The 72,089-nt window shown below is 35.2% G+C and overlaps 3 protein-coding genes across 4 annotated transcripts; 1 reads left to right on the top strand and 2 right to left on the bottom strand.

Annotated features, from left to right (window-relative positions):
• Positions 1 to 300: 300 nt before the first annotated feature.
• LOC137400689 (tigger transposable element-derived protein 1-like) lies at positions 301 to 678 on the bottom strand. Its single transcript, XM_068087020.1, has one exon. It carries the CDS (start codon positions 676 to 678, stop codon positions 301 to 303), a length of 378 nt encoding a protein of 125 aa, XP_067943121.1.
• A 16,190-nt stretch (positions 679 to 16,868) lies between these two features.
• Positions 16,869 to 19,367, bottom strand: LOC137399875 (tigger transposable element-derived protein 6-like). 2 transcript variants are annotated; one of them, XM_068086126.1, is made up of 2 exons: positions 17,947 to 19,367; positions 16,869 to 17,807 (listed from the first exon to the last, which is right to left on the bottom strand). In XM_068086126.1, the coding sequence occupies exons 1-2, from the start codon at positions 19,173 to 19,175 to the stop codon at positions 17,804 to 17,806; spliced, it is 1,233 nt and encodes a 410-aa protein (XP_067942227.1). In that variant the 5' UTR covers positions 19,176 to 19,367; the 3' UTR covers positions 16,869 to 17,803. The 2 variants fall into 2 exon arrangements, with proteins under 2 accessions (XP_067942227.1, XP_067942226.1); XM_068086125.1 differs by having other exon boundaries at positions 17,951 to 19,367.
• A 17,315-nt stretch (positions 19,368 to 36,682) lies between these two features.
• LOC137399249 (chitin synthase chs-2-like) lies at positions 36,683 to 70,560 on the top strand. Its single transcript, XM_068085274.1, has 19 exons — positions 36,683 to 36,957; positions 38,126 to 38,229; positions 39,124 to 39,362; positions 41,384 to 41,605; positions 41,959 to 42,156; positions 42,598 to 42,751; positions 43,373 to 43,510; positions 44,903 to 45,038; positions 45,848 to 46,048; positions 46,749 to 46,849; positions 46,966 to 47,163; positions 48,624 to 48,840; positions 49,809 to 50,080; positions 51,060 to 51,214; positions 53,484 to 53,651; positions 57,151 to 57,286; positions 60,800 to 60,908; positions 68,022 to 68,226; positions 69,709 to 70,560. The coding sequence occupies exons 1-19, from the start codon at positions 36,822 to 36,824 to the stop codon at positions 69,917 to 69,919; spliced, it is 3,300 nt and encodes a 1,099-aa protein (XP_067941375.1). The 5' UTR covers positions 36,683 to 36,821; the 3' UTR covers positions 69,920 to 70,560.
• The last annotated feature ends 1,529 nt before the right edge of the window (positions 70,561 to 72,089 follow it).

Raw genomic sequence — 72,089 nt, 5'->3', positions numbered from 1 at the left:
GCCCAACATGTACCATATATGTCACATACATATATGACATATGACATAATTATGACATACAGACGGTTCCCAACCTACGAACGAGTTACGTTCCGAGCGATTGTTCGTAAGGTGAATTTGTTCGTAAGTTGCTTCAGTGCTATATTTTGATTTATATTTTATGTTTAAGGCCTATATAAATATATCGAAGGTTTATATAAGTATGTTTAAGGCTTGTATAACATTTATTTCTTTGTATATAACATTTAATAAAATGGAGAGAATACGTACGTACAGTATGTACGTATTTTTATATAACATTTAATAAAATGGAGAGAATACGTTCAGTATGTATTTTATATGTACAAAAAAGACCGTTTTGTCGACATTGAAGATCTGCTTCGCCGAATAGCCACCCTCCTCAATGATCTCCTTCAACACTTGGGGGAATCGCTCGGCAGCCTCTGTGTCCGCAGATGCTGCCTCTCCGGACACAGACACATTGTGGAGATTCGCCCTCTTCTTGAAACGGGAAAACCATCCGCAGCTGGCAGAAAACGTTTCTTCGGCAGCGCTTTCCCCAGCCTTAGCCTTGACATCCTCAAAAATAGATTTGGCCTTCTCCTGAATGAGCAGAAGGCTCAGAGGAAAACGCCGCCATTGCTGATCATCGAGCCAAATGGTGAGAAGTTTCTCCATCTCTTCTATGATTTTCCCTCTTTTTTGCTAATGATCGTCGATTGCATAGGCACTGCACCTTTCACGTGTTCCATTATACGATCTTTCTGTTTATAAATGGTACCGACTGTCGAACGATTCAAGTTGTATGCCCGTGCAACGCTCACCATTTTCTCACCCGCATCAAGCTGCTTTATTATTGACACTTTCCTTTCAAATGGGATGGCTTGCCTCTTCTTTGCACTATCACTCTCACTAGAAGCCTTTCGCTTTTCACCAACCATATTGAATAATGGATGACCGAGATATTTACTGTACGTAATGATAAAAATATATAAGGCAGGGGAAGGTTGATGCTGGGTGGTGCTTCTGAGTAGTGCCTCTTTCTGTCTTTCTGCCGCTAATACGTCGGCAATACCGACGGTAATTCATACGGACTTACGAACGCGCAGACCCTGTTCGTATGTACCGTTGTTCGTAACTCGAATGTTCGTAAGTAGGGAACCGTCTGTATATACTATATGTCATATACGGTATCACAACAAAATTAGAGCAGCCATAACCAAAAACCAAGTGAAAGTGATAAGAGAGAAAAGTTGTCACTACAAACCAATAATACTATAGTTACTGTACAGTCATTAAATGAAAAGTTGGGTTTAGTTTTTCCTATTTCAAGGGCCAAAAAGGTGAGTTTGGGAAGATCTTGGAACTGATTACCGGTAGGCAATTTGCTGGATATGTATTTTACTGTTCAAATAACGGAAAATCTTATCATGTAAATATTCTCGTAATGGATTGTTTACATTGTAGGAGTGTCTACTGTATGACAAAAGACCAAAATTTTTAGCCGGTAACTAGCAATTAATATATTTACTATTCAATTAGAAAGATTCTAGGCCTACAGAAATGTAACATGATATCCCGAAGAAACACTTGAACAGTTTTATTCTTCTGAAAAGTTACAGTATGTATATGCATGTACATAATGCCTTTATCACATGACCTGCTGGAGGTGAGCCAGCTTGGCCCAACACACTGAATCTGCTGAGCGAGAAAGGTTTTTCTGGAATGTTCCTAAAGTGTCCCAGTTTTATGGCTGGTGCGAAAAAGTTGAACCAGAATCTGGCACTATATGTAATAAAAGACAACTGCTGTGAACCAATGCTCTTTAGCATTTTAAGATAGCTTTTGCAACAATTGCATGATAATTTCTGGCGATCAAAAGAAATAGTATTTACTATAATACTATAGCCGTGTCCATCCTCGGGACACCGTCCCCCCCCCCATCCTCCACCCATGCCTGAAGCCATGGCTAAAGGTTGAAAAAGGATTGCACCATATAATACTCATACCTGCAACATCCAGCTTTGCCACCCATTGCTACCTTCCTGCACCACTCGACCACCTAACTGAAGTACGGAATAATTGTACACAGAATTATTACACCTGATGATCTCTCACAGCGCAACAGACTGTCAGGGTACTAATAAAAATTATTCTGCGTTATTGTGATAAGACTAAGAGATAATGCAGAAAACCCGCAATGTTTATATCAAAAATGCAAACATAGCACAGCATAAACATAGCAAACACTGCTCTACGCCGTTCACATAGCTTGCTTAAACTTTAGAAGTAGACAGTATCAGAAAGGATTTTTCGAATTATTGGCAATGACAGAGATCTGACAGTTGAAGAAAATCCCTCGTAAAAAACAGTTATTAATGGTTGTAAAAGAGCTGAAGCGTGAACTAGACTGTCAGGTTGCTGGAAATTCAGTTAACGCTCGCCTGTTGAAAAAATGCTGATGATATCATGGAGAGCTCCGTACCGATGAAAAGTAAAAAGATTTTTGGGATGAGGAAGTAGGTTTTCCCATGAATGTTTTGACAGAACTTGTTGACAAGGAGGTCGCCTGTAGTTTAGTTGGTGAGATAAGCAAATCAAGCTACATAATCGTTAACTTTCGGATAATTTTCAAAGCAGCCATTGCCAACAGTAATACAGCTTCGCAGCATATAATCTGGGCTAATCTATGCAACAATGCCATTTACTATCTCTGAATGTTTAATATGCAATGAATTGTCACGCAAAAGCGTTGACACCGAGACAGTTTTACCGTCGCAGTTATATTATAGAGCTTGGTCTATTTTGTTAGAAAGACAAGTGTTAGATCTATAAATCACTTTAATATTCTTTAAAGTGCTATGGCTAAATCTTCTTATAACAATCTTGATTGTTTTAAAAATCTGAGTTTACAAAAACATTTAGATCAACTTGATCCCGTTTCCAAAGTGAAGCATAACTAATAGTTCACAAATAACCAAAAACCAAACACGAGAATAGAAAAAGGAAAAACTCATTAGAGTGGTATAACACCTAATAAAAGTGCTGCTAAATGTCCAAATGCTCAAGTAAAAATAATGTGACAGTATTGGTCAGTTTCTGTGACCCAAATATGGTTTTGATTTTCTAACAGAATGGTTATCGTAAAAAAGCAAAGTTGCGATATTTATCAGTTGTTCATTGAACTTTACAAGATCGATCTTTTTTTATTCAACTCAAGATGTCTCATTGGTTGCACAAAGACAATCACTCAAGTGATAACTATAGCGCGTGTCAAGATCAGTAGCAACAAGATATGACTCAGTCTCATGCGTCTACAAATTGTGCACCATATTTATAACATTGTGATGCGATGGCTAGTTTTGTCATTATCAGGTTAACATTTTCATGCTGCCTTTCTTGAATGAGCAATATTATTATTATTACTGTTATAAAAGTTTTTCTTCACAGTCGTATGGTGGTAGATGACTGGTTTCAGTCCGTGTTGAGTCCGGGTCTTAACAAAAGGCCAAAGGATCCAACATCTTCCTCAATTCCACTAAGAGAGGACCTTCCTCAAAATGTGAGCTGTTCCTAATTATTACTATTATCATTAATATTATTGTTATTATTACTATTATTATTTCAACAGAATCAATCTCTCAAACTGTATAGATCCGGTTTCTAATTTTAGTTTATACTTTTTTATTTTCTAATGAATTAATTTTTGTCAACCAAATTCATGTCACTGACATTGGCTTACCCATAAACCTATAAATGAATATGTTCATGAATGCAAAGAATAAGACATTATTGAATTGTTGAAAGACATAGATAAGCGATTAAGACAAGTTACTCACGGAAATGAGCAACAGCGAATAAACAAAAATCTGTTAATGTGAACGGAAAGGAAAGAGGAAATCAGGAAAAAAATGAGGGAATTTTATTGAAAAGGTCAAAACCTGTAAACACAAAAATAATAAATCTGTTATAGCGAAACAAAACTGTTAGGGTCTTACAGCAAAATATTCACTAATATCAGAACTAGACAAAGACAAGTTTAGATAAATAGTGATAAACATCATTATATTGCGCAAATACTCAGTACACTCGAAAGTTCCTGATCTGCTAACATCTTGCTGGAAACATCCAATGAAAGCTAACATCTTGCTGGAAACATCCAATGAGAGCTAACATCTTGCTGGAAACATCCAATGAGAGCAAAACTGCAAAATTCCTAAAAGTTTCACTGTCTGTCAAATCCTTATTTGTTTTTCGTTTTCTGTCTGAAGGCTAGATCTGCTGATAGAGAATAATTTATTATTTATAATAAGAATTTATTATTATACTGCTACATGCTTCTAGCCTTCAGACTATGTTAGTGATGTGTGACAATTATGGCTGGCTGAAAATAATAGTGTAAAGTTTCATTCGTAGGATTTTTACTCTCGCTGATCTTGTTCTTTCAATCTGTGCTTCTTTTGATAAGTTAGGTGCACACCACATTTACCATTCTACATTGTTACCTTATCCTAAAATAGCTGAAACACAAATATACTATGATAAATAGATTGACTAGCCCTAGTTCAGTGTTTATTGTGTCTACTACCGTATTTATATACTACATAGGCTAAGAAGCTATGACACATATCAATGGTGTTGTGGTTAGTTCTCCTGTAACAGAGAACTATGCAAGGTCAGATTACCACGCTATGAAAGCTATACATTGACAGACAACTTGACTTTAACAGATAGTAATGCCATGACAGATTGCTCAGTTCTAGCATAAAGCTATGCCAAGATATATATCACTGTCGCTGTAGATTGCTTTGCTATGACAAATAGTTATGTTGGAGGAGATATCGCTATTGCAACAAAGAATTTAGATTTAGCGCAAAACAAAGCTATGCCAAGGCAAATGCCATTCTCCAAAGACACCACATGACTATTGAATTTAGTAAACTTACTTGTGTCTTATAAGGTTGTAATCAAATCCAACAATAAATTTGATAAGTGACAGTATTGAATTACTGGTGAAATTTTTAACACTGAACCTAAGCATTTTTAAGCATTTTCTTTGGCCCTGGAACAGCTGAGGTCATCTATATTAATATATCACTTTATCATTGAGTCTGTCTGTTAGTCTACATAAACTCTATGCTGTTCCACATATTTGGCCAATTTCATCTAAACTTCACACGCAAATGCTCCGCCTCTCATCAGTTCACCAGAACTGGTTTTGGTTTCAAAACCTCATATGGTTCCCCGAGAACCAGCCAGCCTCTCATACATCCCACTGCATGCTATCTTGTTGAAAATGAATAAAATCCCAGGCGTAGCCGGACTCACTGGTAGCCGATAATAAATTATACATGTATCTGTCCCATCCGCAATTACGCCTCAACAAATAGACTCGATTATAGTTCTCTGAACAACTACTTTCATGACCTGCCGACAAAGACAGACTGCATAAACAGCTGTTGAAGCCACCATGAATCACTATAGTCTCTAGTGGCATGTCTAATGAGGCGTCTGTAGATGGATTTATTTTGGCAAACTTCCAACAATATATTTGAGCGAAAGCTATTGCGCAATCGAAATAAGGGGCTCTCTCTGCATATCTTTAATGATGGATGGTTTATGATCAGACAGTTTATAACTTTATATCCACATTTCTTATTGCAAAAGCGTTATTTATTTACACGAGGCAGATGACTCGCTTGTATGAAGAAAGTAGCATCCTAGTTCAAGGCTAATATAACACCCTGCCTCTTCACATCATGTCTAGTTATGCATGAAATACGAGAATCAGACTCTCTCATCAGCCTGTGAGGCAAGCCCTTGCACAACTTGAGTATATTAATCATTGGCAGGTCTCAATAATAGGGTATAAAGTGACAGTCTTGAAGTTCAAATCCTTTGCGCCTACAACAGCAGTGATGTCCTGCAAATGTTACAGCAACTTTGGGAGAAAGGTCTCTCAAGTTCGCAAGTTGCATCATAGTTGACATTTGCTAAAGATTGATTTCTGTTAAAGGCGAACTGATAATTTGCCATGGAAAAATACATCCGTAAAATATACACTTTCTATACATTTAATTCCATAACGTTAAAGGTTGACTTGCAACAAAATTCACATTACAGTTATTTGATATGAAAAGATTCACCATGTCTTACTTTGTTGTGTTGAAGGTGCAAAATATGTGGAAAGGTGATTACAAGCTCTTAAAAGCTCAAAAACGAACAAAAAGTTGCAGCGACACGAGACCGCCACAGTTTGGATTCTCTTTCCAAAATAGCTGAAATGTGATGTAGTTGTCAGAGATGGTTTCTGTTTACACTTTCATACAATCTCATTCGTCGAAATATTTTCACAAATATACTTCACGGCTTCGATAAAACTATGTCTATTGATCTTACGCGTCTATTTTATCGTCATCGTAATGCTGTCACTTTTAGCAGTAATATCTTATAACTTATCGTAAAAATTTGTTTAATTTTTTAGCCTTAACTTGAAGGAGTACATATCATTGCCTGATAATCATGACGAGCCTGTTGGTCACTTGTAATAATCGAAAAGTGCTGCAGAAATTATTTGCGAAGTATTGGGTCACATGATTAGATTACGACTTGCCGATTAGACCAAACCGAAACAAAACTGTAAAGTAGCGAGCATCTATATTTGCTACGGGGTCTTCGGTGAAACCCGAAGTGTTTGTCATAAACTAGTGCTACGGTAAGTTTTATATTGAGCTTTTTATTGGCCTTTCAATTCACGTGAGAACATCACGTGACAAGACAATAACCAAATTTCATGGCTACGTCATCGAAATAAAGAGATTCCAATCTACGGCGGCTTTTCGTTTTTGAGTTTTTAAGAGCTTGTAATCCCATTTCCGCATATTTGGCACCTACAACACAACAGAGTCAGACATGGTGGATCTTTTGATACCAAATAGCTGTAATGTGAATTTTATTGCAAGTCAACCTTTAAGGGATCGAATTGTATGCAACTGATCTGATCTGTTGTGGCGGCAAATAGGGTGTCAAGTATGACCTTACTCTGACCTTGATTTTGTGGGAAAAGTTCTTGTGCTCAAACTATGGATCAACAGAAATAATGAAAACTGATTATAATATTCCGAATGTAAATGAAAAGATAGTTATAAAATGTCTTTAAAAAATCCAAATTGCTAGCAAAGGCAGAATTAAATTAATATGAGATAAATTACACCTTAAACCGATTTCAACCAGCCTCTGATTGTTTGTCAATTGTTGGAATTGAGGAAGTTTATGAACATTGCAGCAAAAGTTTGTATTGCTGCTTTTATTTGAACAAAACTATAAATCCTCGCGTAGCTCAATGGTTTAGCATATCGTCTGGGGAATGAGAAGTTCCAAGATCAAATCCAGCAGGGAGTGGATATTTCTTTCCTAGATTTTAATAGCTATTATAGCTAGACACACCGCATGATGGATTTGGAGATTTATATATATAGAATGTAGGTCACCCATCATTTGTAAGTTAATCCTTTCTGCCCAAGTTGACTTTTTTCAGAATATCCCTGGTAGACAATGGTAAGTCCTCGTGTACGGATGATCTAAAACTTGAGTACTTGCAATGATTTCCTATTTTATACTCGCATATAAATTTTGGACAGTGCTGCACATTCCGATGCCAGTTTGAGTTATCGATACAATAATCAGATTACATACCTTCAGACTAGCGCAAACATGCCTGGGCTTGTTCAACCATATTTGTCAGAGCTCTGGATCAAATCCGATATTGTTTTAAAGGGTTGGTCACATTATCTTCAGTAGATTTTATCAGAAAGTATAGACATTTTTTATCCTTTGATATTCTGTTCGTTGTAGGTCGTCTGACCGCCAGGATGTTATCAGACTAAAATCGATAAAACTTGATCGCAGTAACACGTTCAGAAAAAAATACTAGACTTATCAAAAATGATGTCAATAATTGTGTATGACTATATTTTCACACTTATCAAGAGCTGCGAAATTAAGTTGCAGCGAAATTTTATTCCTTATGCTACTCACGAAACTAAATACTAGTGAAAAATAAGTGTCTTAGGGTAGATTGCATGCTATACCAACTGTAAACAAGAGATACCTTAAGAGCACTAATACAGGCAAGAGACTAATTATGGGTGTAAGATCTATTCAAGGTGTTATTTCCAGCACCCTTGAGACGTATGAACTTTTCCCCTTCTTCACAGATAAGTTGTTATGGTGAGATCATCAACACTCTTCTTAGCTCTTATCTGAACAGTGAAGTTGATGTGCCATGAGTTCACGTCTCAGCCAAGGTGGTGCTAGAAAGGACATCCAGGCACGACCTATAGATAAAGAGAGACATGAATTACACTAACCAGGAACTGACCACTTGTTGTTGATAGTGCATAATTACATGTATGTTGTGGGGTACAAAGATGAACTTGCACTAAACTTTAGTAAATTTTATCCGAAATATTTGGTTTTTCCATAATTTGCAATTTTTTTGATGTTTGGGGTGCTCTGACTGCCAGGATGTTTCAAGATTAAAATCGAGTAAGCTCGATCGCGGTTAAAACGCTCCAATTCAAGTGAGTGCTATTATGACGTCTGTAGCTTCAAAGAAACTGACAGAATAGAGACGATTAACCCCGCAACTTGAAGACAATAGCCGATATCAATAATGAAAGAGTCGGGCAGCCGAGCAGCTGTGATGTCATTTCAGCGCGTATTTTTCTTCTGAGCATTTGAATTGCGATCAAGTTTTATCGATCCTAATCTAGAAACATCCTGGTGCCAGATCACTTCAAACATCAAAAACAATCGTAAATGATAGAAAAAATCAAATCTTTCGGATAAACTTTACTAAAATTTTATGCAAGTTTATCTATAAAGCTAGGAAAATAATGACTATATTGAGAAACAGCAAACCCATAGACTTAATTGTATGTAAATAGTTGACCTCTAAAAGTACATGTATTTGCTGACGGACAGGAAATGTGTATGTTGAGCTTATTTGTTCTTTGAAGACCTAATCATTGCAGCCGGCTCGCTAGTTCAATAAAAGTTGAAAAAAATTTAATCTTGTTATTTTATTTATCAGCCAACTCATAGCTGATTATTCCTACAATTTTTTCCAAATATTTATAATGGCGAAAAGGAATTGGTCTTGTTGACAACATTTAGGGTAAACAATTTTTGTGGGTAGAGAAAATCAAATAGCCTGAACTCATTAGCAAATAGAGCAACGAAAACTGTAAGACTTGTTTCTAGCGAGCTATGGGTATATTGGATATGAGCAAGGCTGTCATCCAATAGAGTACACAAACTGTAATTGTGGTTACAAATCCTAATCAATGACAGAATAGCCAAATGTAGAGAGAATAGAGTTTCTTACAATTGCCTGACTACACTATTAGACCGTATGGTATATGTAAGATGCCTCTGGATTGTTTGCTCAAAAGGGTATGTAGGAAAATTTCAATCACTGATTGAGGGCAAGCAATATGCAACCAGTTAAATCATAGACAATGAAATTATTCTCTATGGTAATTAGACATGGCGATTAGTCGATCGACTGAATGATGGCTCATAGACCAATCCAATAAAACTAACTTGTTCAGCATTTACTAAACACATTTGTTATACAGCAAGCCCTCAATTATCAAAGCCTAAAAACATTATAAAGATTATAACATTATAACAATTATAACATTATAATTATTCTCAGGCTAATTTATCAAGTGATTCATAGACGGGCATGCTTTTATTTTGACAAAGCTTACCTGACTCAGTCCTATGATGCGCCTTTATCTACTCTAAACCTACCATAACTCTTCTACAAAGCAAAGTTGTAGAAGATTCCATGACTAGAGGCCAAACACCATATGTGTGCCACCTACATTTAAGTGTAGGGGACCTGCAAACACCCTTAAAACTGTTGTACACTATGACGCCGCATATTGGGGTTGTCCTTTCGCCGACTATTAGCGCTGTAAACCAATGCCATAGCCAAGGCAAGACAGATATATCGAGCAACATTGCAGCTGTCAAAACTTCTCGCTATATTGCTGAACATCCATGAGCATTGAGCAGCCTGTACTATGCACATCACTTCGGCGGGTTGTAGCGAATTGCTTGATCTATATTTCCCTTCATGATAATTATTACCAGACCAGTTAGTACTTCATCGTCCCTGCGACTGCTCTGTTTAATGAGAATGTTGTGCCTTGGACATCCGCGGTTACATCAGTGGCTATTCACTGATGTAACCGCGGATGTGTTTGTGATAAGGTGAACAATGTTATCATCGGCGATCAGTGCTGTATTGCAGGGATTAACGTTGACATACTGCGATATAGGGGTCTTTAGTGACCTCACAGACTGACCATGCAGGCTGCTATTTTTCTACTATTTTTGTCCACACAGCACTTGATACTATGAATAATACCCTAACATATGCCAATAACAGTTGGTTAAGGTTTGATTGATTGAGAGAAATGACAAGTTTTAAGTTACTTTATGAAACCCAGATAGTGCCTGGGAGACGTAAACAATACAAAAGCAATTTACTGAAACTAGCATCAGTGCCATCAGAAGCACCGACTGAACAGCTACCACATGTCTGTATGGGTAGCCATCTCTTAAGTAGGTACCAATAAATAAAGTAACCGGTAACCTGGCAGCGCTAAGATATGCAAACATGGCTAAGCCTGTTTATGAAGAAAAAGGTTTGGTATGATGTAAGAATTGGGTCAAACTAGTACTAAGTGCACTATAGTCACTCTGTTGGTCTATGTGACATGTTATCAGACTTTTAAGGCTTAGCTAACAAAATAGTTGTTTACTCTATAAGTCAATGATATAAGCAGGTGGCTCATAGAGTTACTCAGTGAATAGTGTTCATCACTGATACAGAGAAAGGCTATAGTTAGGTTAAGAACTTGGCAACAGTAAAAACTCTTCACTCTATATAAATCGCAGTCATAAACTAGTAGATCATATGGTTACCAATGCATAGAAAGACTATAATAGGGTTAAGATCGTGCAAACAGCAAAAAGCATTTATTCTCCAAGGCAATGATACAAGTAGGTAAATCATAGAGTTACTCAATGCATGGGAAGGCCATAGTAAGACTGAGACCTTGCAAATTGTTGTCCTTATTCCTTGTTATTGGCATCCTTGTTTTTGACAGCGAGCTCTTGCAACCGCTCCTCTGTCGCCTACTTTTTGAAGAAATATTCTTGCAACACATGACTGCCCAAGCGTAAGCTTCTACATTCTTAAACAATAACGCTCTACCAAGTGACTCTAATCTAAATCGGTGAAAACGGAGTTACTATATATAGCGATGAGGCTATCATTTGATACACTCCGTAGAGACGCATATATTTGTTATTTGATACTGCTTAAAGCTGGGCTTGACAGCTACTCATCTGCCAAGTTTCACATCTAGCGTCCTCTTTGTTGTATACGTGATCGCATTTTATTGAAAGTTCTACTCTGAAAAAGTCCATAAACTTAATACATGTGAAGACGAATCCTGTTGACTGACACAAGCTAGTAAGAATGACAGCTGCAAATACAGAGAAATGCAGAGGTAATAAAGAGATGATAAAAAGACTATCAGACAAAACACGAAGAGGATGTTTGCAACACTTGAAGGTCCTAGACGTGCCATAGCTCAAGTATACCAACCATCTCCGCCAAGGATCTGACCATCTCTACCATTGAGCTGTCACAGAGGTTCTGATGGGTAACTATGATAATAAGATAAACCATACCTACTGCATTCAAGATTGCCTACAGATGGTATTTTAGGCATTCTACTCGGGTTAGAGAGTAGGATAAATGGAGTTGGCTTTCACTGTCTGGAATAACAACTCCTACAAGAGTTCACATGTTTTAAGCCTCTGGTAACTAACCGTCACGAATATAGCGGCATACAAAATGGTGGGAGACATTTAGTTTTGACTGTATGAATTTTTAATTTTTGCACATTTCAGCTTTTCTCACCTTATTTGTTATCAATAGTAACACGAGCTGTCTTATTTATAAACATATAAGAATGAAAACTAAGTATACCACCTTTTGGTGGTACATGTACCTTACTCAGGATAACCACTGTACAGTTTGTTTATTATAGAGAGCAATTTGAGGTTGAATGTCCTTCCTGTCACAGACAGTGACCTTTCTGGGAATTGGACCTCAACCTGTTACTTCTCAGCAAGTAAGGTTACAGCTGCTCAACACCAGGGTTATAAAAATAGTAGCTATAATAAAATAATACAAACAGATGCATAATATACATATAGGCTTGCATCTATTTTAAAAATGACTTTGCCTAGGTTTAGTTCAGACAAACTTATTTATTATATTATTATAACATCAATCATTTGTAATGTTTTTTTTTGCTGAGCATTTAAATTTTTTTTAGTAAATTTTGAGTGATGAAATTTTCGTTAACTGTACAGTGTGTGCAATGTGTGCAGTGCGTGCAATGTGTGCAGTGTGTGCAGTGCGTGCAGTGTGTGCAATTTGTGCAGTGTGTGCAGTGCGTGCAATGTGTGCAGTGCGTGCAATGTGTGCAGTGTGTGCAGTGCGTGCAGTGTGTGCAATTTGTGCTGTGTGTGCAGTGTGTGCAGTGTGTGCAATTTGTGCTGTGTGTGTAGTGTGTGCTGTGTGTGCAGTGTGTGCAATTTGTGCTGTGTGTGCAGTGTGTGCAGTGTGTGCAATTTGTGCTGTGTGTGCAGTGCGTGCAATGTGTGCAGTGTGTGCAGTGTGTGCAGTGTGTGCAATTTGTGCAATGTGTGCAGTGTAATTGAGCACAGCCCATCTGAGTAGTCAGGTTCTATCATTTAGATAATAATTACCAAGTTTTAGAGAAAATGGTTGAAGAAGGAGGGTACACTAGCAGATTGAATACATTATCTTTATTCTTATGCTACTTTTGCCAGTGTTTTCAAATCATCAAGCTAGGTAGTAAAATGGATTAAAATTTAAAAACTAATGAATGGTATGCTAATATTCTAAGTTCTCTGAGCTGAAACTATTCCATGGATAGTGTCAACAAAGTTTAACTACTACTATTGCCTAGCATATAAGGTACTATGCGTAGTCAAGAACTTTGACACTTGCCGACACAAAGAGCTTATTGCTTATTACACAAAGAGTTACTTCGTATAATTACTCAAGCCTCTTTTTAAGAGATTTACTGCTGTTACATAGTTTTTGCTAAACAATCAGATTGTTTTAGCATGCTCTAAAAAATACTTCTTATTTGACAATATAGCAGCAATAAAGCAAACTAGCAGGTGCTATATGACTTGATATATGCTTTGTACGCCATTATAAAAACTGAATGGTTTCATTAAAAAAATTGTGACCAAGGTTAGCCTATAATTTAGGCTATAGACTGAAAACAAACTGTCGTCTAGCAACAAGTGTATACAAATGTTTAAAAGATATAGAGAAAGCAACTCCTGCTACAAGAATATCAGCTACCATAGAAATAAAGTTGCACTATTCTTCCTAAGATTTTTTTAATGCACATCATATAACAAATTGAAAATGGGTTCGTCGTTGTAGGATGGCGTTTAAAAGCTAATAATTTGATATATGTAGGGTAGAATGTGTACCAGATATTGTATAGTACTCTAATAACCTGCAGAATATGAATGCAACACCTAAGGCTAAAGAAACACATACTGTATATAGCAACAGCAGAGGTTAGTTGTTATAGAACATAATGCATATGCTTTAACAACTTGGAGATGATACGAAATAATTGTGAATAGTGCAAAAACTACCTAGTAAAACAATAATGACAGAGTTATCTTCTCTCATTGTGGAAACGATTGCCAAATTGAATTTGTCATCATGGGACATGTTTTTTAAGTGAATGTTTATTCCCATAATGACAAAAAATGTTTAGTTTGGCACAAAAGATAGTATGCCACGAGCATACTACTTTCTGTGGCGAATTCAAAATTATAAGATATTGTTATTAGCTGGTATTAAGTTTTTGGAACATAAAAACCCAAGAATTATTGAGTTAAGAACCAAACACACCATTACATTAGCAAGTACATTACATAAAAGGAGCTTGAATATATCATAAATCGCAGTTCAAGCTCAACTTCTTCTCTCTACACTCATAGTACATATACTTTGGCAGAGTGAGATAATCTTGTTAAAGTAAAACTAAAGATTTTATTGACCAAATTGATTTAAATTGACCAAACTTAGCACCAAATAATCACGGCTTGAAATTTTCAACTAATCAGTTCTTTTCTCTTATTGTTGTTGCTTGGTAAGACATTCTGGTCTTCTTGATTTGTGTTCCATATCTCACTTTCTCATCCCTTTTCAGGACTACCAAATCTCCAAATCTATGTATTACATACTCTGCTTTTATATTCATAATAGCTGTTGTGTTTTTTTATTATACATATTATACGCTCTAATGTATTTCTGTTTAATATACTATCTTTAGACAATTTGGTTCAGTATAGAAAATAAATTATATTTATTTTTCAGTTTCTGTCAGTTTTCAGGATGAAGTCTTTCCTCTGTCGGGCTCTACTCCAGTTCCATATTTTGTGTTGAGCAGTCTTCATTTGGAGTACTTAGTTATCTGATAGTAAATTAGCTATTACAACAATACAAGCATACAAATATACACATTTTTACATGCATCAATAAACTTCAAGTTATCCTCTCTTTCAGCGATACGTCCTTGAGACAATTATAACAACTCTATTGATGTCCTATGAATGAATATAATACAACGACTGTAGCCTACACCAAATGAGTTTATTACAAAACAAGTGTTATATTATTGTAGTCAACAGACTGAAATAAAAAAACTTGGACCACTTCCTCCAATTATACACTGTTAGGTGGATGGAGATCTATTGTCATTGCATCCTACTTGAGTCAATTATTGCGTACCCTCAAACGATACCCACAAGGCGCAACCTAATGCAACTCTCTTTTTCACTGCGGCACATTTGTTTAGGCGAGAGTCAATGTTGTCCAATGTTTATTTGTGGACTACACTGACATGAACAACTCATGCTGATAATTAGCATTCGAAAAAACAAACACAACTCCTTCGAAAAACAAAACATGAATAGAGGCAATAAAACCCACTTCTTTGCTCCTACAAAACTACGCAGTAATGACAAATTACAGATACAGTCGTACGAAGTTTCCGACTTGAAATCTTACTTATACAGAGCGAACTCAAGTCCAAACCGAACTGTTAGCTACCAGTGTTAGTGAGTGATGCGCACATAGTCTGCTAATCACTAATGAGCACCAAGACAGCAAAAAAAACCGGCCAACAATGCCCACAGTAAGAAGCACAGCGAACTGTCTACCTGCAAGTGAACAGTCGTAGCCGCACTTCTAAAATGGTTAGGGGTTTGTGGTTGGTACCCGAATGACTCACATGTACCTCAATTGCGTCCACCCTAAGTATAGTGAATACGACAAGACACCAAGTTAACACCCAACATAGTATCAGTGTGAGGAACGGATAGATGTTATGATATCAAAAAGGGGTGTAAGATCTAAATAATCTTCACATCTATTCCAGTCCGATATGTTTCCTGTACCCTGATTGCACTTTCCTCAAAAAAACAACAACAATTTCAAAAAGCTGCTAACACAAGCAAAATAAGTAATGAGAAATATTATTTTTTGTTTGAATTAATTACGTTTAGAAAAGCAATAAATATGAGAGGCTAAATGCTAACAGGAGCTGTTTAAAGTGGGAGGACTCGAGCTGACCAACTTACAGCCTTTACCATGCAACTGAGGCCTTACCATGGAAAAACATGGTGAAAAATCGTAAAAGTAGACAAGGAGAAAATTGGTAAAAAAGAAGTCTTTATTTATCTCTAGGGATGCACAAATCATGTGGTTGAAATATCAAATGCAAATGGAAGATCTCAAAAAGAACAATTGATTATAGAAACCGAACCATCATGACAACTGACATTTGTAGAGCATAAAACCATCAGTCTCAGCAATGGTTAGTAGAGTGGACCTAATCACCATATGCTTTTAGAGACGACTAGCTGTGCTACCTGGTTTTGCCCGGGTAATAAAAAAGCCTTTGGTCAGAAAATTGATTTGTATGTAACATATAACAACATCTGCCATTCTAACTTTCAAACTACATATCATGAGAAAAGTTTATTGCGTAATTAAAATAAATTAAGAGAGAAAATCAAAACAACTGTAAGGGTTTTCAAACTTTGTCAAACAACTTTTAAACTTCGTATCGTGAGTACAATGCTTCTTGCAGGTCAAAAACTTAAAAAAATAAAATGAATATAAAAAGGTTTACATGTAAATGTGAAATAATTAGTAAGCAATAGCTAAATTAAGTCGGTTTTTCTACAATTACAATAAAAGATGATTTGATAATGAAACAATTAATACGAACTGAGAAAACAAAATAAAAAACCTGAATATGTAGAAACAATATTAACAATTATTGTGTAGAAGTGTGTGGCAGTATAAAAAAGGTTACTGTTCCACCAGAAGCTCTCCATCAAAACTTTGAATACGACGATATGTAGACAATATACATGTAATTGTCCGCTACCGAAAAATTGGCTTTGATCCCAGATATAGTAATCGAACCTTACAAAAAATATTTTTTAACAGGGGCATCGTAACACCTGGCCACATCGGTGAAATAATCAGCGTGCACTAAAGCTATAGCCGGAATGACAGATCCACAAACATACTTCGAGAAATATATATATATATAGATTAGGATTATGAATGTCAATATTCCTATGCACTTGCATACTGAGTAGACAACTCCTATAGTAAATTTTTTAAATAAACTATATTATTTGACCTAACTACTTATTTGGCCTAATAACATAATCATTATTTGACCATTATGCAAACAGTACAATGTTTGCCGTTTGACAAGGTTTACATTCAGCAACTATCTAGATTAACTTATCTAAATACAGTGAAACATGGATAACTCAAACTTATCAGAACGTTATTAGAGTTATCAGAACGTTCAAGTTATCAGATCACAGTCACAAGTGCATGTATTTATCAGTAGATACATATACAAACTACATGTATATATAAATCCAAAGTATAGGTTGTTTGTTGCAAGTTAAAGGGCATCTGATGTAGAGTTTTAAAGTGTTTATCAGAAAGTATACATACTTTTATACACTTGAGATTTGTGTGTGATTTTAGGTGATGTGACTGCCAGAACTTTTTCAGATTAAAATTGGCAAAACCTAATCGCGGTTAAAACGCTCGGAAGACATTTTTTTCTTCTCAGTGTTTTACTCGAGATCAATTTTGCCAATTTTAATCTTAAAACGTCTTGGCAGTCACATCACCTAAAACTGCAAACAAATCTCAGCCCAATAAAAAATGTCTATACTTTCTGATAATTTTTAAAACTTGACATAAGTAAACATTTACGACCAATGCAAAAAAACATGCTTAACATCTGATCAGTTGTTTCATTTAAAAAACTTATCGAGTGTAGTCTGTGACAAGGTATTTTGTTGACAAAGATCAACAGTGTGACTGATTGTAGAAATAGATTTTAAACAGTTATTATCTTTGCACTCTCTTGTATCTATAAAGCGTCTGAGGACATCTAAAGCGTTGTTTGCATCAGCCATGGTAGGTGGTTCAGGTTCAACAACTTCAGCCTCATCCTCACTATCGGAATCATCGAGAGTACCACAACATGTCACAGACTGCACAATCTCTGCATCACTCAAATGCTCAACTGCATCAACTGCTAAAAGCTCATCTGCAAAACAATACTTGAATTTAAGCTAAAGAAACACTATTTTTAAAACATTTGTTAGGCACCATTGACGGTCATAAATGTAGCCCTTTATTGGGTCGAATTCACGATAATTTAACAGCATAGGCTATTTCAAGATTACCTACTAGCTGTCACATTTGATGTTGGATCTATGGTATGTAGTAGCAGATTTAGATTTCTCACAGTGTCAGCTTCTTCATTATCATCAACAGTTGAAACCACATCTGTTTGATCAAGGTTGGTATGACCAAGCTGGTGGTGAAAACAGCGGACTATGGTTTCTTTCGTGACACAGTTCCATGCTCTGTGCACCCAGCGTATAGCTTGTAAAACATTGATAGAAGCAACTGGCTTTTTTCCATGAGTGTCAATGTAATCAACAGTGAATTGCAAAACTTGCTGACAATAGTAAGATTTAAAAGTTCGAATGATTCCTTGGTCCATAGGTTGCAGCACGCTTTTGGTATTGGGTGATGTAAATACAAGCCTGATTGACATAAGCCCATTCATAGTTGGGTGTGCTGGACAGTTGTCAATGATGAGAAGCACTTTTCTGTTTTTTATGGTCATCCGGCGATCAAAATCTCTTACCCATGTTTGAAAGATGTCACTCACCATACAAGCCTTCTTATTGTGGTAATACTGACATGGAAGGTTAGTAACATTTTTAAAACAGTGGGGTCTTTTAAGCTTTCCTATTACAATAGGAACTTCCTTCTCGGTGCCCGACATATTAGCGCAAAGTGCCACAGTCAGTCTTTCTTTTGACAACTTCTCTCCACTACACTTCGCCCCTTTAAAGTGCAACGTTTTGTCGAGCATGAGCTTGTAAAACAACCCGGTTTCATTCATATTGAATATGTCATCACAAGTGTACGTTTGGAGTAATGAAGTTGGCACCTCTTCCTTCCAGTTTTCCACCTCTCCAACATTAACTGCAGCTGACTCTCCAACAACTATCTGACAGCCAATAGAATGCCTTTTCTTCCACCTGTCGATCCAACCGCGAGAAACAGTAGTATCCTTTCCTAAATCTTGTAAAAACTTGTTAGCCTTTTCTAACAAAATTGGCCCATCGATAGGTACACCTTCACTACGCACTTGTCTAAACCAACTCCATAATACGCCATCCAAATCATCGTGCGACGTTGAACGATCTCTCAGCCTTGACGAACTTTGGTCACATAACGATCTTATTCTGTCTTTTTGTTTAATCCATGTTGACACTGTACTTTTTGGAAGATTTTCTCTTTTTGATATTGCTGATAGCTTTTGTCCTGCTTCGATTTCCTCGATTATTTTAAGTTTGTCTGAAGGTTTCCACGCTTTTCTTTGCTTGCGTGAGGCCATCTTAAAGCGGATGTCTCTTATAGTGGACTCCAAGCCACGAGCCTATTTGTGGCATTTTATCCTTATGTATCCGCATATAATCACTGTTACATTATGTATTTTGCATGATGTGTCTATCTTTATTATCCGTGGTACCTTGTGGAAAACATATTGTAAAATATGACTATTGATTACCACAATAAAGATTGCTCATATAATTATATATTAAATTTTTATCGCTAATACTTTCTAACGTTTATAGCTTGGCCGCAACTAAGCGAATGTTTTAGCGACCCTATTAATCAATTTTATACGGTTTGTTATTCGGTTCCATTATACGGTACGGAGGAAGTATATGTACACTGGCCTACACTATACGCGTATAGGAAGCGAATTCGTTAAGAGCAGAGCCATCGAGTGTACACTCGATGGCTCTGGTTAAGAGCGCAGAGTAGTCTCATTTCCGCGACTAGTGGAATAGCCTGTCTTGACCAACTGTTGTTTTTGCGGAGTTTTTGTTTCTTCTCAAAAACAACAGTTTGTCAAGACAGGCTACTGGAAACTCCTTCGGAATAAATTGAACGGAAACCACGTTTGTCAATTGGGCAAAAAACTGTTCGAGTTAACGGTGCCGATGTCGAGTAATCTAAAGCAATATTTCATTGAGACGGACCAAGCAAATCCATTCGAGTTAACCATGTGTTCGAGCTATCCGTGGGCGAGTTATCCGAGTTTCACTGTATTTGTGACATTCCTCCATAGCAAATAACTTACTTGAAACATTTTGAATATGCTGAAATACCTGGTTTATAACAATATTACAGAAATTTAAAATAAAACTGCATTCTAATTTAAAGTTCACAACAGCTTGTCTAGCTGATAACTGTTTCCAAAACTAATTCATTTTGTGACGGGTCATCAACTGGTCGTTCACAATCATTCGAGTAAACAGGTTACCACTGTTTGTTTGCCACTGTAACAGTTGTTATTGATTGTTCTACAATGACTCTTATGGTAAAAGGTTTCCATTGTAATAATATCATAGAAAGGTTTAAGATAAATGTCAAAAAGTGCTTTCAGGTTCCCTACCCGTATGCTACAAAATATACTACACGTCTGCAGATACATTATGTCTATCATGAGATGAAGTGTGCAATAGTATTAGTATCATCCATAAATATAGGAGTTGTCTTCTATGAGCCATTTCAGTGACTGACGCTGTGATTACTTTATTGATTATCTGCGAATGAATCCTATAAATCACTTTTAGTATACATCAACCTTGTATGTTATAAAGCGGGTGTTCAGTTGTAGCGGTATACAAACATCCATAATATTGACTGCTGCCTGGCTGTCCGTTTTTTTGACACAAAACATAAAATAAAGACTTGTACAATTATTCTAGCACTTTGCACAGTGGTTGGTTGCTCAGTTGATTAGAGCATCGGTCTGGTAAGCTGCATGGCCTGGGTTCAAGCACATATTGGCCAACATATTGGTCTTGTCATTAATTGTATGTACATAATTTTACGATAGCGTAAAAGTTGGAATATTGAAAACAACTGTTATTGTAAGACAAAAATACATGTAAAAAGCTTTGCCAGCCATACTATCCATACCGAACTTTGTCATTTCTGATAATTTAACATTGATTCAAAAGTCACCTTTTATGAATGACGAATTTGGGAGTCCTTTTGAATGAATCTCAAATAGAACTGATTTTAGATAGAAAGAATTATAATGTAAATTGTAATCTGGTCAATGAGTACTACTCATTTCTACGATTCAAATATACATGAACTATTTCATATTCGTCAATTATGAAGACTATGAACAGAGAGAGTGATAGCAATCCTTTAAAATGACCGATGGTCATAAAGAAAACGTTTGAGGTAATCCTTTCTGTGTTAATTCTAATTACATGGAACTGAATGGTAGTGGTAGCTACCAATTCAATTTGTATGTATATACATTTATATCGATTAAAATATTTCTTTAAACACTTTGGGCAACTCAAGTTTATGAGCGTCTTTTCAAACTCCAATGTTTTTGGGAAATCATCTCGTAGACATCCGAGTATGCGCGTATCAAAATACAAGCACAATGCGTGTGTGCGCGTGTGCGCGCGTGCGGTGTGCGATGTGTGTGTGTGTGTGATAAAACAAAACAAAGGAGGGTTTCCTGACAATAAGACGCATACCAAACCCCAATCTTTAATTAATAGATCTTTTTGTACTGAAATAAAATCTGCTTCATCCTTTGATCATCAGTTGTTTCTATTATAGTCGCAGACTGATGACTGTCAGCTTATGTAACATCTTTACTCTTTCTGTAGGTAAGTAAGGTTGTGTCTCAAAGTGAAAGTGTGTATATATATTTTTAATTTGTGATGAATGTTACTACTTTGATACTTCATCTCCACAATAAAAGGCAAAAGACACAAACACGGATGGACAGACAGATCTCAGTTGGTTACATATCCATAATCAGTGTTGTAAGATTCTTATGTATTTCATTGAGTAAGGAATGAGATTGTAAATTACAGTACAATATTTCAAAGACGAACTTACACAAAACTTCAGTAAATTTTATCAGAAAAAACCGGTATTTTTAAAATCATTTGTGAATGCTTTTGATGTTTGTGGTGATCTGACTGCTAGGATGTTTCAAGATTAAAATCTACAAAACCTGATCATAGTTAAAACATTCAGATCAAGTGAAAGAGAGGTTTTGATGTCTGTAGTTGCAAAGAGACTGATAGAATACAGACGCGTAATGTCGAAACATGAACCCAATAGACGATATCAACTATAGCAACGATATCAACTAGTCATGTCATTTCAACTTATATTTTTCTTCTGAGAGCTTAAACCCCTGATCAAGTTTTGTAGATTTTAATCTTGAAACCTTCTGGCTGTCAGGTCATCTCAAAGATAACAAAATCACAAATGATAGAAAACTACTGGTACTTTTTGATAAAATCTACTAAAATGTTGTCTAAATTCTTGTAGTTATTGAATCTCATTACTCACTCATTTTAGTCCGTGCTTCTCACGTTGGTGTGGCGAGTCTTCTCACGTTGGTGTGGCGAGTCTTCTCACGTTGGTGTGGCGAGTCTTCTCACGTTGGTGTGGCGAGTCTTCTCACATTGGTGTGGCGAGTCTTCTCACGTTGGTGTGACGGGTTTTCTCACGTTGGTGTGGCGAGTCTTCTCACGTTGGTGTGGCGAGTCTTCTCACGTTGGTGTGGCGAGTCTTCTCACGTTGGTGTGGCGAGTCTTCTCACGTTGGTGTGGCGAGTCTTCTCACGTTGGTGTGGCGCGTCTTCTCACGTTGGTGTGGCGAGTCTTCTCACGTTGGTGTGGCGAGTCTTCTCACGTCGGTGTGGTGAGCTATAACCATTATATCCTATTCGTACAATGCCATGCTTAGAGTAGTCTAGGCAATGCTTAGGAACTATTTGACCTTATGGTGTTGTGTTTTTTGTTGTCTACAAACCACAACCGTGTTATATCAGACTGTTGATGCACATATAGCAGCACAGCTGCATATAGCTGCACAGACTTCAACAAATACAGACAATATCTACTTTCATTATAATTATCATACACTTCCTTTACTTCTACTTAACTCATAAACACAGCAAGAATAACCTGTTTAGTGTCTGGATGAAGCCTGCTCAAATATCACTGTTAACATTTAAACAAGAATAGCGCAGATGAGAATGTCGGTTGAGCTAAAAATTTCTGTCTGTACTATAGATCTTTGATAGCAGCCATCCGCTGAACTTAAACAGAATTTCCAAGCGAAAACTCTTTCCTTCCACAGTTATTTAGCACTCTACCAAGGTGAACAGTATAAACAAGGATTAACTAAATTATCCTTTGTTAGGTTCTGCAGTATTTAAGATTTTAGACTACTTATAGCATAACCTGCTACACACCTTAGTATAGCCGTGTGTTGAATAACATCGACATTGATATTAAATGAAAAGTTATGTAGTAAATAAAAACATTAATCTGTATTTTATTAAATACTAATTAGTTGACAGTCTCACACGCCATGAGAGAATGTCATGTGTAATCACTATATTCATAATTCTGTGTTAGTGCAAAAAGGTGACTGAGTGGTGTAGTGGTAGCTTGCTTGCATTGGAATCTGACAGCCTGGGTTAAATTTCAGCTGCAAAGCAGTCTTTTTTCCTAAAGCTCTTAGTGTGGCTTTAGACAGACAGACATGGCTCTTATTATTATTAAGATTTACTATAATATACTACAGGCTACTACAATATTATAATATTATAGGGTTTATTGATCAGTAAACATACAATGAGTTTAAAACAAGTTTGTTTCTTCCTTTTAGCGCGAAGTTAAAATGCAAGATTAAATTCTAAAGCATCAAACCAAAAGATATTGCCACAATGAAGAAGACTCTGACAGCAAATAAAAATTTAAATTCTCTTTTTGCAAAAGATCCCTTGAGCCATGTATATGTTGCGTTTTGTAATAATTTCAGCCATATCATTTTATTTTTTGAAGCAAACACTCCTAAACTTTATCAAATGCATCCAATCAGATGGGTTGTTATAAAATAGATGATGGCAACATGGCAGATTTGCTGCTGAGATATAATGAATCACCATCTTAGGATTAGTCACAAGAACATTAGTAGCGAGCGTCATAGGCAGAAGTGTATTGAGTTCTTGCTCAGCTTTTCCTTTACACATTGATTTCTTTTCATAACTACTCGATCAGTTATAGAGTGTAATTTTAATAAATATTGAGTTTGCTGTCATAAAATTATTAAACAAAATAAAATATAAAATATTAATGAACGTCTCTATATAAGAGCAGATATTCTTATAAGAATACATTGTATTGCGTTTAATTCGTTCCAGAGCCTAAAACTGAAGATAAACACTTCAAGTAGCTTTAAAACAAATTAATGATATAAGAAAATTCATAAAACTTCATTTAAAATATCTATATTGATAAATCCTACTCTCTCCTTGTATGTCTGTCTGTTAGTCTACATAAACGTTATGTATTTCCACATTTATTGGCCAATTTCATCCAAACTTCCTACACATATGCTCCATTGCTACAAATAGTTGACTTTATAACTCTGTCTGGTCCTCAAGAACCAGCTTTTGCTTATGCATCCCCCCACATCGCTCATCCAATGGACCTAACTCAACTACTACTCCACTTGGTTATTGTGTACCATCACGTACCTCAATCAAAGCAAAGGCTATCATACTTTCCCTTAAACTGTGTGTGTGTGCGTGTGCGTGCGCGTGCGTGTGCGCGTGCGCGTGTGTGCGTCATGCAAATTTCAAAGACTTATTTGTGGCTCTACCGAAGGCGCGCATAGACTTATTGGTAAGAAGATTATCAAGGCTTAATTTGTAGAGATCACTCACTCAACGTCAAAACATTTTTATTATCACCTGATTGCTGAAACGAGAGAAAAATGGACTCAAAAGACATCCACCTGCAGGTTCTCCGATTGAAAGTAGAAAAAATCCCGAACATCTCCGGTCTCACCGCTAGTATGTAGGTTATAACATTCATATATGATAGACTGTGATCAATAGAATAGATAGACTGTGATCAATAGAATAGATAGACTGTGATAAAGTTATATTGATTTTAATCCTGAAGCATCTTGGCCATCAGATCATCTCAAACATCAAAACAATCGCAAATGATAGAAAATTACCGATACTTTCTGATAAAATCTACTGAAATTTTGGAAAAGTTCCTCTTTAATTTTAAAGTTTTTAGCACTGAGCTTAACTCAAAAATTTGTAATCTGTAAACAGTTATAATAAGTTGTTAAATATTCAAAATCAAAAAATCTGACTCCTACGCACTTTTTATAAAGATGAAAACCTTTTTTATTTACACTGGAATTGGTGTCAGTATCGAGGACATTTATTCATAATTTATACAAGAAAAACCCACTACATGTGGAGGCATAGAAAGACTATATTGTTCCAACAATTAATTCACCGGTAGAGGATATTTAAGATGCGAGGGTGGTAGCGTATGATTGACTAATAGCCATTGAACAATATGAAACATTGAAAATGTTAAGTCACTTCTACCGTATCAGCCCAAATATTAGCCAATAGTATAGCCTTTATTCTCACCAACTGAATAGACCATAACCCTAATGCTAGGGTTTATTTGGATGGATAGGGAATTGACGTATCACGTAGTTGTTGTTCCCGCTTCAAGGAGGTAAGGTGACCTCACCGCATTGTTCATCTGACACTCACGGATGTGTTCAGTAGGTTTGTATGAGTTTACAATGGTATAAAAGGCTTCATCATTTATTACCCACAATATTCGTAAACAATTGAAATTGCGGATTCTGGAAGAATTCCTGCCAGATCTTCAGAAGTTGAGGTAAGTTGCTGTAGCCAAATTAAATCTAATTTATTACGAAAACTGAAATTAAATTTTCATGAAGAATTGCTGAGTATTTTGTCCTAACAGGAAACTCTGTAATCAGTATGTTGTCATTAAAACTAGTTTCATTGACACCATTTGTATTTTTCATCGATATTTTTTATGCAAAATCAAGATGCTTTCGTATTGTACAGTGGTAATGGCAAGTTACAGAAGTGAAGAAGAGAGTGGAACCAGAGAAAACAACAATAACATATCAAGGTATAATTGACCCCATCTTGCAGATTTCATAACGCGCTCTTCAACTTTATGAAAATTCGTGTTTATTTTTCTCTTATTTGAATAAAGCTGCTGAGAATTGCCTTTGCCTGTAAGATATTGCTTTAATTCACTAAAAAAAATTAAATCTATTTTTTTATTATAAAAATTGCCTTGTTATACTAAACAAAGCATAACATCATAAATAGACCAATAAAGATGTCAAAAATTGGTTGAAGGAATAAAAGTTCCCCAAAATCAACTGAACTACTGTAAGGGTTGGGTGCTTCTTGACCTAAATTTTAAGCATATCAGGGGCATAAAACGGAGATAGCGCAGCTTAGTAGATAATTCAACCATTAGTTCTTATCTTCAGCCCTCTTCGCCACCGCCTCCGCTGAAACTGCCGCTTAAGCTTGTTTTATCTTGCAGTGAGTATTTGCTTTCTTACTAACTTCAGTGTGTTTAGCTTAGCTCAATAGGTTTTGCTGTGAGAAGTGCTTTGACATGGCCTTGACGCAGGCTAGCTGCGCATAACCAGACAAAAAATAGTGTCTGACATGGCTTGAAAGAGTTAGTAAACCGAAACATAACTCTACATTTCTTTCTTTACAGTATTCTCTAGTTATTCATTTTAATTATGGCGTTATGTCGTTAAGTTAGATTGTAGGACTCTATGCAAGCGATTTAGTAGCTTAGTTTGCGCAAAATTTTAACCATTTAATGTGGTTTCAGCAATAAAATTCGTTCTTCATAAAGTACATTCGGATGCACGGATGTAAAACCAAGTGTACTATCGCTAAACCATGCAGCCACCTTGCTGCTGCTTGGAATAACTGTGTATATAACCGTTACACATCATGATCTCTCACAGTGCATGACACTGCAAGCATGCTAGTAGCCAATAGTTTTTTGCAGTTAACGTATTTTAGCCAATGGAGACAGACGACAAAAACGAGCACTTCGTTTTGTATATAGATAGAAGATAGATGCCTTGAAGGTATGAAGGTATTGACATCTTGAAGGTTATAAGTTTGGCATTTAAATACGCACGCACGCTGCCATACCCAGGGCTTTGATTTTGTACACATATGGATAATGTTATAGACTTTGTACACATATGGATAATGTTAGATTTTATACACATGTGGATAATGTTAGATTTTATACACATGTGGATAATGTTAGATTTTATACACGTGTGGATAATGTTAGATTTTGTACACATGTGGATAACGTTAGATTTTGTATGCATATGGATAATGTTAGATTTTATACACATATGGATAATGTTAGATTTTGTACACATATGGATAACGTTAGATTTTATACACATATGGATAATGTTAGATTTTATACACACATGGATAATGTTAGATTTTGTACACATATGGATAATGTTAGATTTTGTATGCATATGGATAAAGTTAGATTTTGTACACATGTGGATAATGTTGGATTTTATACACATATGGATAATGTTAGATTTTGTATGCATGTGGATAATGTTAGATTTTGTACACATATGGATATTGTTAGATTTTATACACATATGGATAATGTTAGATTTTGTACACATATGGATAATGTTAGATTTTATACACATATGGATAATGTTAGATTTTGTACACACATGGATAACGTTAGATTTTGTACACATATGGATAATGTTAGATTTTATACACATATGGATAACGTTAGATTTTGTACACATGTGGATAATGTTGGATTTTATACACATATGGATAATGTTAGATTTTGTATGCATGTGGATAATGTTAGATTTTGTACACATATGGATATTGTTAGATTTTATACACATATGGATAACGTTAGATTTTGTACACATATGGATAATGTTAGATTTTATACACATATGGAAAATGTTAGATTTTGTACGCATGTGGATAATGTTAGATTTCGTACACATGTGAATAATGTTGGATTTTATACACATATGGATAATGTTAGATTTTGTATGCATATGGATAAAGTTAGATTTTGTACACATGTGGATAATGTTGGATTTTATACACATATGGATAATGTTAGATTTTGTATGCATGTGGATAATGTTAGATTTTGTACACATATGGATATTGTTAGATTTTATACACATATGGATAACGTTAGATTTTGTACACATATGGATAATGTTAGATTTTATACACATATGGATAATGTTAGATTTTGTACACACATGGATAACGTTAGATTTTGTACACATATGGATAATTTTGGATTTTATACACATATGGATAACGTTAGATTTTGTACACATGTGGATAATGTTAGATTTTGTATGCATATGGATAAAGTTAGATTTTGTACACATGTGGATAATGTTGGATTTTATACACATATGGATAATGTTAGATTTTGTATGCATATGGATAATGTTAGATTTTGTACACATATGGATATTGTTAGATTTTATACACATATGGATAGCGTTAGATTTTATACACATATGGATAATGTTAGATTTTATACACATATGGATAATGTTAGATTTTGTACACACATGGATAACGTTAGATTTTGTACACATATGGATAATGTTAGATTTTATACACATATGGATAACGTTAGATTTTGTACACATGTGGATAATGTTAGATTTTGTATGCATATGGATAAAGTTAGATTTTGTACACATGTGGATAATGTTGGATTTTATACACATATGGATAATGTTAGATTTTGTATGCATGTGGATAATGTTAGATTTTGTACACATATGGATATTGTTAGATTTTATACACATATGGTTAACGTTAGATTTTGTACACATATGGATAATGTTAGATTTTATACACATATGGATAATGTTAGATTTTGTACACACATGGATAACGTTAGATTTTGTACACATATGGATAATGTTAGATTTTATACACATATGGATAACGTTAGATTTTGTACACATGTGGATAATGTTAGATTTTGTACACATGTGGATAATGTTAGATTTTGTACACATATGGATAACATTAGATTTTGTACACATGTGGATAATGTTAGATTTTGTACACATATGGATAATGTTAGATTTTGTACACATGTGGATAATGTTAGATTTTGTACACATATAGATACCGTTAGATTTTATACGCATATGGATAACGTTAGATTTTGTACACATATGGAAAATGTTAGATTTTATACACGTGTGGATAATGTTAGATTTTATACACTTATGGATAATGTTAGATTTTGTACACATATGGATAATGTTAGATTTTATACACATATGGATAATGTTAGATTTTATACACATATGGATAACGTTAGATTTTGTACACATGTGGATAATGTTAGATTTTGTACACATATGGATAATGTTGGATTTTATACACATATGGATAATGTTAAATTTTATACGCGTATGGATAATGTTAGATTTTGTACACATGTGGATAACGTTAGATTTTGTACACATGTGGATAATGTTAGATTTTGTACACATGTGGATAATGTTAGATTTTATACACATATGGATAATATTAGATTTTATACACATATGGATAATGTTAGATTTTGTACACATATGGATAATGTTAGATTTTGTACACATATGGATAATGTTAGATTTTGTGAGATCAACAAATCAAAAGACAGTTGTTTGGCTGATGCGTGCAAACTAAAAATACTGAGTTGTTTTGTGATGAATAGTTCATCTATTTCTTGTGAAACTAAAAACAGCATTCACTAACTTTATCTTCTCAGGTAATGAAATGTCTACATATTTTTGGTTATTTTATTACAGAAAAAAAGCGTGACAAGAGGAAAATCTGTAAAGGCTGGTTTTATAAAACGAACACTCAAAAACTGAGACTAACTTTTTAAATATGCTTGACAAATATTCGAAATCAGGACAAAAAGTGAAGATTAATTTAATATATAATTATGGTTATTGGCTGAATTCACAATGAGTAATAACGTTGTAAATAAGAATGTTAGTTTACCAACAAAGTGTGTCCAGTTTATTTTGCACCCCTACAGATAGAAACTTATGATTATATATTATTACTGAAAGCTGTGTTTAGTGTCTGAAATTTTGCACAAAGCAATCTGTTAATTTTTATGCTGATAGTACTCTTTAAATGTGCATGGACATTTTTATTTTCAGCCCTCTATTAGAAGATAAAGAGACGATTTACACACCGATGGACCATGAACCAACTGCTCACAGGCGTTATGTCAAGTTGCATGAAGGAGGAATCCATGACAAACCCAGCATCGATGAGGAACAAGAAGGGTCAGTATATTTCTCAAGCTGTTTCTATTGTAAAATGTGGCTAAAGTATTAGGGCCTAACAATTTTCAATACTAACTCAATTTAAGTTTTGAGTAAAAATTGTATTTTTAGCTTTTAATGGATTTTAAACAGAAACTGTATTTCATATTTATAAAAAAATGAACCAGTGTTTAATTTTTCGTCAAATTTAATACAATAGTTTGAGTTTACGCATTTGAAAAGAGACAATTTCACTTACAGTTTCAATTAACCACCAACTATTATGAGTATATATTAGATGTATAAATATGAATTCATTACTCTTAATCAAAGCTGTTCAAAGCAAATTAGGCTGTGAGACAAAAAAACAACAAAGAATAGTGTTGTTTAAAATAAAATTAGAAGTATTGAAAGACAAATCTGATCAACCTAAATGTATGCACACTATTAAAACTCTGACACTCCAAAATTTTTTTCCAATGTTATTGTTTTTTACCTATACTACGGAGAGTCTAATATATGCTCACAGACTTTCTCTTTTGAAGAGAAATAAATGTATAGTGTTGGTGCAAAAAGTGCTAGGTTTGAGAATATATCCTTTCATATCATATCTCAGCATTTGAGGGGCGCAATTAAACACTTAACTTTTCTATTGGCCAAAATAAATCTTATTTTTTGGTAAAGAAGAGTTTGGTGAAAGAGCATGTCCAACAAGGTTAAGAACCTCTGTTTAGTCTTATGCTAATTCACCAACTTGGAGTTGCCTTTTACGTGCTTTCCACAAAATATGACCAAAACATTAACTGCTCGATTAAAGACACATAAAAGACTTTTAGCAAACGCTGAACTTGTTTATTAGAGACCAAGTGTTCGGTTATCATAGCCTATAAATATTAGAATACTTTAAAAGATCTCAGACTAATGCTGTCGCCGATGCATCGGCACGCTTGATTTTATTCACCATCCATAAACCCTAACTGACCTGGTTCTTGTTTATGATCAACTAGTCTATCAAGGAAATAACTACTGTTTTGCTCCTAAAATTGGGGATTAGAATTTCAAATCATGTATCGCCTACTTGTTGAGAATCTCAAATCACTCTCTTTTTCATTAGTTGTAAATTCATTTAAAGCGAAGAGTACTGGGACCAATTCCAGAGCATTCCAGATAGCTCTGAAGGATCGAATGACAACAGCGCACTCTTTCTCGTCGTGAGTCAAGTCTTCAAGGTCATTCTCTATGGATTGATGTTCCTCCTCATCCTTGGAGGCCTTCTTATCTCACGGTTTGCTCTCATGGCAATGACAGGAAATGTTGGCAAATATCAGCAGCTGTTGAAAAACCTTACAGAGGAGGACAATTCAACAACAACAACAACAGACCTTACAAAAGAGGCAGGTGTTTCAACTTGTTGAGTATATTCTAGGGTAGATAACAATGTAAAAAATTTTTATAAATTTTTTTTATAAAAATTTAATTGTTAGTGATATTGAAAAGTTCTCTGACAAAGGCAGTTAATTTTCATCTCTATTACGCTGTGTTTTTGTATCATTCATGAAATCTATTGTTCCTACAAAAAATTGTTGCAGACAAGTTTCTATGCTTAAAGAGAAACTGTAGAGTTTTTGATGATAGAGCGGCAGCATATTTATAAAAAAAAACTATTGTTTAATTTGTACCGAATTAAATAACTTTAATTTGTACATTCTAAAACAGGCAATTTTGGTTACATTTTCAATCAACTATATGGATAACCAAATTTATAAAATTACAGCCAATTGTGGGTCAAAACCAAAGCAAGTAAACTACTTCCAAAGTTATTTACATTTAAAAGCTTATTGCCTATCAGTTTTTTTCTAATTTGTGTTTTTAAGTGAAAATTACATAAAATTAGATACTTTCCTATAGCAAACTAGCATAGAAATTATAACACAAACTGCAGTTGAAATCTCACAAGATTCTCAATCATTGAAAGTTCCTTGGTAGAAAATTTTCTTTTAAGCATTAAATTTGAAAAAAAGTTTTTTTTAACGAAAAATCCACTCTTCAGGATTTTGCTCACCATAGGTTGTTACAAGGAACAATCCACGCGGCAGCCTTCAGTCACAGAGAAGCCACTTAGTAACTATCAGTAAGCTTGTAACTTATCAGAGCTCGATTGTTACACATGTACAGGTATCAACTATTGCATTACAATAAAGCTCTCACATCCCCTCTTTTGTCTCTGATTACAGCCAGTATAAATATTAGCACAAGGGTTGGAATGATAAGGCCTTAATGCTCAGATAACTATCTTGTCTCCGCGACTGATACTATTGCGATCTTTGTACGAGTTTATCAGAATTGTGGCGTATCTAACAGGAAAAAAGATGTTAGCTCAGCGCTTAGGTATCGAAACTCTGCAGTCACGTAACTCTGAAAGTCACGGTTCAGCCTTTGATGCCGTTGCCCAATTTTGATCAATATTCGATTATTGCTTCCATGGCTATGTTTAGCATTCTTGGGTTAAAAGATGTCTACATGAGATCTGGTGATGTTAGCATATCGATTTTAAATAGTTTAATTACTACATGTATCAATCAGCTAGTAATGACGAGATTAGAAGTTAAAGTAATACTAAAAATTCAATGTTCTCGAGTTAATAGATCATAATAAGGTGACTATGAACACAGTTCTACTTTTCTCTTAGTTTAATCTATTAGCCCAGTGCTGCCAGTTTTACGGCATCACTTGGCTAATAACAAACTAATTGATAGATACTACTGTGTTTTTAATCATATTTAGATAACAAGTTTTATTATTTTTCAACCTATTATATTATATTTTATTATATTATATTTATTGCAATAGTAGAGAATTGAAAGCAAGTTATCAGGCAGCAATTTTTCACTTGGTTTTGCAAAGTAAATTCTTGTATAGACATGCACTTTAAACCCTACATATACGTGCTTGTAGATTGATATAAGTAGGTCAAACCATGACCTATATGTATTATATAGTTCATAGTGTGCACTACTTACAAAGATGGCTTAGTGGCACTCGCTATATTATATTAGTAAACACAAGTCACCAGTTAGCCTTTTGCGTGTGACCTGCACATTCAGAGTGAAAGTTTCGTCTATTAGCTGAGCTGAATATAACATACTGGTACACATATAGGAAAATTGTTATATGTACTATTATATTTCTCAGATAGTTATCTTTGACAAGTGGAGAAGTATCCTTGTTTTTTGTGCGCTATATTAACCAGAGGTGAATATTTACTCAGCGTGAGCAAACTCTTGAAGATCAAGTATGCTTAACTTACTGCAAGCAGAGGCTGTGCGTGTTTTTAAGAGCCATTGTTACACAAACAATGGCTCTGTGACATGTCTGAGTCAGTGGCAAGAAAACCTCAATAACTCGAGACATGCCCAGTTGCAGAGAATGTGGTTGAATGTCATTCATGTTACTGCCATTCGCCTTTGACGGGAATTGAATCCCGACCTTTTGTTTGCCAGAGTTCTAGACCATTAGGCCAAATTTGGATGTTTGCCATTTAAAACGCTGTTCATATGTCTACTGTGAGCAGAAAATGGTTAAGAAAGGCTCATTCAATATTATTTTAAATGGTGAAGATGCTGTAGGTAGTCGGTGCTATCTGAAATTTGGCTAGTTATGCTACAATTTGTTCTGACGGGTCAGGCTTCACGGTGTACGTAAGCTGGTGATTGGCTATTCATATCTTCAGACTCCAAGATGGTTAGACCTAGTACAGTAGGCTTGAAAGCTCTCGAGTTGATAATTATTGTTAATATTGACTTTATAGCTTGCTATGGCCTCAGTAAAACTTCAACGAGACGGCTGGGTCTACCTAATCATCTGCTCCGTTATCTTCCCCTACGTATGGACATTTATACAGATGCTCTCCAAAGTGGTCTTTAGCAAACACGCCAACCCCTCTCTGGCTAGCTTCGTTTATGTAAGTACTACTGACTGCAATTATATCTTGTTATTATGTAGTCATGGAATGGCTGCCACAAGTCTACTATTATTGAAAGTAGGTCAGCTTGGATCCCATGCAAGCAACTGCTCACAAAAGTTTTCCTAGCAGTTGTCGTTGTGTGGAGAACTCTCATAGGAGTCTAATTAAAATCATTGCCCCAGCTTCCTGTGAGAACATCATAAGCATTCTTTGTAGTTTTTCTGTTGGTTAGAAAAAATAGTTGTTAGTTATTAAGTGATTTTACCTGTATAAATAGCAAAAGATTTGACAATCAATCAATCAATTAATCAATAAAAAGATATACAGGAATTTTTTTGGGATATATCAAATTGAATGATAATGTCTTATGACACTACACTTGTAAAAATGAAAATTTAAAAGCAACTTCGAAAATAAACAATGAAATTATAGCAACTTTAAAAACTGAAATAGGTTGGATTCTTATAGAAAAAATATTATGATCGATATTCAGTACTTAAAGATAACCAAGCCCTAACTATTGCCAGCTACAACATTTGTTCATGTGTTTATATTTTTAGACCGTTGTCATGGAGACTTTGCACAGCTTTGGCTTGTCACTGTTTCTTTGGAGAATTCTGCCTTTGTTGAGCATTGTGGAAGCTGCAGTCATATTCACCGTCGTCGGAATTGTTCCCTCGATACTACATATTTTTCACAAAGAGAGAGGATCAAGAGCAAAGATTATTGCTTTTATGGTTCTAGATATCGTAGCCTGTATTCTTCAGGTTGCTGGTCTCATCGGTGTAGTTGTGCTGCTATCTGCAAAATATGGTAAGATCACAGTCAAACTCTGTTTCAAGGAACTTAGTTTTGTTTTGAATTATTTAAGAGTACCTGCTGTAACATTAGCCGGAAAAAATTAAAGTGGTCAACATTTTTTCCAATGATCAAACTACGACAGCACAAGAAATTTCAAAGTTTATGATTGGTTCACAGTATTAGAGTAAGGCAAAGTAGTGCATCCTGCTGGCAGTAAATACAATACATTTGAGTGTAGTGCATACTGCTGAGTAGTGCATACTGCTGGCAGTGAATGCAATATATTTGAGTGTAGTGCATACTGCTGAGTAGTGCGTACTGCTGGCAGTGAATGCAATACATTTGAGTGTATTTGTGCCTGCAATGGTCTTGATTGCCCATCCTTGTTTGATATTGAGGGTGAATATTTGGAGGAGAGAGTTATGCACCGCTGGAGGTGCAGATGAGGCGTTCGGATTCCAATTGTATACATTTCATAATTTTTAAAAATTAAGTTGGGTAGGATCGATTGGCAGTTGATGGGCGCATTTATGGCGAAGCATTATCAACAGCTATGGCCTGAGCTCTTTATAGACACCTAGATCCTTGGCAGTCCTGTGCACTGTGAAAGATCGTCAGGTGTAATAACTAACTGCACAAATATTTCACAATATGGCAAGGCTGGTAGATTGGTGTAGTAGACTGTCAGCCTCCCAAGCTGAAAGTTGGGAGTTGTAATTCTTTACAGTACAATATTTTTTCCAACATCCAACCGTGGCGTTGGACAGACAGACAGACACACAGACAGATGCAGCTCTTATTATAGCAAGAGCTGGTACCCAGGCAGTCCGTGCGCTGTGAAGGTTCGTCAGGTGGAATAGCTATACACACAGTTATTCTTCAAGTTGGCAAGGGGTTGGGTGGTGCAGTTGGTAGTATGCCTGGCTACATCCAGAATATTTGTGCTAAACTCCCGTGTGAGGTGTCTTTTTTCCTAATGCCCCCAGCGTGGCTTTGGACAGGTGGACAGATGGACGAACCAACACGACTCTTATTATAGTAAAGATTTAATATTTGTAGGCTAAGATAACTGAAGACTTGACTTAAACCGAACAGACTTGGTTTATACTATAATGTATTTATTAAATTTGTTCGCAGGCCATCAATAGAGTAATCACTGTTTCATTCATATATCACTAAAAACTGCATGTAGAATTAACTTTGGATTTATGGATATGCAATGGAATTAATGATTATCTCTTACTCCATTCCACGATAAATATTGTTTCGACATTTTGTAATGCATATTTCCCTAGGGTATGCGATGGTAGTCCAAATGTTATTACTCTCTACTGTGGCCCATGTCTAATCTTCACCATAATACGAGCTGTGACCAACTGTCTGCCCGAGTCTATGGTTGAAAAAAGAATTGCACCATATGGGATTTGAACTCACTACAGTGGGCTTCACCACCCAGAACACTACCACCTGCACCAATCATTTACCTTCTTTGTTTCAAAAATTATTATGCACGTACTTATTCTATTTGATTTATTAGCACACCTGACGATCTCTCACAGCATATCGGACAAGGACGGTATTAGTAGGCTATAGTAAACATACAAGACATTGAGCTCTTGATTATGAATTGTACTTGATATTTCAAGTATTTGCTAATAAAGATCTAAGCATTTGATACTAATTAGTCTGATTGCTATTGGTTATTATCAAACTTTAAATATAATAAAAGAAAATTATCGAAACTTTAGATTCACTACATTAAATATTCCTACCACATTGGAAGTTATTTTGGCCTTCGCTAGGCAAGGCAAATTATATTGTGTACTTGTTCTGCCTGTAGGTACCACCTGGGAAGCGGTGGTTTCATTCATTTGTTTGTCTCTCCCTTACATTGAGAACTACCTGAGCACTAAACCCTGTTCTTCCTCTTCTTCCTCCGACACTTTGAAGTCTTTTGACTTCGCTGTTACAAACTGGAAGTTGACACAAATGGACAGCAGACCCAAGCAGTACCTGTTTGCCTCGGCATTGAAAGTCGGACTTCTCTTTGGGTTAGCTTTTGCCCTCATTGGCGATCTCGATACACCTCATAAAGTCCTTCAGACTTTGGGAAAGGAGTACCCTGGTGAGATTATTACAAGATCTGGTAGCGTGTGATCCGTTGCTATAAGTTAAAAACAAGATGTCACACCGGCAGGTTGTCAAAACGATAAGAATTATAAATGTTCAAGTATGAACTTACAAAGTATTAGTAGATTTTATTAGAAAGTATCGGAACTACAAAATATCGGATTAAAAAAGCTTAGTGAAAGTTCTAGTAAAATATGCACATGTTATTAGAACGATTATTATTATTTTAATAAACTATTGCTATTAATTATTATTATTATTAGTAAAAAACTCCAAAGATAATGACTCAAAGGTTGAATAAAATAAATATGTTGACACATTATGTTAACATATTAGCAATAATATAATAATAATATATAATACTAGCAATATGGAAAACTGCGATAAGTTAAGAGAGCTGATTGGTCGTCCTAATACTAGCTGAAGCCAAGTTTTACAAAGCATAATTTTAACATAGGAAAGGGAATTTCTGCAAATTGTAATATTAATTGAGTTCAATGTTAAACAGTCGCTAGTAAAGCTAATAGCAGGTTAAAAGCTAATTTTTAAAAATTCGCAATTTAACAATTAATGATTAACAGCTAACAGTTAACAGCTAACAGTTAACTGTTAGCTGTTAACTAAAAAGTATGATAAGACTGCCATCAAACTAAATTTCATAGTTTATGGTTCTGCTTTAACAAGAGCTAGAAACATCTTAAAGCAGTCAAGGTTTTTTCGATGTTCAAACCTGAACATTGAAAAAACTGAATAAGTTTTAAATTTTAAGATTGGTCCACATTAGATTAAGGCTGAGTAGTTCATACTGATAGCACAGAATGCAATGCATTAAAGTGTAGTGCATGTGGTGAACTTGGTTGTCGATCATCACACATTGGGTATTGAGGGCGGTTACGATGCTCAGCCATAAGCTAGTCATTGAAGACACCTAATAAACTGTTAACGGTTAACTGTTAACAGTTAACTATTAACAGTTAACTGTTAATAGTTAACAGTTAACTATTTCACTAATTAAACTTGCTCAATTACCATTTAAATATTGTTATTATTTCAATTAATTAGGTTTTTTGTTATTTTTAGTTTTTGCTAAACTAGTTTTTTGGTGTAACTGATATTTATATGAAAACTCTAACATCCTTTGCAAAGAATACTGTATGCTGTAGAATGGAGTACATCGGCTCTATACACACCCCTCATACTTCTTATTATACTACCTCTGCTGACTTACTACTTTGCTCAGACTTCAGCTCAACTCCATATGCAAAAGGTGAGACTAATGAGATTAAATGATTTCACTTGACTGTTTCTGGTCTAGCACTGACAGCTTGATCTGATGTTCTAGAAGTCTTTGCACCTTTGCACATCATGTGCACTAAATTGCACTTATTATTGAGTTATGTAAAAAATTGTGCTTAAATAATCTAAACTGCCACTAAAATTAAAGATTGCAGCAAAATGTGTCTGATCAATGTAAGTTTTTAAGTTTAAACTTTAATACTATTGGTTACTAGTAACATGTTTGAAAATTATGATTGCGTGAAAGATCATGACGCATAACGAAATGATTGTACGCACAATTATAAGCACGGCTCTTATTATAGTAGAATATTTAGATTAGTTTAAGTTGATAGCTCAAGTTACTCCAATTCATTGTGCAAAGAAGCTTAACCAATGGCAACTACGCTGTTTATAAGCTGTTTTTTTATTACCAATGCAACGCCCAGCATTCATCTAGTATGTCATATTAATGTACTATAGTAATATAAGACACAAGACAAAACAAATTTATGACCTGGTTATATGCATCTATAATGACTTAGTACAAAAGCTGTGGATGCAAAGAAGAAAAATTTACGCTGCCAATTGAAGACAAGTTGGCTGTTTTTTAATTGGAATACTCATCTCTCTCTCTTAAAAAAAGCGTTGTTGATATGGCTGTTTATCTAATCCAGAGTGCAAAGGACAGATGTACCGTAACTTATAAAAATTCTAGCGTAATTAGTTTGCTCTAACATTGTAAATCATTTAAAAAGAATGTAAATAAATTCCAATATAAATACATTTATATATCATATATGAAAATGTGAGATATAATATATACATAATATAATATATACAAACATATTTCAATATTCAAATACAGATTCTGTATATATTTTAGTTTTGCTATGCTCTGCCTCTGAGTCTCCACACTCCAGCTCTGGTTCTGATATCAGAACTGCTGTCAAACCTTGCTCCAGAACGGCTAACACTACACCCACAAATATCTCTACCTGTTGGAACTCCAGCTGACAGCTGGACTTTGGTGGCCCTCACTTTGGCGACCTGCTGGCTGTCGCAACTTTGGATTTCTCGACATCTTTGGTTTCCAAACAACCTCAGGCTAGAGCAGGTTCAGCTGTAAGCACAAAGCTTTTTATTTTTTGCTGAATAGCTACATGGCTTTTTGACTTTTCCATAGGAAGTCAATCTTTTCAAAAATTTGCTTCCCAAGTTGAATATGCAAACATTTTTATAATGATATATTACAACTTGTTTAATTTCTTTTGAAACCCAAGAAAATGATGATTTACAAAAAAACATATAACATTAACACAAATGTATTACATCAAATTATATATTATTTCAAATAATTACTAAATTAATCAGTAAAAAGATATTTGAAAGGTTATTTTATTATCGTAAGATGAGAATGTATTGTCGGCTATGCAAAAGTTCGGTGATAAAGTGAGGTATAGAAGTATCAGTATGTGATATAACTTAGTCTAACTTGCCCTAGATTTAAATTGAATTACTCTTTTGTAAATATTTTTCCTTTTTGTTTTAATCATTTTATACTTTATTAGATGAATGCCCGATGTTGCATGAGTAATAAATTAATTACCTAATGAATTTGAGTAACATAAGCTAGTAACTTGAGCTAGTCTAAATTTTTACCATAAAAAGGGCCATGTCTGTCTGTCTGTCTGTCTGAAGTCAGCTTGCAAATGTACTTATAATCATTACATTACATGCTATGATCTTTCACACAATCATGATGTTCAATTGTGCTAGTGGTAACCAATGGTATTTTGGCAAGTGCTGCGTAGGTATGCCCTCAATAATTTCATAGTATGGCAAGAGCAGCATAGCATAGCGGTTAGCTTGCCTGTCTGCAGGATTGGTGGTTTTGATTTCACTTCCAGTAGGAAGAAACTCTTCCTTCTTACCTTTTTAGATTTTAATACCTGTAACTGAACACACAAATGACAGACGACAAACAAACACTTAGATTTATATATATACATGTATGTATGTATGTATATATATATATATATATATATATATATATATATATATATATATATATATATATATATATATATATATATATATATATATATATTATATATATAAATAGAAGATCAATAGACAGACGTACAGAACAGTAATGTTTCCAATTATTGAAACAAATGTTAGTTCCATTGTGAAGTGGTATGTCCAAAACTTTGTATATAGAAACAATAATAGGTCAAGGTTACTGTACACCACTTGTACAAAAAATCTTTCTAGCCATAATGCGTTAAACACTATGGTTTAAGCTCACAATATTAGTACCAGTGTGTAACAAATCAATATTCTTGTCACTCTTGACTGTTCAGTAAACTTTGCTGTTAAATAAACAAGTAGGTACAACACAAAAAATCTTTCCCTAAAACTGGCAAATAGCCCATTTATGATAAAACGCATTAACGACATTTTAATTGTAGAAATTGATTTTGACACAAAATAATTTTAGATCTAATCTTGTTTACTTCAACTAAAGGGGTTTAGGTTTCAAAACTAAAGGAGATTAAGTCTGTTGACAGGCATGAATTAAACAATTCAAGATTGTTCAAAATCTTTGCATCTTCTTACTTTACTGCTAAATGTTTATTTTACTTTAATTAAAGGTTTAAAGATTTCTCATGGTTTGTATCATTTCTTGATACAACCAATTGGTATTTGGTTTGTATGATTTCTCATGCTTTTTACATGACAGTTGTGTCCTTTGTGTCCTTTTTACATGACAGTTACAGGTTCTCAACTCACTTCAACTTATGTGATGTGAACAAATCGCATACAACCAATACCAATTACTTTGAAAATATAGTTGCCATTATTTGAAAAACATTTCTATTTGAAATGAAATTATTGCTAATAAAATAATATATATACATGCATATACTTTCATAGAGTTACTCATCAATATCATAAAGATGAAAACCATTAAAACAATACACATTAATAATCTTAAATTATTTTTCACTGTTCTATGAACCCAAAAACCATTTAGCCAGTTTGCGTGTTTGCTTTATAAGTAAAGTTATTTGGTTTGGTATCGACCACTGAGTAAAGTTAATTGTTATTTATATAGATTAGTATTATTTTTATTGTTTTAGTATTTTTGCTTTGCCCAACTACTGTTCTGTCAACCTCGAGCAGTCACTCGCCTATAACCGTAAAATAGACAGCCAGAGGTTGAGCCAGACATGCTGTAAGAAACACGCTCAGGAACCAGAAGAGGTGAACCCAATGACAAGCACCCCGATGATCTACATCTGTGCCACCATGTGGCATGAGAACAAGAATGAGATGTTACAAGTTCTTAAATCTATTTTAAGGTGACTTTGATGGATCTCTTTGTAAGCAGTTATTAATTTTAGGCTGTTAATCAAATTTAGTTACGCAAATCAAAATCAAATGGGAGATAGTTTGTTTTTCCAGATTGATGCAATCCAATTATGTATGAAATACACATACATAAAATAACTTTTATTGTCATGGACAGTTTAACAAACTCAATGAGTTTTAAAAATATTTTCAAGGTTGTCAAAATTTGACTCAAACTTTAACTAAAATTCTCATTTAAATTGAGTCTTGGTTCAAACAATATTATTGGGTTTGGAGAATAGCCCTGGTTCCCTGGTTTTAATGTAATCGACTTATTTATAGCCTACAATTATTTATGTTGTAGGCTTGATGAAGACCAGGCTACAAAGCGAAACTCTTCAAAAATCTTGAGCCAATGCCGAGAAGGGGAGATGAACCCTGACTACTATGAGTTTGAAGTTCATATCATGTTTGATGATGCGATGAAACTGTCTAAAGAAGAAGAGTGGATGCTGAATGACTTTGTCGTTAGCTTTGTCAAAACTATTAATGAGGCTGCCAGGTGGGTTGCATTTTTTTCAAATTTCAAATTTTATTTCTTTTCACTTTTATCTATTACTGTCGTTTCAACTTTTCTCTGATAACTTTATTGAGTTTTTTAAAGAGAAAACTCTTTAAAAGCACTGTCGTAAATTTTGAATTTTATCAACTCAAGTTACTAAAAATATCATTCAAAACTCAAACAAGGAGCATTTAAAAGCTGGTCATTTGTGAAGGTTAAGTTTGGAACTTTAATATTTTATTGCATTTTAAAAGCATTTACCTAAACTCAACATTGCACAATTTTGTCCTTTTAAATATTGTTTTTATTTCAATTCCTAAGAATTTGGATTGTTTTTTGCTGAACCAGTTTTACTAGCCTTTTGATGTCGGAATTATGATACGGTATATATTAACACAATTTTGTTGCATAAGTTGTTAGTTAGTTCTATGGATCTTGCAGTGCCTTGTACCACACCGCAATCACTCTCTCACCACCTGTAAAAGTAGCAACTCCATACGGAGGCAAACTCATCTACACACTTCCCGGAGAGAATACGATGGTTGTTCACTTGAAAGACAAAAATAAAATAAGACATCGAAAGCGGTGGTCTCAGGTAGAAACTAAATATAATCCTATGTGATCATTCAGTAGGGCTATCTCGTCAGTTAAGATGAATGTTTTAACTTCCCTTTTTTGATAATTCTTTGTTACTCGATGGTGTGTTTATCATTAGAATAACATGATGCTGATATAAGACTTTCGCATCCATAGAATCAAACGCTATTAGAATGCACAAACTGCAATTGATAACTCGAAGGTAATTCAAGGCAAGAAAGCTGGTGCTTCAGTTAGTACAATGTTTACTGTCTTTAACAGTTAACACGCAGTTCAGACGTCTTGTTAACTGCAAAACCTACTCGCTTATTATGATACGCTAGACATTATGGTGAAAATTTAGCCCTACAATATGCCAGATCCCTCCCTCTCTTTCCCTCTCTCTCCCTCTCTCTCCCTCTCTCTCCCTCTCATTTTGGTCACTTCGACAGTAGCCGTTTTATTGTTTAGGTTTTATAGCTCTGCTTTCCCTTGCCATCTTTTTGTGTCTAGTTTCCTCAACTTAATGTTACACTTACCTTGTACTTGCGTATAATTATATGCTAAGTGTTATGGCAACAGTTTAGCGCTACATTATGCTAGATATAATGTATATATTAGGCTGATAATTCTATTTCAGATTATGTACATGTATTACCTTCTGGGGTTCAAGAACCTAAGCGGGGTCCAACTTTCTGATGAACCAAAGGCTTCTTGCAGCAAATATCGTCCAGAAGCTGAGATCTTTCAGAGGATGCCAGAGGCAAAAATACAAAAGGTCAGCAACTGCAAATATTAATCTCAAGCTCAACAGTTCTGACATTTTAGCTGAACCAATGCTCTGCGTAATTTTAGGAAGTAGAACTCGCAATTGTCTTCAACCAACAATTTGTTAAACGCTGTTTATTTTAGACGACATAAACATGATATTACCATTTGCTAACGAGACTAGAGAAACATCGAGTTTTTTGCATAACAAAATAATATCTATTTGATTATTCAAAAATATAAAATGGTTTAGCAAATATATTTTGACTGTAATGTACTTTAAATACCTTCATAGTACAAAAAGTTACAAATAAATGCATGTGTTTTAATTCTAATAAGATTGTAATACTATTTTTATTGATAATACAAGGACCTTCAATATTTTCATTCAACAAGTAGGCATTTCCTTCATTAGTACAACCTTTGGACAGCTGGAATTTTTACTATAATAAGAGCAGTAGCCATCTGAAGCCATGATTTAAGGTTGTGAAAGTTGTTTGCTTCGAGTGGGATTCAAACCTACAGTATTTACCTTCCTAGCCTGATTCAGGAAGTAACTAGCTGGTGAAGTCAATCTTCATCAGTTAGTTGCATTAGATGTTGCTGAATACTTGTACACATACTTATTCCCTGTGCTTCATTGGTACACCTGACGATCAGTACAGGAGACTGCCAGGGTACTAATTAGAAATATAACATAAAGCTATAAGCTAAACTGTGTAAGACCAGCATAAAGTCACTATGATAGAGTTCTCCATGCTACCATTACTGTATAATTATAATTCTGTTTTGTGTACTCATATCAACAGCTTGCTTCAAACTGGCAGCATACTGCTTGTTGAAAAATGGTATTGTATCCTTTTTATGATCTGACATCATTATTGCGCTTTACTTGTGTGTTGAGATACTTAATATCTAAGTAAGCTAGTTCTTGTATGTTTTGTGCTCATTACCACTCATATGCACTCGCTGCCCCCCCTTATCTGTGTCCCATGGCAATTAGTTGTTATCAGAATTTTGACATACAAAAGTGTTCTACTTGACAAAATATATCTACAGATATACATTTTACAACCAATAACTTAACACTGCTGACTAATATAGAGAACAACTTTAAAGTTCCGTAAACGTGTTCCACAGATATATTTTACAATAACAAAAAGTTATGAACTACTACATGTACATAGTATTTGCTGCCAAAAAAATTAAATTGCAAAAACTAAAATTCTGATTATGAATTTTAACCCTTAAAACTGCAATGAATTTCAAAAAGATTTTGATAAAAAGCTGAAAATATTGACACTTGTTAATCTCTTTCCTTACTTAGTTTAAAGAGTTTTACCAACTCGCAATGATTTAGAAAAGACAGACTAGTTATAAAGATTTCTGGTTATATTTTTAGAGTGAAAACACTTTCCTACTCGCATTGGACGGAGATGTTGACTTCAAACCCCAAGCTCTCCAGCTGCTTGTGGATAGGGTGAAGAAAAACAAAAAAGTTGGAGTTGTTTGTGGACGAATTCATCCGATTGGATCAGGTTTGTCTGTTCAGCCATACAGCTATGACAACAAAACCATTTTCATTATAAAATAATTGTAGCTACCGATAAGTTAAACAGTTTACCCAAACAAAAACTACTAAACTCCAAGTACGGTATGTTTATTTCAGACTCGCATTAAGACAGGAATTGTCTGATATTTTGTTCACTTTTAGTCAGATAACCCCCTAGCCCTCTTGTAGATTTTCACCGCAAATTGATTTACTGCTTTCATAAAAGGCAATCGTCTTCAATAAACGCGTTCATAGAAGGCAGTCATCTTCAATAAATGCGTTCAGAGAGGGCAGTCGTCCTCAATAAACGCGTTCATAGAGGGCAATTTTCCTCAATAAATGCATTCATAGAGGGCAATTGTCCTAAATTAGGGACCAGATGGAGTTTTAAAGCAAATATTTTGGCAACTTTGAGGAGAACATGAAGCACATGCGTGTGAAGCCAACGATTGGGAAATGCATAGCACTTACACATACGCGCGCAAGCGCATACACACATGCATACAAAGTGTCATTTATTAATATAGATAACAATATACCTTGTCAGTTCTAACAGTTCTTTGTGTGGAAATTTCATCTTGATCAAAATACAAATCTTATCAAATTTCTTCAAGACTTTTTTATGCGCAACAACAATGTGGCATAATGTAATTTAATTTAAACAATAATATGATTTTATACATGTTAATGAGATGCTATAGAGTTATGCATAACATATGATAAATAATGCACATGTATTTTCTTTTTCAATGTATAACACTGAAGTTATGCTAAATATTGTTGCTTGTTTCACAGGTCCGATGGTCTGGTACCAGAAGTTTGAATACGCTATAGGCCACTGGTTACAGAAGGCAGCTGAACATGTTCTTGGATGCGTACTCTGCGCTCCTGGTTGCTTTTCACTCTTCAGGGGATCTGCAATCATGGATGACAATATTATGAAAACATACTCAATAGATGCTACTGAAGCTAGACACTTTGTGCAGTACGACCAAGGTATAGGAGAGCACTCTTGATTGAAGCTTTAGGGTGTAGATATTTTATATTGAAAAGTCTTAGAACAAGAAAACGCATTTTTAAAAATAACTGTTTTATAAATAATGGAGGGATATAATAGGAGTTGTCTTCTCAATTAAGTTCAATTAGGAACTCAACTAATAACAGCATAATATTTGCCTAAAAACGCTAAAAATTGACCTTCATTTATTATACCGAAAGATGATAGTTATTTTCATCAAGTTTATACAACAGCACAAAATTTGTTCAGGAGGACTGCGTGTAAACTGCTTGCAGGTAGAGAGCATATGAGTTTAAACTGCTGGCAGGTAGAGAGCATATGAGTTTAAACTGCTTGCAGGTAGAAAGCATATGAGTTGTAACGAACAGCACATCGTTCTGTGATAATCAAAAAAGTGTTAATGTTAGAACATTTTCATATTGCTAATGAGCTAATTTCAACTTAAATTTTATTGTCAGATTTTATTATAATATGATATTAATTTATTATAATTTTATATTATTAGTTTTATTATTATTATTCATATTTTCTAATTTTATTACAACAATTTTATTATTATTCTGATGAATATTAGCTTTTGTTATAATTTTTTTATTAGAAAATTCCACTACTTTTTATAAAAATTTTTATTTAATAATTTGATCATACCTGTTAATATAATTTTTCATTATTTTGTAGGAGAAGACAGATGGTTAAGTACACTGCTGCTACAGAGAGGATACAAAGTGGAATATGTAGCAGCATCTGATGCATTTACATACGCTCCTGAGACATTCAAGGTGGATGCTTGTGTTTAACTCTCTGAAAATTTGTTAATTTCTGGCCATTTCTCGCAATCTGCAAATTATATTGGGTCAACTTAGGCAAACTTTTCATTTTAACAACTGTTTTTCAGGAATTTTTCAATCAAAGACGAAGATGGGGTCCTTCTACTATGGCAAACATTCTCGACCTATTGGGCAGCTGGAGGCAGACCGTTAAGCGTAATAACTCACTATCCATGCTATATATTCTCTATCAGTGCCTGATCTTCTTCTCATCCATTTTGGGCCCAGCTACAATTATACTTCTCATAGCAGGTGCTATGGATCAAGTGAGTTTATCAGCTGGCATGCCATGACAAGTGCTCTCGAAGTCATAAATGCAGCATTACAATTTGCTTGTAACTAGCCCTAAGAAGCTCTGTGAGCGCTAAGTGACTCAAGCCCGATACGATGCTTGGTGCTTGATGACACACACAATACACATGTGTAATTGCCTGTCATTCCATGGCAAGTGCTTTTGAAGTTTGTATGTGTGGGTTGGTGCATGCGATTTGACATATACTCGTAACTGACATGACTTGTCCTTGCAAGGGTGATAAGCTTTGTGAGTTTTTTTAATGATTTCATTTGTTTAAAATGATTGTTGAATTTCATACTTATCTTAGACATAAAATGTTATTTCGCATGTATATACCTCTGAATATACCGCTACATGTATATACCTCTGAATATACCGCTACATGTATATACCTCTGAATATACCGCTACATGTATATACCTCTGAATATACGCTACATGTATATACCTCTGAATATACCGCTGCATGTATATACCTCTGAATATACCGCTACATGTATATACCTCTAAAAGCTAAGCATAGCTACATGTATATACCTCTGAAAGCTAAGCATAGCTACATGTATATACCTCTGAATATACCGCTACATGTATATACCTCTGAATATACCGCTACATGTATATACCTCTGAATATACCGCTACATGTATATACCTCTGAATATACGCTACATGTATATACCTCTGAATATACCGCTGCATGTATATACCTCTGAATATACCGCTACATGTATATACCTCTGAATATACCGCTACATGTATATACCTCTGAATATACCGCTACATGTATATACCTCTAAAAGCTAAGCATAGCTACATGTATATACCTCTGAAAGCTAAGCATAGCTACATGTATATACCTCTGAATATACCGCTACATGTATATACCTCTGAATATACCGCTACATGTATATACCTCTGAATATACCGCTACATGTATATACCTCTGAATATACCGCTACATGTATATACCTCTGAATATACCGCTACATGTATATACCTCTGAATATACGCTACATGTATATACCTCTGAATATACCGCTACATGTATATACCTCTGAATATACCGCTACATGTATATACCTCTGAATATACCGCTACATGTATATACCTCTGAATATACTGCTACATGTATATACCTCTGAATATACCGCTACATGTATATACCTCTGAATATACCGCTACATGTATATACCTCTGAATATACCGCTACATGTATATACCTCTGAATATACCGCTACATGTATATACCTCTGAATATACCGCTACATGTATATACCTCTGAAAGCTAAGCATAGCTACATGTATATACCTCTGAAAGCTAAGCATAGCTACATGTATATACCTCTGAATATACCGCTACATGTATATACCTCTGAAAGCTAAGCATAGCTACATGTATATACCTCTGAAAGCTATGCATGCATTTGCAGGTACTGGGACTATCAGCTGCTTGGTCTTTGGTGTTTGCTCTCGTTCCACCCGTCTTTTTCCTCATCGTGTGCTTCACCGCCGCTTCTGACACCCAAATAGTTGTGGCAGCAGTTCTCAGTGCGTTTTATGCAGTTCTTATGATGGCTGTGATGATTGGCAGCATAGTTTCTGTAGCAATGGAGGGTCTGCTTACGCCAGCGGGAGTTTTCCTTGTCTGTGAGTTTCTACAAGTGCAATTCACAATCATGCTAATAATTTAACACAGCTGTAAAAAGAAGAAAACAAATAAAAAAGGTCAGACAAATTCTAAACAGTCAAACTATTGTTTTTGTGCTTTTTGGAAAAGAAAATCACTGATTGCTCTTTCAAATCAACTCGACTTTGCTGTTGGCAGCATTATACAGTGTAAAAGGTCAAACAGAACTAATTCATAACAACCTCTATCTTGTAAATACATGTACTTAAATAAAATCATTTTAAATTCGATGAAGTAATGATTTTATGTTAAATATGTTACTTTCATGACAGTAGATGGTAATACATGTAGGCTCTAATAGAAATAGGTCTAAAAATTGTATGACTTTTTACTTTTTAGTACAAAAAAAGTTTTACAAAACCCAATAATTGAACTTGAAAATCTAACAAGCTTTTTAATACTGTATAAAAATTAAATCAAATAAAAAATTTGGTGGAAAGTCTTTGTGAAAATGCATTTTAAATTGTAAATGGACTAGAAGCCAACTCCAGCTCTCTCGGAGGAAACACAACTCCAACAATTTGCCCTGGTGTAAACTCACTTTAGTTTAAGGCGCCTAACAAAGACTCTACCCAGAAAATTGAAATTTGGTGCGCCTATTTAATAAAAATTTAAAAAGTTTGCAAATCTCCATACTACATGACCAGATAAACAGACACATTCAGAATGTATGAAACATTATGTTATTAGAAAGTAATTCTAAGAACAGTTTAACGTTGTGACACAGCAACATATAAAAGACTTGCTGTTAGGTTGTGACTGATTATAGAAAAGTAATTTTAACTCGGCGGTTTTTGGGATAATGAATACACTTTTCTCATTTTCATGATTAATTCTTGCATCATTTGCGAACAAGAGCTCTCACCCCTTAGGGGTGTGAGCACCTCTAATCGAGAAGCCCTAGCATAAAGGCATGTGTTTGTTGCAGTGTTGTGTGGAATATTTATTACAAGCGCTGTATTCCATCCTCAGGAGTTTTTTGCTCTATTCCCTGGACTTCTCTACTACATAACTATTCCCAGTGGCTACCTCCTTCTTATGATATACTCCATGGTCAACATGAACATCGTCTCCTGGGGCACTAGGGAAACCACCAAATCTGCAAAAACAGAAAAACCTTCTGGATTTTTGCACAGCTTAGTTGATAAACAGATTGCAGAGGATAGCCTTTGCAGGAAAATAGGCATGTTCTTCAGCCAGGTAGAGTGGCTTTAGCAGTGGTCTTCTATTTGTATGAAATAATTCATCATTCATTGTGCTGAATTGTGGTCCAATATTTTCAAGACGAGAAAGTGTCATAGCCTGTGTTCGACATGTTAGTGTTTAACTTGTGGGACAGCCACTGTCGGTGACAAGCACACAAAAAGCATCTAGCCTCAAACTGCTCTCTCTCAATTCAAAACAAGGGATCAGCCAAATAAACGAAAAAGGATGAATAGCTGTTTTCATACAATTATTGATTATCTCTCAGAAAATGCCCACCAAAAATGTTCTTGACTGAAAAATCAATACTAATCATGTAGTCACAGAAACTTTTTTCATTGATGGATAGAATTTTGCAATATCTGCAATCGTTTAAAAAAAAATTATCATTCCAAAATCTCTGTCATCACATGATCTCACACAAATAGCTGTCCACCGACTAGTTCTACAATGGTACTTGCTTTACATTTAGCAAATATTTTAGCAGGACTCAATAGTTTGAGATCCAAAGTCAGGGTCAACAAAATTATCAAAATGGCTTTCTAGTATGATGCATTTGCTCACGCATGCAAGAAGTGGGCAGCATTTTTTTTGCTGCAGATGCAGCGAAAAATATGCTGCCTACCATTGACAATGCGTGTTTTCGCAGAAATGTGTTTTACGAAAACGTGCTTTCGTATGCGGATTTTGTGCCTTTTATTTTTTGGTTTAGAATGTCTGATTCAAGAAATGCTTTTCAACCTCCTTATCAACTTGTGTTGAAAAGGAATGAGATTTTAATCTAGATTTATCTTCTTATCACTACTGCTAGCTATTTGTTAAGCATATTTACTAGAGGATCATAAGTTGATGCATTCAGCTGGAAAACATAACTGACTTCACTTAAACATTTATAACCATATTTGACAAGTCTATACCATTTGAGATTTTCTAGCCTTTTTATGTTTTAAATAAAATTATTTTCGTGGTTTTGTAGTGCTGTGGTAACAGTAGACTGTTACTGGAAGAAAACTCTAAAACTATGCACAGGGTACTAGATAAAATGGACAGACTTGAGCGACAAATGATGTTAAAAGAAGGAAAGAAAAAGGGAAAAAGTGGGAATGCTGATATAGAAACTGTTCAAGAAAGGTATGGTGTTTTATGGTTCTTTACACATGTTATTTCTTTTGAAATTTAAAAACTAATTTTGAAAAAACATAATGATACGATTTAGCAATAATATTTTTCTCTATAAATTTTTAGAATATAGTAAAAGAAGTCTTTCATCAATTAGATAAAAAGGAAGAAACGACTGCAGCTGTATTGCAATACTAATCTTCCAGTAAAAGCTAGAGGAATGTGAAATTATTGCCATTAAGATAATACATATAATTAAACAGAGGTTGCTGTCCTATCAAAAAGAAAAATCTATATTAAATTAATAATATAGGTTTTTCTGAATATACTCATAGTGACACTCTCTGAATATACTCATAGTGACACTCTCTGAATATACTCATAGTGACACTCTCTGATTATACTCATAGTGACACTCTCTGAATATACTCATAGTGACACTCTCTGAATATACTCATAGTGACACTCTCTGAATATACTCATAGTGACACTCTCTGAATATACTCATAGTGACACTCTCTGAATATACTCATAGTGACACTCTCTGATTATACTCATAGTGACACTCTCTGAATATACTCATAGTGACACTCTCTGAATATACTCATAGTGACACTCTCTGAATATACTCATAGTGACACTCTCTGAATATACTCATAGTGACACTCTCTGAATATACTCATAGTGACACTCTCTGAATATACTCATAGTGACACTCTCTGAATATACTCATAGTGACACTCTCTGAATATACTCATAGTGACACTCTCTGAATATACTCATAGTGACACTCTCTGAATATACTCATAGTGACACTCTCTGAATATACTCATAGTGACACTCTCTGAATATACTCATAGTGACACTCTCTGAATATACTCATAGTAACACTCTCTGAATATACTCATAGTGACACTCTCCGAATATACTCATAGTGACACTCTCCGAATATACTCATAGTGACCCTCTCCGAATATACTCATAGTGACACTCTCCGAATATACTCATAGTGACACTCTCTGAATATACTCATAGTGACACTCTCTGATTATACTCATAGTGACACTCTCTGAATATACTCATAGTGACACTCTCTGATTATACTCATAGTGACACTCTCTGAATATACTCATAGTGACACTCTCTGAATATACTCATAGTGACACTCTCTGAATATACTCATAGTGACACTCTCTGAATATACTCATAGTGACACTCTCCGAATATACTCATAGTGACACTCTCCGAATATACTCATAGTGACACTCCCCGAATATACTCATAGTGACACTCTCCGAATACACTCATAGTGACACTCTCCGAATATACTCATAGTGACACTCTCTGAATATACTCATAGTGACACTCTCTGAATATACTCATAGTGACACTCTCTGAATATACTCATAGTGACACTCTCTGAATATACTCATAGTGACACTCTCTGAATATACTCATAGTGACACTCTCTGAATATACTCATAGTGACACTCTCTGAATGTACTCATAGTGACACTCTCTGAATATACTCATAGTGACACTCTCCGAATATACTCATAGTGACACTCTCTGAATATACTCATAGTAACACTCTCTGAATATACTCATAGTGACACTCTCTGAATGTACTCATAGTGACACTCTCTGAATATACTCATAGTAACACTCTCTGAATATACTCATATAGTGAAACTCTCTGAATGTACTCATAGTGACACTCTCTGAATATACTCATGGTGACACTCTCTGAATATACTCATAGTGACACTCTCCGAATATACTCATAGTGACACTCTCTGAATATACTCATAGTGACACATTCAATTTTACTTTTAGCCAACATCTTACTTCCATTGTGATTTTCCTAATTATTACAAAAATGTACATATAGCACCTGGTCTTGTATGGTTGGAATGACAATGAAGTCTTCAAAAGGATGTTAGACACAATTGTTATAATAGCATTTGAAGAGATAAACTAGTCATATGAAAATATATGCATCTGTTATTACCACAACACTCTGATTTAAAAATATTTAAACTAAATGTTTTGAAATTATTACCACATTTGCTGAGAGATCATAAGTGCTGAGATTTATTGATTAGAAAATTTTAATCAGAGTGTGTGTTTGATATATATTTTATAGTCTTAAAACTCATGAGTTTTTTAATGGTCTTTTTCATCACATTATACAACTTGCATGAACTTGTCGATACATACTTGATACAAATACAAAAACATTCTAGTTACAAAACAACTGAGCAGTAATTTTATCTACCAGGCCTTCCAAATCAGATGACGAATCTAGTTCAGCGCCCGCTGCCAGAGTCAGAATAAGAACGGATGACCTTGACAAACCAGCTTGGATGGAGAGCGATGGACTGTTACACTCCCGTGTAGAAAAACTTGACGAGCAGGAGAGAGAATTCTGGAAAAAGCTTATTGTCAAGTAAGTAACAGATAAAGATACGCAATGCTTAAAGGGAACAAGTCTTGTTGTTTTACTATTTGTGGGCTAGATCTTGTTGTTTCACCACTTGTGGGCTAAGTCTTGTTGTTTTACTACTTGAGGGCTAGGTCTTGTTGTTTCACTACTTGTGGGCTAGGTCTTGTTGTTTCACTACCTGTGGGCTAGGCCTTGTTGTTTCACTACTTGTGGGCTAGGTCTTGTTGTTTCACTACTTATGGGCTAGGTCTTGTTGTTTCACTACTTGTGGGCTAAGTCTTGTTGTTTCACTACTTGTGGGCTAAGTCTTGTTGTTTCACTACTTGTGGGCTAGGTCTTGCTGTTTTACTACTTGTGGGCTAGGTCTTGTTGTTTCACTACTTGTGGGCTAAGTCTTGTTGTTTCACTACTTATGGGCAAGGTCTTGTTGTTTCACTACTTGTGGGCTAGGTCTTGTTGTTTCACTACTTGTGGGCTAGGCCTTGTTGTTTCACTACTTGTGGGCTAGGTCTTGTTGTTTCACTACTTATGGGCTAGGTCTTGTTGTTTCACTACTTGTGGGCTAGGTCTTGTTGTTTCACTACTTGTGGGCTAAGTCTTGTTGTTTCACTACTTGTGGCCTAGGTCTTGTTGTTTCACTACTTGTGGGCTAAGTCTTGTTGTTTCACTACTTGTGGGCTAGGTCTTGTTGTTTCACTACTTGCGGGCTAAGTCTTGTTGTTTCACTACTTGAGGGCTAGGTCTTGTTGTTCACTACTTGAGGGCTAGGTCTTGTAGACTAACTAATATCAAGATTAATGGCAAAAATAGTTCTGTTTAGTGCCTCTAAAATGATCTTGTAAACAACATCTTTCATTATTAACAATGTATCTATATCCTAATTATTAAATATTTCAAAGCCAATATATATTGCATTATTATATGTTATCAATGTCATTATTGTCCATTGTCCGTTCATCTGTTTGCTTTCGCTATCATAAAGCAATCTTTATCTTCTAATTGACACAATTATTCGTCATTGATAAGGTGGGCTAGCAAGATGGCTGATTAACTCAGTTGGTTGAAGCATGATTCTAAAAAGTGAATGTCTTTGGTTAAAGCTCCTATATTGGCCAAAATTTTATTTGTTCCATTAATGGCGTGCACAGAATTTTGTGATTGTTTGAAAGTTCGTAAATTTAAGACTGCTGCTATTGCAAAACAAAAATAAAAGGCTTTGACATCCACTATAGTTTATAATTTTGGACAATTTACCATTGGCTCAATATTTTATTAATGACAAGTCAGAGAGTTCTCATAAACGAATCTCAAATGAAGCTGCAGCTAAATAGAAGGAAGTACAACGGAAAATTTTAAGCTGTCCAATGAAGATCACCATTTCATCAAATTAAATATACATCAATTATTTTTCATTTATGAATTTTGAGGGCTTGTGGAGGGAGGGAGAGGTAGCTATCATTTAAAATGACCAATGGTAATAAATACTTGATATAATCCTTTCTGTTTTTATTTTAATTTTAAGCAAGCAGAATGATAGCGGTATATCATCAAAATACAGTATTACATATTATATGAAATTATATTATTATCTATATATCATATTATTAATCTTTTCTTGGGACCAATTGTTGAAAAGATGCCACATCCGATTTGACTATTTGGAAATATTTTATTACTTTACCTTTTATTAATTCCTGACCAAACTAAGAACACTCTACATGTGAATGGAGCAGTACAGATAAAATTTTTGTCAACTACCTTAAAGGTTGACTCACAAAAAATTTGACATTGCAGTTATTTGGTATCAAAAAATTCATCATGTTTTACTCCGCTGTGTTGTAGGTGCAAAATATGTGGAAATGAGATTACAAGCTTTTAAAAACTCAAAAACGAACAGTCAATAGCAACCATCGCAAAAACGTCGTAGACTGGAATTCATTTCCAAAACGGCTCAACTGGGACGTAGTTGTACAAGATGGCTTCTGTTTACACTTTCGTGCAACCCCATTTGTCGAAATATTTTCACAAATATACTTCACGCATTCGATGAAACCATGTCTATTGTCGTTACGCAGCTATTTCATCATCATTGTAACGCTGTCACTTTGAGCACTGATATCTCAAAACCTACCGTGAAAATTCGTTTAATTTTTTAACCTTAGCTCGAAGGAATGCCTATTATCCTTTGATAAACATGACGAGCCTGTTGGTCACCTGTGATGGTCAAAAAATGCTGCAGAAATTGTTCGCGCTATTTGGCCAGATGTACGGGTCACATGATCAGATTACGACTAGATGATTACGCCAAGCCGAAACTAAACTGTAAAATAACGAGCATCTATAGTTGATATGGGTTTTCGGTAGAGCCCGAAGTGTTTGCCATAAATTAGTGCTACGAGACGTTTTATATTGAGCCTTTTATTGGTTTTTCAATTCACGTGAGAACATCATGTGTCAAAACAAGAACCAAGTTGGCTTGAGTACATGTACGTCAGCAAAATAAAAAGATAGTAGCCTGCCACGATTTCGTAATGGCTGAGATTAATGGTTCGTTTTTTAGCTTTCAAGAGCTTGTAATCACATTTGTACATATTTTGCACCTACCATACAGCAGAGTAAGACATGGTGAATCTTTTGATACCAAATAACTGTAATGTGAATTTTGTAGCAAGCCAACCTTTAAGTTCAAGTGTTCACTTATATTCATCAGACTAAAAAAATGATAGGAGGCTTCTTTGAAACTAATTTAAATTATTTATTAACAATTGTTTACCAAGTCATAACACAATTAAAGAACTGTGACAATGTACACAAATATATAGACTAAAATGCTTATAAATAAATAAAGAAATGTAATTAAATGTTATTAAATTATTCCCAAGAATACATATCTTTTCTCTTCTGGGCTGCTTGTAAGTGTCACGTCTCTGGCATTTTTCATGCTGAACAGATTGAAGAGTGCAACATGTAGTTGCTATCCCTGTGTTTATATTGGCCATATGTAGTCTGGCTGCTTGTGGTACAACACTGGTTTAACGCATTACTAATAACTTTATCCTTCTTCTAGACTCCGACAAATACCCTGTTTTGTATTGACTGTGACAACCTTGACTACTTCGGCTCTGTATGAAATCATCTTTTCTTCTGGAACAATCTTTTATCGCAAAGCTGCCGATTGTGGCGATGCAGTCTACAGCACATAATGAGATTGTGTAACAAATGTAGTATTGGCATCATGAATTTTTGGCTGATAATTTGTGATGATCTGAAATAAATTGGGATGAAAAACTGTTTGACCTGTCATGATTGTGGATCGTCAAGATCTTTATGATCTGGTATGAACTCAAATCACTTGGTAAGCTATTTGACCTCAACTCTATGAGTTATCAGTGTTTGTAGCGTGGTCACAATGTATCTTTCAATGTGTAATGAGTTCTCATTGATACTCTCACATTGTTTTTTATACAGGGCATGTGACTAATTGTATGACAACTGGTTGCAGGTACTTGAAGCCAATAGAACAGGATGCTGCTAAGGAAGCTCATCTTGCGGATCAGCTGAAACAAATGAGAAATAATGTTTGCTTTGCATTTTTCATGCTCAACGCCTTGTGGATAGCTGTCATCTTTTTCTTGCAGGTCAGTCTTTCAAATTATGTACCACGGTACTAATCATGCTACTGATTATATGTGTATTATGTACCATGGTACTAATCACGCTAATGATTATATGTGTATTATGTACCATGGTACTAATCACGCTAATGATTATATGTGTATTATGTACCATGGTACTAACCATGCTAATGATTATATGTGTATTATGTACCATGGTACTAATCATGCTAATGATTATATGTGTATTATGTACCATGGTACTAATCACGCTAATGATTATATGTGTATTATGTACCATGGTACTAATCATGCTAATGATTATATGTGTATTATGTACCATGGTACTAATCATGCTAATGATTATATGTGTATTATGTACCACGGTACTAATCATGCTAATGATTATATGTGTATTATGTACCATGGTACTAATCACGCTAATGATTATATGTGTATTATGTACCATGGTACTAATCACGCTAATGATTATATGTGTATTATGTACTATGGTACTAATCATGCTAATGATTATATGTGTATTATGTACCACGGTACTAATCATGCTACTGATTGTATGTGTATTATGTACCACGGTACTAATCATGCTACTGATTATATGTGTATTATGTACCATGGTACTAATCATGCTAATGATTATATGTGTATTATGTACTATGGTACTAATCATGCTAATGATTATATGTGTATTATGTACCATGGTACTAATCACGCTAATGATTATATGTGTATTATGTACCATGGTACTAATCATGCTAATGATTATATGTGTATTATGTACTATGGTACTAATCATGCTAATGATTATATGTGTATAATGTACCATGGTACTAATCATGCTAATGATTATATGTGTATTATGTACCATGGTACTAAATATGGTATTCATAACTTTTTATCGACATTAGTAATCAATATCAAATCAAAATTATGTTTTTCATTACATTCCAAAACAAAAATAGGAAGACAAAAATGGGAAGACAGGATTATTGAGTGAGTTGAACAAAAGTGTTTTAAAAGTTGTTAACTTAACAGTGCTTTGGAGGAAACGGGATTATGAATTGTAGGTTGTAGTAACAGAAAGTTTATAAACTGAAACATACAATGGTGGATGTAGTATGTTGGTGTCACGACATAAAAAACAATGTTTGTCATATGTGTGAAAGGATAAATACAAATATTCTGGACATAGTTTAGGCAGTAAATTTAAACCTTTAACATGAATGCAGAAACAAAGAAGATTGGGATCAATTCTTAATAAATATTATAGATTAATTTATCTTAATATTATTATAAATCTAATCTTACTTTACTATATGTTTGTCAATTAAGACACCCAGTTGGAAGAACACTGGCTAGAGTTTCAGTTTTATGTACCGCCCCTTCTTGAAACACATTTGTGACTTGTTTCAAAAACTATACTGGAAGCTATGATAAACAATTTGAAAAAGCAGACTTGTGAATGGCAGATAATTCTTCAAACAGACTCATAGGACATCACCAGAGCCCAACAATGAATTTACACACAAAGGAAATTTGTGGGCATCTTTACCAAAACAATCACCAATGTTTGTAGATCTCTCAACTTCACGATTAAATTTTTTTTTGTTCATTAACATTCTTTTCAAAAGTTTGTGAAAATTGTATTTTTTTGTAATATTTAAGTTGTCTTTTTTACTTTTTCTTTGTCATTGTCAAGATGTGTGTCTCTCGTAAATTGGAAGTATTTACACACTATTTCATTAAACAGATTTAAAAAAAGAATAAATGCAATTTTATTGACTCTCTTTTCTGTAACAGCAAGTCTCAGCTAGCTTTTGTTTGCACTGCACCTAAGCAATTGTACACAAATCATTGTTGAAACTAAGAAAACTCAGTCAACCTTATTACACCCACTGTCTATATATTTAAATGTGAGTATGAACATCTTTAAATATGTCTGTAGTTCGTATGTCCAGTTACAACGATAAAATTTTAGGAATGAAAACACCACTTCATTTTGTAATTGAATTCAGAAACCCGGGTTCTACAGACAGGCGTTCTATGCAGTACCTCACACAGTCTACTTGCCATACTATAAAATAATTGCGCACATACTTATTACACTAGTTAAAATACAAACGCCTAAAGTGCTTGCGAAAATACTATTGGTTATTACTAGTACGCTTGAACACCATGATTGAGTGAGAGATCATGACACGTAACGTATAGATTATAAGCATGGCTCTTATTATAGTAAAGATTTAGACTAGCTGATACTTTGCCAATGGCAACTACATTATCTGCCACTGTTTATAAGCTGTTTTTTATTACCCGAGCAACGCCAGCATTCAACTAGTTATTAATATAAGAGAATGCTTGCTAGTTGGTGTGAGTTACATAGTCTGACAGTCCAATTGCCAAATACATATGATAAATCAGTTTTGAGAAGATTTACTAGTGGCTGTTGCAAAAAGTTTTGTTTTGAAAACTGTTAACCATTAAATCTTATATATATAATATAGGATTTATCATATGTATATTAATATGATATATAATTATCAATATAATATATCAATTATCACATACAAACTGACAATAAAGCTTTTAGCGAGTGAAAACAGATTGTTGGAGTAATACAGATACACTCATAATGCTTATTTGTAATTAAAAAATTGACTACTGTTTTGAAGTTTGAAACCAAGCCATTTGTGACTTCTGGCAGACAGTTTTTGGACAGTAACACAATCATTAATGTACTCAGTACCAGCTTCTGATAACATCGGTGCTAGTTTTTTGTATTAATTCCAAGACCTTTTGTTAAAGGTGCATAGTTTATGGTCATAACTTAGCAGAAATGTTGATTTCACAACTATAACAATTATATCAATAACTAATACAAAAAGAAAATTGTTAATTGAAGTAGCATTGAACTCTTAAAATCGTTGGCTGATGTATTATCAAACGGCTTCCTTCAAAATAGTGAGAATAAAACATTGTAAAAAAATTAGTGCTTAGAGAGCATATGGTTTATCTGGCTCAACTCTAAGCATCAGAGATACATTGTATATGCAGGTCTTAGGGTCTGGCAAATAAAAATTAATTTTGAATGTAGACTTGAACTCGGCATAGCAAAGTCTAACAAATCAGAAAATTTGGTTTAGCTAACTTCATTAGAGCCACAGAAATATCTATGCAAACTGTAAAGCTCATTATCTCAAAACTAAACTTTGCCAAACCATTGTGGTAAACCATTTATGCTCTAAACAAGGATGTGTAGTCATTAAAGCATCGACACGGATGCCCACTGTGCCTAGAATACTGGTTTGCATTAGCCCTACAGAATTAAACAAAGTTTCCAATATTCTTGTGTTGTATTTAGATATTATGTAGCATATCAGTGCAATTGATCAGATGCATTTTACAGATGCCCTTGTTAGCCTATGATCTAGTTATCATAGGCTGGCTGCTTGCTAGCATTGAATCTTATCTAGTTCAAAGATGATTGTCTACTGTAGTCTTGACTTGCTATTACAGTTGAGACTACCAGACTTGCAGAAGTGGCTCACCGTTGTCTACTTCCAAATGGGCACTCGCCACACACTCACCTTGGAACCGCTCACCTTGGCTTTCCTTTCTATATTCGGTAAGTGGCAGGTGTGAAGATTATTGCTAGCTCACCTAAGGGTTTGAAAATAGTCCGTATTTACTGTAAAACCTTTAGTTAAAGGGCACCTCTATTTGATCGCCACTATGAGAGAAGAGTAAAAAAATAGAGTGCCGAGGCATTCAATTAGAGGTTTCATGGTGTATGTCGTTCAAAAATTAATTTTACTTGTTTATAAATGCTACATGGCTATATCTTGTTTTTGTTAATGCAGTAATACAATGGTAGTTGGTTAGCAGAGTATATTGTGGTATACCACCTATACAACACCTGAGAATAGAATGACTGGAGATGAAGCAAAACATAAGTCACACTGAACAAGGTCAATAACTAGAGCTAACACACTATGTCTAAGACTGTGCGGCTAATTATTGACCTATGACCCTATGGTGTAGAATTCATTACTTATTTAATAAAGCGCTAGTGCTGATCCACAACATGTGAATGTCCATTGAAGCACTTATCATATGGTAACTAAACGTGTGCACAACTCCAAATATACACCATCCACACAATGGAAACATAGGGAAAGGCATAATAACGCCTACTTACAGAAAAACATACAGAGTAACCAATTGCAACAGAGTATATAAACAAACAATACACAAATATAAAATGTTTCTGTGCATATATGTCACTAAACAAGCTATAAATATGTTTTCAATACCTCTTAAATGCACCATACAGCAAGTGGCAAGCCAAGGAACTGTTTAACTTAATTAAAAGGTAAAAATGTTGTTTCTTGGAGGAAACTGTACAATGATCCTAGTATGTTTCTATTATGTATTATGATAACTAGCCTCTCAAGATTACACAATAAAATTATTTTTAAGTCAAACTTTTGGTATTCCCTGTTATAGCTATGTGTCAACTAAGCCAAATAAGCTTCCTGAAGGAAGATATGGAGAAAAGAACAATAGTTTTGGCCTTCATGATAGCCATGTTTGATATATATCTTACTAGCTACATTACCCGTGTTTGGGAACAGATTTAAATAAAGCAATAGTTTTATTGAGAGTTGTCTTTCATACTGTAAAACAACTCCAAATATGCATTCTACTGAAATTTTTGTGCTGATTAAACTGCATACACATATGCAGTCGTACATGTCAATAATGTTGGAGAGAACAATGGAAATATGCAATGTGTTTTAAGCTAGTCTACAATGCATCAGTCTCGAACCACTCAAATCGGAGTTGTCCTAATTTTGTACACATAACTGATAATGAAATTGATATTGCTAGACAAACTGAAGTTCTTCAAGCTGGCAGTATTGAAAAGTTTTACATATTTTAAGAAACTCTAGAAAATATTTTGCTATTGCACTGCTAAGCTATTGCCAGCCTTTATTGAATTGAGACTTCTACATGCTTACAACACTAATCATGGCTCACCAGTTCTTCGTCTATAGCCTGTGTTTTGACATGGTATATACAAACTATGTCGCAGTAATGTGGTTGTGTTGATAAAATTTATTATCAATAAAATCTACTATATAAACTAAATATACGGCCTCTCGCCTTTCCAACATAAGGCATTACATCTGGAGCATTTTTAGACATTCGTCCCATAAAAAAATTTGGCCTATACTGTGTTACACGACTGAAGTCAAGTGCGAAATTTTCTGGCCATACACAGCACCTGGTAGCAGCTGCTGTAGTTAGTGCATCTTGCTGTTGTCGCTGTTTCATCTGCTCTGAAAATTCAGCTCGCCGAGCAGCTGTTGTAGCTAGCGCATCATGTTCTTGTCGCTGCTGCATCTGCTCGGAGGTTTCTGCACGTCTGGCCACTGTAGCGGCTGCTCTGAGCCGTTTGAGTTGCTGCTGGGTCGGCTCAGCAGTCTCTGTACTTCTAGCAGCTGCAGCATCTATTCTGGCCTGCTCTCGATGTACCTGTGTTTGTTCAGCGGTTTCTGCTCTTCTAGCAGCTGCTATTCTGTTTCGTTGTAGGCGTAACTGTGTTTGCTCTGCAGTTTCTGCTCATCTAGCTGCTGCTTTGCGAATTCGGTCTCTTTCTCTATGGAAATCAATAAGTTCTTGCGTTTGGGCAGTAGGCCTTTTGGGAGACATTGTACTGCTTCAAGCGTTTGTAAAAGTGAATGAGATGGTGTGCTTTTTTGCAGTATACGCTGCTCGCTTTCTTCTCACCATCGCCTATCACAACCTTCGGAGTACTCGTGCAAGTTCTGTAGTAGTAAATTACAGTAGGCCTACTCGTAGCTGGAAAAAAAATTAGTAACTCAGCTGCTGAAGGAAATGAACTTGTCCAACTATCACAAACAATGGCAAATCCAACGTTATTAAGTAGTTGAGGTGTGACAATTCATAGGCAATACAACATATAATAAAACGTACTAACCTTTTCGATGTAGAAATTTAGTAATTAAAACGCAGTAGCAGTACCCGTGCAAGTTCTGTAGTAGCGGTAGTTCTATAGTACTCGTAGCTAGAAAAAAGCAAAAGCAACTCAGAAGGAAATGAACATGTTTACTATCATGAACAGTGGCAAATCCAACGTTTTCAACCCTTTCACCGAAGTAGACTCATTTATGCGTTTTCTATGGTCGACCGCCGTAGACACATTTTTGCGACTTTCCTAGCAATTGCTAGTAACTGAGTTTTATTATTCGTTAATAATATAACCAACGATCGTTAAGACTTTTATGGTAGTGACAGTGTTTTCCTAAGATTTCTCTATAAAATTAGCCTAAAGTTTAATATTTTAATCTTTGTTTGAGGACTTCCAACTTAAAAACAAAAATTTTTGTGTAAGTTCATCAAAGGCGTTTGAATTAGAAAACAAATAACTACTTATGTTGATGACATTATAGCCGATTCAGATTTTTGTGATTACACAGATAATTAAAATAGCAATAGCAGCACTGATTCTGATGGCGATGAAATTAATGGTTTTGTAAAAATAAGGAACATTGTAGAGGATCGTTTTGCTTTGTAGCTTCACATCGCTTTATCAATGCACAAAGTATAGATACTGTTACAAGATAGTTGTTTACCTTAGTAGTGTTGAGTGATTCGAGTGCTGACGTTAATGTAAATAATCTAAGTGGCTGACCAGCCCTAATAATAGTAATAAGTTTTAGCTGTAAACTGATCGTCTAACGCCATCGACCTATACCATGCTTGAACCGTAGTCTCATGAGCTCTCGCTGTTGTTGTACTATTGAACTATTGGCTAATCCGGTGTCATCATAAATCTAATTGGTTAATACATGACATAACATCCTCCCTTTTTTCTCGAGAAGAGGAACTATAAAATATGACGAATGGGTGAGTAAGATAATAACAAAACTAATATAAAAGACTATGTACAATGTTAGTGAGTAGCTGGATAGAGCTACTCCATGTCGAACTCTGCAAACCTTCGTGGCAGAGTCCCCAGATTTGCTCTCCGACTTCTTCTGGGTGTCAAGGTCGGAGCACCCAGTGAACCTGCTGAGGTATCCAGAGCTGTTGCCTCATCTGTTTCCGATGATCTCTGTTCAGTGTTCTCCCCGTTAGCTGAAGCAGAGATGTTAGCACTAAGATCAGGCTTTAGGTGAACTCGGTTACGTCTCAGAGTAGAAGAATCAGTCTCGTGATATATGACCTGGGATTCTGATGATGAGATTTAACCTGAGCCTGACGCCACCTGTATCCATGACCAGTACGAAGAAGTACCTGATCTCCTTTATGAAAAGGTTTGAGTGCATGAGCACTTCGATCATGGATAGTCTTTTGAGATGTTTGAAGAAGTAGCAGATCCTCTTTTGCTTCTGGTTTTGAGGGCATCATCGTCTCTGTAGTGAGTGGAAGTGGACCATGTATACACCTGTTAAAAAGAAGCTCAGCTGGGCAGAACATTAATCCTAAAAGTGGTGTCTGTTGGTAAGCTAACAGTGCTGCATACACATCACTACCTGAATCATTAACCTTTTTCATGAATTGTTTCACAGTTTGAACATAGCGTTCTGCCATACCATTTGAACGCGGATAGTTTGGGCTAGATGTTATGACATTGAACCCCCACTCCTTTGCAAAACTAGCTAAGCAAGCACTACCAAATGGTATGTTATCGGCTATGATGGCTACAGGAATTCCATGGACAGCAAATATGGACTTCAAAGCAGAGACTACATTTTCACTCCTTTTCTGTTTCAAAACTCGTAGCTCTGGAAAGTGAGAGAAGAAATTAACAACAAGAAGATAGCTCTTTCCTTGAAACTCTAAAATGTCCATTCCCACTTTGTTCCAGGGAAGACTGGGAACCTCACGAGGTATAAGTGGCTCTTTTTGTTGGTGATTAGCAAACCTTTGACATGTTGAACAATGAGATACCATCTCCTTAATGTCTCAAGATATACCAGGCCAGTATATGCTCTGACGAGCTCGATCTGTACATTTTTGTATGCCTAGATGACCTTGGTGAACTCTGCTGAAGTAGTCTTTTCTAAGAGTACTAGGTACGACCATTTGCTCGCAACAATAAATGAAGCTATGTTGAATATGCAGCTCATCTCTGACTGACCAGAAAGGAAGAATAGAGTGAGGAACTTGTATTCTACTAGGCCAACCTTTCATTATAGTTTGTTTAAGCTCTTTCATTACAGGGTCCGACTGGTATGCAGCGGATAAGATGCCTTTAGCTTGTTCTTCTATTTGAACAGTGTGTATCATTACCATTTCTTCCTCCATATCACCTGATTCATTAGCTAGGTATGCTCTAGAAAGTGTATCTGCCAAATACAAAAAACTTGCCAGGAACATAAGAAACTTGTTGTATGTCATACTTGAGCAGCCTTAGCAATAGTCTCTGAAGACGAGGTGAGGCTCGGTGCAGAGCTTTTTTAACAATGGTGACCAAAGGGTTGTGGTCAGTCTGTATGTCTATTTGCTTCCCATAGATATAACCATGGAATTTCTCACATCCAAAGACAATGGCAAGTAATTCTTTGTCAATTTGAGGCCAGTTCTGTTCAGTTTTGGTCAAAGCTCTGGAAGCATAAGCTACTGGATGGTTGTCTTGCAGTAGCACAGCACCAAGTCCAGATTGTGATGAGCCTACTTGTAAAGTTGTTGGCTTGGTGACGTCAAAGTAGTGCAGTACTGGCGAAGAAGTGAGACGTTCTTTGATCTTTGACATAACTCCTTCTTGTTCATAGCCCCATTTCCATTCAGCATCAGACTTCAGGAGAACTCTAAGGGGTTCTGTAATTGTGGATATGTCTGGAATAAATCCTTTCAAAAAATTAAGTGTGCTGAGAACTCTTTGGATAATAAGTCTGTCAGTAGGATTGGGCTTTTCGTTTATGGCCTTAACCTTTGTAGGTTCTGGTTTCAGTCCCTCTGCTGAAACAATGTGACCTAAATAGGTTACCTCAAATTTGCTGAGTTGTATTTTTTCTTGATTGAACTTCACATTGTGTTTCCGAGCACAATTTAGCAGTTCTCTCAAGTTTTTGTCATGATCTGCTTGGTGTTTGCCAAAGACAATAAGGTCGTCAAAATACATGGCCACATTGAGATGTCCAAACACCTCTTCAACCCTCTTCTCAAACACCTCCGCCGAGGAGTTAATGCCAAATGGTAATCTTTTGAAAGCAAATCTGCCGAAGGGAGTGTTGAATGTCGTGAGTAGCTGACTACTCTCATCTAATGGTACATGCCAATATCCATGTTTCATATCTAATATAGAAAAAATCTTCATCCCGGCAAACTTGTGTGTTATGTCATCAAGAGTTGGTATATGGTGATGCTCCCTCAGCACGGCCTTGTTGAGCTCTCGCGGATCTAGACATATCCGAACGTTGCCATCTTTTTTCCACCACCACCATACTCCTGACCCATTCTGTGGGCTGATCAATGTCAGCAATGATGCCATTTTCTTTCATTTTCTGAAGCTCATTTTTCACCTTGTCCATCATAGATAGAGGTATACATCTAGGTCTGTCAATAACAGGAACATGTGGGTCAACTCTGATGGTGTGTTTGCGACTTAGACAGCCCATACCCTCAAAACAGTCTTGAAACTCTTGCACTATGTCATCAGCATTAACATTGTCAAGGCGCTCAACTAATCCCAAGTTTATGCAGGATGACAGGCCAAGGATAGGTAGAAGATTTGCATCTACAAGTTCAAACCACACTTCATGCCTAGTGGTCTGATCACTTGATAGTGTTACTTTGCCTTGGCCCACATTACCAATCCGATGCTGAGTGTAAGAGGTCAGACCTGCTGAGCTGGAATGGATATCTGCTTTCAGATCTTCAGCTACAGTTAAAGGAAGAACATTGACTTCAGCCCCAGTGTCTATCTTGAACGTTATCTGCTTTTGTCTTTGTCCATGCGTCAACAAGTATTTCTTCGCCCAAGTCCTTTCCGTGCCGAAGGGTCTACTGTACCATCAAACTCAAATTGGTCAAGTATCTCAACAGCTTCTTCACCAATACAGTGGCGCAAAATAGCAATTTGCCTTAACCAGATGGGACCACACACACGCACACGCACTCACACACAGACAGACAACAATTGCCGTTGATATAGTAGATTATTGGTAGTCTGCCTGTCCATCTGTCCATCCATCTGTTTGCTTTCTCTATCACAAAACTGTTTTTATTCTCTGTTCGACACAATTATGTTACTACTCGCAAGGTGACTGATTAGCTCAGTTGGCCAGAATGTGCGTTTGATAAACTAAATTTCATGGGTTCAAAACCAATATCGGCTAACATTTTAGTTATCTCGCTGATTGCATGCAAAGAATTTTGCGATCACGTGAAATTCTATTCATTTAAAACAACTGCTATTGTAACACAAACGATAAAAGACTTTGACACCAATGCTGCACTTTATCATTTCTGACATTTAACATTGATTCAAAAGTCACCTTTGATTTCAAAATTACCAATAATAATAAAGAAAAGTATTGGGGATATTCCTATTTGTTTTAATTTAGATTATAAATGAACTGAGTGATAGAAAGGACTGATTCTAAAAAATAAGAAAAGTGCTTTTGGAAATAGTGTTTACCTGTGAGACAGCTAAGGTAAAGTGTCACTACCAAATTATACCAAAAGCATTGCTATGTATTGGCAGGTGTTACATTGGTACTTCAGTTTTTGGCTATGCTCTGGCATCGTTGGTCAACCCTCAGGCACATAATGGCAGCAACTAAACTTAATTGCTCTTGCGGAAAAACCTCTGACACTGTGAAAGAGGCGGAGCAAATAGCTCGAGAGCTTCAGCGTGCGGATCCAACAGAAAACCGTATCGCGAGAAGAGGATTATCACTGAGACAAAGGTAGGAAGAGAACTTTATTAACGTGATTGCCATTTGTTAAAGTTGTGCCCTCAAGGTAAAATTTTAAGCTAAAAACAGAATTATACATAGGCATATTAGGTTCATTACAGTATTCCGGCACTCTTCCCGATTAATCGAGACTGGCACGACCGGAATAAGCAAAACACTACGATATAGACACTAATAAACTCATACCTAATAAAGATACTCTCTCACTAATCGTAAGCATTCTCCTCTTTTTTTATATGCATTAGACAATCTTGAGGGTGTTTAACAGCCTTCATAAAAGGGCGATACAAGCATTTTGCACTTTTAAATTTACTAAAACGTAAGAAGAAAAACAGTGAATAATGATCACGAAGGGACCTCACTGGGTCTGAGTATGAAAAAGATTTATCCATTTTATTTTTTTATTTTTAGGTATTTTCAATCTTTTTTTAATTTTATTTAATAAGTTTTTTTTTGCAAAGTACAGAAGCAGTGAAAGCTGAATGGTGAAGTAGTGAGGGATTATTGTAGTTTAAAACAGCAAGGAAGAAAATTCTGTATGAGATGGTAGTCTACACCTGTCTACACCTGTCAGTTAAGTTAAAACACTGGAATTTTCTAAATGAAGAATTAATTTGTTTTAAATTCACTAGTTTCTAACCTTTCAAAAAGCCAAATGTATTATTTGTCTTATAATAGGATTATTTAAATGCAAATATACTCTTACATACCTTTGAATTGATGACACATATTTACATTATTATATGCTAATGTTATGAATATCAAATGTATTAACGTTATAATTTTCTCTAGCGGGTGAGAAAGTTTATCTTTTAACCAGATTCAAACATAGATAAGTGGTTTGCTTTATTAGATTCGACTTTTTTTTTAAATAGTGCAAAATAGTACTTTTGAAAAATATCTGTAAGTCTTCAATTTATTCATAAAGTAACTATGCTAGCCGAATGCCAGGCATTGCACGGGTATTAAAAACAGCTTATAAACAGTGGCAGGTAATGTAGTTGCCATTGGCTAATTTGTGTAAGCTAGTTTATGTATTGCTAAACTTACTAATAAGGGCTGTGAGAGCAAGCTTTAGGGACGTTGCATGTAACACAGTGTCGCTATGCTGATTTTAACTGAGATACTGACTATTTGCCCACTGAATCCATTGTATCCCATGTAGCTTAATCGTTTAGCTTATCACCTTGTGAACCAGAGTTTCCGACATCACATCCTCCGCGATACAAATTCATCGATGCTTAATTTTAATTGCTACAACTGGATAAGGGCGCACAAAATTTCAAAAAGACAAACACTGAGAATAATATACCGGTACATAGATTTACGAAACAATCATAAGATGAACTGTTGAGCAGCATATTTTTAAATTAACCATTAAATTGTATATTTTAATGGTAGTACATAATTTATGTGTAACACAGAAAAGTTATAACAATCAGCAAAATAATAAATGTGCATATCTCGTTTTAGATTTGACAGACGATTGACGGAAATCGACAAGGAACTACACACAAGTGAGGGTGATGAAGATGTTTACGAGAATGTACCTACTAGCCCAACAGGTCGAGGTATTAAGAGGCTGACAGTTAAGGCTAGAATGCAAAGGCTGAGTACAAGGATGCCGCAAAAACGTGTCAGATATCAATCCTCTGGAGCTGGAGCGGCCACAGATAAGGTGTAACTTGTGCTAAAGTCACAACATGGCTCAATATGATGATTTTTATGATCAACGTATTGATAGTCATGTAAGCTAATATTCTTAAGAAGCAAACAATAGCAACCAGATATTTAGTTTTAGTCATTTTACACAACTCTAATAATTTTTTTATTGTATCGAAATGATAAAATGTTATAACAGAATTTGCTACATTTTCGGGCTTTAAAGTACTTTAAACGTGTGAGGCAATTTTCTTCTCAATTTTGCGACTTCTGTGTTTTCTTAAGCTTCAACACACTACAATGTTTATGATATCACAAGCGTATATGACTCATTAATTCGATCATTCTTTATTCCATTAGTACATTTAGCACTATTTTACTTTTTCAATTTGTTCAACTTTATTGACATAACACTTTTGCTATAATGAGAATTGTAAGTGATTTAATTTGCAAGATAAACAATATTAGCTTAAATTACTATATTGCTATAAATTTTTATATTTTATAGCAATTAATTATTCAAGTTTTTTATGATTTCAATATTGTAAATGCATTCCATCAGTATTGACTAAACAAATTAATTAACTGTTTGTATTCGTGATATCTACGGCTTGTAACAGTTATAATACATTTGACTGATTATGTAGATTGTTTATTTAGTTTCCAAACAACAATAAATTAATATTATTATCCACTGTTTTTATCAATCTAGATCCTTTCAAATTTTGTTGCTCAAGTGGGAGACAGCTTGATTTAAGACAGTATGTTCAAGACGAACTGACTTGATTAGGACAGTTCACATTGTAAGTACAACTGAGTCGACGATGTTGTGTCTCTTTCAAAGTGCCAAGCTGTTGACCTTCCCCTATGTGTAAACATGTCATGTTCAGTTAAACAGTTTCAAGATATCTTTTCACAAAAAATATATATAATGTATAAGTCGTAAGACCTACAGCAAACAACTCTCGACGTATTGAAAGAGGCGCAGTGTTAGTACAACTAGAGAATTGAAATAGGCTAACTTGTCTTTATCTTCTCCGCTCGTGAGATGACAAGCCAGTTTCATAATATTGCACCCGCTGGTCGACTATCTGAAAAATTTAAAACACTGAATTTTAATATTTAAAAATGTACAAAGATAGCAAGGTTGAACATGGTGAAAATTGAATAGCTTAAACACCTTGAGGCCTGGGCCCAAGATAATTCAGGGAGTTGTTTTCCCACCCGATGCTATGACCGAGTTTGCTCAGCTGCATAGTTTTGCCTTACTTTTTGCACCCCTTGTTTACGCAGGATCACAAACTTCTTGTCGCACTGTGAGTAATAACTTGTGGGTCTAATTCCAATGTTTGAAACTGTACTATTAGTTCTTAAGATATTACTGAAAGATCAAGGGCATTTCTAACCAACCTGGAAAGGAAAAAGGCCTACAACCAACCATTGAGGTCATGTAATGTTGACATACATGTAATTGCGCATTCAAGGTATTACAACAGCATTACAAAACTGAGACTTATCCTATCAAGGAAAGATAATCCTTTTTTCCCCAATATTTGGACATGTGAGGATAGCTTTCTGACTACACAAACGTAACCATGTAGTTTCAATGCAAAAGCTAAAGCCTCTGGCTAGTAATTTTTTGTTCTGACTAATTGCAGCCAATCACTGATCAAGGTTATTTTGAAACAAAGGAACCTATCAAAAGAGTTGCCTACTCATGACACAATCTTCAAACTGACAAGCTAGCAACTTCTTCGCTTGGTTCACATAAAAATTTGCCGCTAATGCAAGTAAAAAAATTATTTTACTTACCACAAATTTTGTTGGCCAAGAGTACCCTTCAAATAAACAGAAAGAGTGTATAAGAAGTTACATTGCACAAGGCTTTTGCCCAAAGCTGTTGCCAAATTGCTAGTGATTCAAATACCGTAGCTGAATATTGACACAACCCGCCTTTGCAGTGATTCTAGTCAGTTTTTATTTAACTTAATTTAGAGAAATGCATAGCTGTTTTGGACTGTGATTTGATTTAAAAAGAAGTTATTTAGACAGAGTTCTGCTAATTAACAGTCACAAACTGATGCCGGAAGCATAAGGCTGTGATGTGTAAGGATGATAGTCAACAAGATTTAGAGAATATCCAGGTCTATCAAAGTCTCATAGAAAGTGGCATTACGAATAATTGGCACGCT

This window comes from Watersipora subatra, chromosome 7, assembly GCF_963576615.1.
Source record: "Watersipora subatra chromosome 7, tzWatSuba1.1, whole genome shotgun sequence".
NCBI lineage: Eukaryota > Metazoa > Bryozoa > Gymnolaemata > Cheilostomatida > Watersiporidae > Watersipora > Watersipora subatra.
The sequence above is the reverse complement of the archived record's forward strand: the minus strand, read 5'-3'. Positions and strand labels throughout refer to the sequence as shown.

What these genes read in the sequence shown, in the direction of transcription:
- LOC137400689 (XM_068087020.1), bottom strand. Translation starts at nt 678, where the DNA reads ATGGAGAAACTTCTCACCATTTGGCTCGATGATCAGCAATGGCGGCGT.
- LOC137399875 (XM_068086125.1), bottom strand. Translation starts at nt 19,175, where the DNA reads ATGGCCTCACGCAAGCAAAGAAAAGCGTGGAAACCTTCAGACAAACTT. An exon ending in AACATCAAATGTGACAGCTA is followed by an intron (nt 17,808 to 17,950) that starts GTAGGTAATCTT and finishes ATTGTTTTGCAG; the next exon opens with ATGAGCTTTTAGCAGTTGAT.
- LOC137399249 (XM_068085274.1), top strand. Translation starts at nt 36,822, where the DNA reads ATGGACAGCAGACCCAAGCAGTACCTGTTTGCCTCGGCATTGAAAGTC. An exon ending in ACTATTAATGAGGCTGCCAG is followed by an intron (nt 42,157 to 42,597) that starts GTGGGTTGCATT and finishes TGGATCTTGCAG; the next exon opens with TGCCTTGTACCACACCGCAA. An exon ending in GGCTTTCCTTTCTATATTCG is followed by an intron (nt 60,909 to 68,021) that starts GTAAGTGGCAGG and finishes ATGTATTGGCAG; the next exon opens with GTGTTACATTGGTACTTCAG.